At 36.5% G+C, this 70,728-nt stretch overlaps 1 protein-coding gene across 1 annotated transcript; it reads left to right on the top strand.

The window, feature by feature from the left end:
* The first annotated feature begins 16,619 nt into the window (after nucleotides 1-16,619).
* LOC110680253 (sodium/potassium/calcium exchanger Nckx30C-like) lies at nucleotides 16,620-59,201 on the top strand. Its single transcript, XM_021856066.1, has 2 exons — nucleotides 16,620-17,416; nucleotides 58,561-59,201. The coding sequence occupies exons 1-2, from the start codon at nucleotides 17,101-17,103 to the stop codon at nucleotides 59,184-59,186; spliced, it is 942 nt and encodes a 313-aa protein (XP_021711758.1). The 5' UTR covers nucleotides 16,620-17,100; the 3' UTR covers nucleotides 59,187-59,201.
* Nucleotides 59,202-70,728: the final 11,527 nt, after the last annotated feature.

Below are 70,728 nucleotides of genomic sequence, written 5' to 3'. Positions count from 1 at the left end.
GAGGATTTGGTTAAATGTATTGTTGGATATTTGTTATTCTTTAAATTCGTCTCGTGAGCAATGTCAATGTGTTACTTGTGTAAGCGTAAGTCTCGTTGCTCCACTTTAGATTGATGACTCTATCAAGTTGAAAGCTTCTCCTAGGTTCTCCCTGTGCTAAGATTGCTCTCTTTTGGTGGGCAAAAACGGCACAAGAGCTTTATGTGAGCTCTTTTGGGAATTTTCGAAATGCGCAAGCTTTCCTGCATTCTCGGGTATGGGTTTTCCTCGGGTCGACTGTTGTTGTTATCAGTGGTCGTGAAAGCGACAATCGCGGGCATGCGCTACCGAAACCCCACCGCAAGAGCTTTACGATACTCCATCTTTTTTTTTATTCGTCTCGGTAATCGTTTTTTGCGCTTTCGCTGCACTGGAATTAGAGCTATGGGATCACTATTGGCAACACCACAAGACAGAATTGGTTTGTACGGGGAACGTAGCAGCTGGTAAATTTGATATCGCATTACAGACTTCTGCTTCAATGTGGTACTTGGCAAGGACAAACAAAAGCTTTACGTTGCAGAGCAGTCACATGAGCTGATTTTTAATGGTTCAATTGTCGGATTTTTTTTCACGAAGTCTATCTGTGCTTGAAAGTAGTCCACCTTTTTCAACTCAAGAAAGCTACATCTATCTATCTAGCAAGAGACTAGTATGAATCAACTTGTTTAGCTAAGCTAAGTTTAGTTCAAATATTAGGGTATCTAATACGAGAACAAAAACATGTGATTATAAGGTGCTATCTTCCTATACAATCCATTCAGTTGTACTTATGCACCGTATATATAGAGCAATATCAATCTGGAGCCCTTGAGTACACTGTACATTACATTGAAAACGCTATGAATGATACGAATCTCGATTTCAGTATGGTCCGTGAGTCGGCATCTAGTCAAGGGACAACCGATGCATTTTTCACAGTTTTACTGTCATTCATGCCGTATCTTTCACCTACAGCGCCCACCCTCTATGCATTGGTTATCAGTTCAAAACTACATTTGTGCCAAACATCTAGTCACAAACAACAATACAAATCTTTTAAAGTTTTAGGACGCTTGTTTTTGTATGGTTAGGTCGGTTTCAGCGGTCGTGGTCTATCCTGAATATTGGCAGCTAAATAGACCAAACCAAAATTTTGCATCTCCCCCCGGGGCGTTCTAAATTTGATTTTCGAATAGTTTCTGGTTTAAATAAATAAAACTGGTTAAGGTCATCTTGGTCAAGGAAATACTGTAATCCGTGGTAACATTGATGAAGTTTTGAAATAATACAAAAAAATTTATTTGAAATAGCAAATGTTGCAATTTTTATTTTTTAAGACAAATACTGGCTCTCATCGCTTGTGATTGTACACTGTGTTTCGTTTCTACATGTTCAAACATGTTTCAAACATGTTTAAAAATTGTTTTAGGCGATTTTTTGATTTAGCTGATATGGGATAACATTGATCACCCAAGGAAGCAATGTTCGGTAATATTGAAAATATCGTTACTTACTAAAATCTTGGCCCCTGAAGTAGAATATGAAAGCCAAAATCTTACAAGTTAATTTAGTTTATATTTTATTTTTGTTTTACGGCTATTAGCGGTCATGCGACTCAAAGCTAAAGGGAGTCTATAGAAGCAAATGATGGAAACGAATTAGGTGCAATAGGCGTCGCAAAGGGAGCAACAAGATTGAAAATTTTTAATTTAGGTGGTGAAAATTGAGCAAGCCATTTTAAAGTCAGTAAGCATCGAAGCGTCCTGTATTTTGCCTAGCTTCTCTACTGGAAAAGGGGTTGGCTCAAAGCTTTGAGCTTTGCTACCAACACAGGCAAAATACAGGAGGCCACAATCACGGTCGATACCTTCTCCTATGTAATTTAGTTTTTCAGTTATTTTCGAATTTAAAACACCATGAATTGTGTAAATTGCTTTGAGTATCTTGAATATTTCATGCAATTGATTTAAATTGCGAATGAAACATTTCAGATTGTTGGAAGTTGTTCATTTGTTCATCCACGAGCCCTTTGGTGGTCTTGACAACCGTCAAGATTACAAATAAACAAATGGATCGGAACATGTTGATAAACGAAAAAAAAACTGGATCACAACATTAGCCTATGGCAGCATATAACTGTACATAATGTCTGATTAGAAACGTTCTCAATCCAGCTGGTTCCATTTTTAATGAGCGAAACGCGCAGATTAAGAAAACGATATAAGCTACGGTGAGAATGTGAGAAAAAGTCATGCATGATATCACAAGCCATTGGTTTCAATGGACCTGTGCACGAGTTCACCATTTGACGTTTGAGCGGTGCCGTGTTATTTACGTGACCATGGCAACGAGTGAATTCGGCACCGCTCGAACGTCAAATTAGTAAACTCGTGCATCGGTCCATTAATGAGATCAAGGTTTTTTTTCAATGACAGGTTTACCAGCTAAGTAGTCAGTGGTGCGCGGTGTGGTTGGCTGCGGGGAAGATGGAAAGTGACAGCTGGCGAGTTGGCTAGCTGGCGGGTTTGTGTACACTGTGTTTCATTCTTCCGTTTCTATGGGGTTGTTAGGGAATGTTTACTCCAATAAACATAACAGTGAAGTAAAAATTTTCTCCAGCATTGATGGGCTTTTCTGTCGCGAATTGAATTTTTATCGTTAATGTAGTTTTCCTTCCGGTTTTTTTAAATAGCAGAAGAACGTGATTCCGTGGAGAACAATATCTTCCAAAATACGGAAAGGTTAAGGATGGACTGTTTAGTGTTATCACGAGCTTGAAAGGTGGTGAAGAATCGCCGGTTATGTGTACCTTATGAGTCTAAAGGAACATTCAATACGTATTTTGTGCCTGATAATCCGTGAATTATGAAGCGATTTAGTGAAATGTAACCGAAAACTGGTCAAGTTATGATCCTGACAAGCGAACCATGCTGAATAATAAAGTTTTATGGGATGATGTGTCTATGTATGTAGTGATAGTTAATGAACAAAACAAACTTGCTAGCTGTCACTTGGCATTTCAAAATGGCGGAATGGTAAATATGACTCATTGGATTACCTCCCTTTTAAATACCTTGAATGAGATCACCAGAAGCATTCGAATTATTGTTTTGATATTTACGTTTTAAGGGATGGAATAAAGTATTGAATTTCAAACAGAATAAAACCCAGACATCTTCAAATCACATCGGTTTCAATACCAAGATGTGTCCGATTTTATTTCAAATCTTATGAGCTACGACCTTCAGACGTCTAAGAGTGTAAGACACATTTTTTTAGATTAATTTGAAAATTGTTTTCCATCAATCAAAAATCCATTGTATCTCTGTCTAAAATCAAATTCTATTATTATTTTCGACACATAGTGAGCATTTCAGTTCTAATTGAATGAATCACAATGAAAAATATGTCATTTTATGAATAAATACAAATATATTGGACATGGTACACTTACCCCTACTTTTTAGTGGGGTGGGGTAAGTGGATCAAGAATAATTATCATTTATTGGCAGACTGATTAGAAGAATTTTAATAAGCTTCAATACCCGCAAATGTTGTTTTCCTTCATTTTGTTACATTCCCAGCTTGAATTTGTTAAATTGACCATAGAAAATTTGAATTAATCCACCTAAAAGTTTTTTTTAACCTTTCTGGTATAAAAAAAAATATAAAAAGAATAATAATTTCAAAATTCACACGAAACTTTTCGTGGTTTATCTAAGCTGAGTTGTAAAAGAGCAAAATATACTAATTTTCCAATCGAAAGCATAGTCTCGTACATTATTTGACCATATAAATTGTTCTAGACAGATGATACACATATATTCATAAATAAAACAGAAGGATTTCAATTTGTTATTCAAAAGTAAATGTAACTAATATTTTTAAACCAAGAGTGCTTTTTCGAAAATATCGTTAGGAATAATCCTACAATACTTCTGTATAACTTATGCGTATAAATGGATGACTTTTCTCCAAATTTTTCTTGTTACAATGTTTTTTTTTTGTTCTAATTAGTATGAACTAATATATACATGCTTTTTATTATATTTTGATTAAATAAAGATACTTTTTAATTTTAAAGTAATAAAATGTAACATTATTAGCACTAATAACAAGTGCGAGGGTAATATCATTCTTATTAAACATAATCATACTATATTTGTTTCGAGAACAGATTTTTTTTAATGGTGATCCACTTACCCCACCATGGTGCGGCAAGTGGATCATTTGGCGCAAATTTTTAAGTCTCTCATTCTCAACACATAACAATCAGAAAAATCGAAATAAATGACGATTTGAAGTATAATAGTCCCTTGTTTGTTATCAACAGAAAAAAGTTTGAGTTAAACTATTCATGTTAGCTGTACATAACAATGAAGTTAACTATTGATTTTTCTGTATCCACTTACCCCACGGTACCTTATTTTATTGACGTATACTGTGGACAACTAGATTATAATTTTCTCATTTGACATGGCAAAAGAATCCGAGGAGAAACATTTCATTTGAAATATTTCTTTATCAATGTTACGCATGATTTAATTTTACGCAGCTTTAAGTTACCCTGCTGATTGAACTGAAACTGAATGATTGAATTATTGCAAAAATCCCAATTCTCATAAGCTCATAAACATAAGAATGAGAAACACCATTCATACATTGAAAATGTTCCATCGAAAAATGTTGATTCTCACTTTTTACGATGAGGTTCATTCCGACTAATGTTATCCCGCTGATCAACGTCACCCCGTTTTACGGTACCCATAGATTTCCCTAGAACTTTCATATACAATTTCTCCGGAATTTCAATTAGCATTTTTTCGTGCTACTTTTAACTCCGGTAGGGTGTAATAGAGATACACTTTTGTTTTCAAAAGATATTTCAATTACCTAATTATTTAATATGTATTCTTTAATAAAATTCTTGATTTACCTTTCCTTCTTTTTGGCCAATAGACACAGATACTGGTAACAACTCCTTTAGTGATTCGTTCATTATTTTCACTGAAAATATTATTCCGGATTGCACAAATAACTTTTTCAACGATGACTACATAAATTCTTGTTGTCTGAGGAATATTTGTTTGAAGAGGTCCTCTAGGGACTAACCTAGGAGAGTTCTCTAGGGACTTTTTCATGTATTCCTTGTAGAAATGTTTGTTTACCGTTTTTCATATTTTTTCAAGCGATTACTTTCTTTCCTTTCCTAACGATCTTCAGGGTTTCCCTTCGTCGATTCATCCTAAATTTCCTGTATAAAAATCTGCAACAAAACATCCATAATTTCTCCCACGGTTATGTATCTATATTTACCTCTAGCATGAATTTTAGGATTATTTTTTTTTCAGGGATCCCAAGAGAAATCGAAGAAGAAACTAAAAAATCATAGAAGTAACAGTATGAAGCATTCGTCTTAAGTGTAATGACTTCATGTAGTTTGTTCAGTACTGTTCATTTTTTTTTTCCAATGATTTCTCAGTGAGTTTTGCCAAGATTTTTCCAGGCCTTCTCTCTTCCAAAGGATCTTCAAAGACTTCCGTTATCGATTTAGCATAGGATTCTTGTAGGAGTGATACATGAAAACATCCATGCATTCTTGCATTGATCGCTTCTTATGCAGTATTTACTAGAGATGGTCGGGTCTCGGGTTTTCAAACCCGAAACCCGACCCGAACCCGAAACCGACGGGTTTGGGTCGGGTTCGGGTTTGAAAATTTTTATTTTTTCTGGTTCGGGTTCGGGTCGGGTTTGAAGGTTAAAAAATATCGGGTACGGGTCGGGTTCGGGCTTAAAAAAGGCGGGTTTAGCCGGGTTTGGGTCGAGTTTGGGGATAATTGTTCACAAAGTAACAACCGAAAAGCTTCCCTATGCATCAGAAACGATGAATTTATCATCTTTTCGAGCTCGGGTTCTATTCGGGTTTTTCTTAGAAAAATTTCTCGGGTTTCGGGTCGGGTTCGGGTTTGAACAGCGAAAATTTTTCGGGTTCGGGTCGTGTCCGGGTTTGCTTTTAAATTTTTGTCTCGGGTTCGGGTTGGGCCCGGGTTTGAAGGAATAAAATAAGTCGGGTACGGGTCGGGTTCGGGTTTGAAAAATGTGAAACCCGACCATCTCTAGTATTTACCTACAGAATCACTGCAGGAAATCATATAAGAGTTTCTCTTATAATTCCTCTAGAATTTCTCCCAGAAGAAGCTATTTCAGGGTTCGGGTTTTGAAAATTTTTATTTTTTCTGGTTCGGGTTCGGGTCGGGTTTGAAGGTTAAAAAATATCGGGAACGGGTCGGGTTCGGGCTTAAAAAAGGCGGGTTTAGCCGGGTTTGGGTCGAGTTTGGGGATAATTGTTCACAAAGTAACAACCGAAAAGCTTCCCTATGCATCAGAAACGATGAATTTATCATCTTTTCGAGCTCGGGTTCTATTCGGGTTTTTCTTAGAAAAAATTCTCGGGTTTCGGGTCGGGTTCGGGTTTGAACAGCGAAAATTTTTCGGGTTCGGGTCGGGTCCGGGTTTGCTTTTAAATTTTTGTCTCGGGTTCGGGTTGGGCCCGGGTTTGAAGGAATAAAATAAGTCGGGTACGGGTCGGGTTCGGGTTTGAAAAATGTGAAACCCGACCATCTCTAGTATTTACCTACAGAATCACTGCAGGAAATCATATAAGAGTTTCTCTTATAATTCCTCTAGAATTTCTCCCAGAAGAAGCTATTTCAAAGGTATCTTTGAAGCATCCCTATTTGTGACAGATTTCCAAGAGAAATTTCTATAAACATATATTAACAAATTTCTGGAAGAGTTTCCTGAGTAGTCTCTCAGAATACGTTGTCATTGTAACTAGAAAAATTCCTGGAAATAAAAAATATTTTAAAACACTATCAAAATACCGTTTTGATTCATATTACGGACAGCTAATTCCGGACTTTGTATGGGAAACATTTCACACGAAATGTTTCAATTTGTGTAGCTCAAAAGTTTCTTTCGATGCTCGTTTTGATAAGCTTTTTCCTTAAATATCTATGCAAATTTATAATGCCCAACTGCCTTAGAGGTCTCTTTAGTGAGTTAACGATTTCAATTGATTATTTGACTTTTCTACTACTGATTTTCATGAGCTGTCAGGAATTCGAATCAAAGTCCGGTATGTGAGGCAAAAGTGAAGAAGAGTCTGGAATAAGAATCATGAAAAGGCCATGCATTTCGATTTATTTAAAATTATTCAAGTTGCGGATGCATATTCTTTATCCACCATTTGAAAGATAAGGGTTTCCAAAGCTCGATAACGCTGAAGAATCATACATAATGATTTATTTTGTGTGCTCTATGCTGTGTTATACTTCCCTGAGGCCTTAAATGTCCGTAATATGGATCAAAACGGTACCTTGGAAAATTCTTGGATGAAATACTGGAAGAATCCAAGGAGTAGTTCTTGGAGAAATACCAGAAGAATATTCTGGATAATTCTATATTTTTAATGGAAGAAATTGTACTATGAAAAAGAAAACCTGGAAGAAATCATACAGTTATGCCCAGAGGAATCACTGGGAAAGAAATTTTTCAAATAATTCCTGACGGCTTTTCTAAAGAAATTTCAAAAGAATAAACTGTATGAAACCCAGGAGGAATTCCTGGAGAAATTTTTGAACAAAGAAGACTTCCTGAATAAATATAATAACTTGGGGAATTCCCGAAGAATTGCCTACAGGAAATAATGTGGGAATTTCAAAAGTAGTTCTAGGAGAAAACTTTCAAGGTACTTTTCAAGAAAGCTAAGAGTAACAACTTGAAGATTTCCTGGCAGACTCTTATAAGTGTAACATCATGTTCTAAACGGTAATTTAAGATTAATAGCCAAGACTGTGATGTGATAAAAAGATACAACATAAAACATGAGTGTGCTCGGGTTTGTTGTATGTACTTTAAGCATCTTTAAAAGAAATCCTGATTGATACATACCTGTAGAAAACTAGACGGATTTCTGGAAAAAAATCAAGAGGAATATCTAGAGGAAAAACTTGAGAAGTCCTTAGAAGAACACATGGAACATTTTCTGAAGGAATCTACAATTTCTGGAGGAATATTGGAGTAAATCTCTTAAATTCTCTGAAGGTATTCTTGGAGAAGTTCTTTTGAAAAATTCAAAGATAAATATCTGAAAAACACCATAGAAGATATCCAGGAGCGGTATCTGGAGAGGGTGAATAACTGTAAAAATGTAAACAGAAAAAAATTGTAGAACTCCTTTGTAGCATTTTGGTAGAATTTCTGGTGCTATTCCTGGAGCAATGCCCGGTGGAATTCTCAAAAGGATCAATGAAAAAAATCCTTTAGAAATTGAGGAAGAAATTAAAAAATCACTGATGGAATTCTTGAAGCAATCCCTGGTAAAATTACTGTAACAAGCCTTGGCAGAATTAATGAAGGAAACACTTGGTAGAATTTCTTCAGGAATATGTGGTGGCACTTCTGGAGGAATCTCTGATACAATTGATAGTGAAATCATTATGTAAATTGTTGTAAGAATCCTTGAGTGGCTTCCTGGATTCCTAGAGAAATCACTGGCAGTTTTCCTGGAAGAATTCCTGAAAAGATAATTGACGGATTTTCTCGAGGAATTTTTGGCGGAATACCCCGAGAAATTACTGGCAAAACTCCCTAAAGAACTAATGGCAGAAATAATGGAGCTATTGCTGGTGGAGTTTCTGAAAGAACCCCAGGTGTAATTTCTGGAAGAATCCATGATGAAATTGCTAGAAAAGTTTCTGTTGGGGTTCCTGAGGTTATTGGTGGGATTATATATCGAGATTTAAGTCGAATTCCTTAAAGATTATCTGGCAAAACTCCTGAAGAAATGTTTGGAGGAAGCTTTAGACGAATTCCTGAAAAAAATACATAGAGAAACTCTGAGGAAGGCCGTTATTTGGAGGAATCATAGAAGTAATTTTCTGGAGAAATTGTAGAGTGTTTACTGAGGGGATCCCTGACAAAATTACTGTGGAAACTCTGGGAGAAATCCCAGGAGTAATTCTCGGAGAAGTCTCCTGAGGAATTTCTGGAAAATATCTGAATTTCTTTCTTGGTGAAATCTTTGAAGAAATACTCGGAAATATCTCTTATTCCTTGTCGAAATTCCACGAGAAATACATTAAGAAACTTATGGAGAATTTCTGGGAGAATCTTTGGGGAAAATCCAAAGAATTCTCGGAGGAATCCCTGGAAGAGTTTCTGAAGAAATTTTTCGAAGAAAATACTCTTTTTTATTTAGCGGTGAAATTTCCCTTAAGCAATTCTTTGACAAATTCCTGGAGGAGTTATAACAATTCGGTGTAGGAATCCCTGAAAAAAAAAATGCTGGGACCATGGGGAGTCCCTTTGGGATTTCTCGGAAGAATTCCTGAAAAAGTGTAACCTTTTCGAAAATATCTCAAATATTTCATGGAAAATTGTATGAAGAAATTGTATGAAGGATATAAAGCATTCTCTAGATTCGGAAACGTGATTTAATCATTTCCTTTTGAATTATTTCTTAAGAAATCGTTGAGAACTCCTTGTAGATGCTTCTGGAGTAATTCTCGAGAAAATCCTAGGACAAATTTCTAAAAAAAAATCGTTGAGGGATCCCTTGAGGAACTCTGAAGGAATGCAATGGAGAACTCTTGGAGGAATCTCTGGACGAATTCTTGAAGAAATTTCTAGAAATCGAATTCAGATATATGTGCATGTGAAATCTGAAATGCCTGAATTATTTCTTTAGGGGTGTCTGGAGGAAATCAATTGAGGAATCTCTTTGAGAAATCTTTGAAAACATCTTTGGAATAATAACAATAGGTTTAGTAGTGTAAACCCTGAAGTTTCCGAAAATATCTCTGAAATATTACCTGGAGAAATGTTACTGGAAAAATTCGTTTAAACATCTCTGAAGGAGCTCTTGGAGGAATTCTGAGGGAACCCTAAAACAAATACCTAGAGGAATCCTTTTGAGAGTTCTTCTTTAGTGCAATTGAAAAAAAGAGAGAAATTGTAGATGGAGGAATCTTTGGCGGAATTCTGGAGGAATTCTTGAGAAATTTTTGGAGAAGTCTTTGGAAGAATACGTCGAGAAATTTCTGGAAAATGTCTAAATTATGTCTAGGTCTAGGTGAAATCTTTGAAAGAATTACTGAAATCCTTAGATATTTATTTCTTGGCGAAATTTCCCTAGAGAAATTCTTTTTCTTGAAGGATTTTATTGAGGAATACTGTGGAGGTATCTCTGGAGACATTTGCATGAGGAATTCCTGGAGGAAGGCTTGGTGAATGCTTAAAGGAATTTTCGGAAGATTCTCTTTTAACGAATCTTTGGTAGAATTTCTGCAGTATTCTCTGGAGGAATTTGGGGGGGGGGGGGGGGGTTGTATTTAAATTATTTCTTGATGAGTTCTTTGAAGAAATCCTTGGAGGAATTACTGGTATACTCGGAGAAGTTCTCCAAAATATTCCTTATTTCCTGGCAAAATGATCTTAGAAAAATTATGTTTGTAATCTTTTGGTCGGGTCTAGATGAGAGTAATGTGTAATTAATTCAAAACTTAATTGAGAAGTTTGTTATCGTCAATTTTTAAATTCACCATGTCCCATATGCTTTCGATCAAATGTTTTTCGATCATTTGTCGTAAGACATACTATTTTTAAGTTCCAGGGTAAGTGGACTTCGTACATATGGCGCCATCAATCTTACAACAGAGGAATCTTTTCGTTTTATTTTCTAGGTAAGTTATGAGAATGCGATATACTGTGACGATGTGATCAATGCCGATTTGTTTCAGACGGTTCAAACGGTTCATAATCTACTGTAGTAATAATTGGTACTACGAGCAAAACCGGCGCATCTACTCTAGGATGCCATGCGCGTTGTGATGAATTGAATTGGCAATGCGCATTGATCTCCACCTTCAGTTTCGCGTTCTGTATCGGTGATAGCGGTCCGGTGTCGTAGTCGCGTTGTTTTCACGCGGTATGCATCGTTGTTTGCGCATTGTATTACTCGGTCCGAGCTGATTGAATTATTAATGATGACCAAAGTGGACTGCGTAATTGATAATCGACATATGTAGACAATAGGGAATTAGGAGTTTTTTGCATTGCATATAGTAGCTCATTTCTATAAATAATAAAATAAAAAATATATAATAAAACAGAAATATTCTGTGTAAAGTTAACGAGCTTTTATACTCCTATTTGAAACGCAACTGCGACCAGTTTTTAGATCTATTGTGGTAGGATCTTAGTGTAGTACATGAGGTATTACTCAATTGCCATTGATGGACAATAAAGTATCGTTACTTAAAGGCCTTACAAAATTTCGAATCTTAGTCGATTGGCGAAAAGTCTTTAGCTTCGATTGGTAAATGTTCAATTGACCAGCATCATAGCCAGTTATAAGATTTTATACAGTTCATCCAGGTATTACCTAAAATAGATTCCACCTGCATCACGTCCAGGAATAATTCCCGAGTTTCTGCAGGCATCTCGCAAGTATTCCTCTCTCAATAATATGTCTGAATATTACTGAGGGTATTCCATTGCATGTATTGCTTGAAAGATACAATACATACGTTTTATACTAAAATTTGTAGCAATGATTCCTCCGTAAAGTAGTTCAATGATTTCTATTTTTGCCTGGATTCCACTTAGTATTTTTCTATGAGTTTAACTAACGATGCATCCCATCTGAAGCCTTCAAATAATACCTCTCGAGTTTGTTCAGCAAACAAACTCGAAATTCCTCTGAAGCTCGATTGGGAGATATTACCTAGCATTTCTTGGAATCAATTCATGATTTTTGGAAGGAACTTTTTCAAATTTCATCTAAAATTTTTCTTAAGATATCTTCACGATATTTCTTTTAACATTACTCCTGGTTCCAAGGTTTCCTGGATTTTTATGAATTCCATCAAGAATTCATTTATCGATCTCTTTTCTGAGGAATTTCTCTTAAGATACTTAATTAAATTCCCACAGAGACATCTTTGATAATAACTCTAAATATTCTTTCAGTATATCCTACAGAAATTCTTCATGACTCCTAGGTTTCTTCTAGAATTGGCACCAACAACAGCACCGAGTCTAAGAATTTCTTTCTGATCACCTATATTCGTACAGAGATTTTCATAGGAATTTGTTCACGGATTTCTTTGAAAACTGCTCAGGCTTTGGAAAATTTAACGATCATTGACAAACGAGCCATAATTTTATCCCATTTATCCGCCTGCATTCATACAACACGCATAACATTTATCGTTCGTGGAAGTTAACGAACCATGAACGAAAACAAGACAGACACACATTACCCACAGTATGGGGTCGATCAGAGGCGAATATTTTCCATTTTCTGTGCTATGTTTGCAACCAAAGGGGTGTTCAATGATCCAAATCTGAAAGACTTCCTGTAAGAGCTGTGTTCCCCAAGGCAGCATTTTGGGGCCAATATCATACAATATTTTCACATCTGACTTACCGGAGTTACCTCAGGGATGACAAAAATCATTGTTTGCGGATGACACAGGCCTCTCCGCCAAAGGACGAAGTCTGCGTGTCATCTGTAGTCGATTGCAAAAAAGTTTGGATATTTTTTGAGGGGGGTTTCAATAAATTGGTCAGATGAAGTTAAGTATCTAGGGCTCATGCTAGATAAGAATTTAACTTTCAAAAATCACATTGAGCGCATTCAAGCCAAATGTAACAAATATGAAAAATATCTCTATCCTCTTATCAACAGAAAATCAAAACTTTGTCTTAAGAACAAGCTGTTGATATTCAAACAAATTTTCAGGCTAGCCATGTTGTATGCTGTACCAATATGGACTAGCTGTTGTAATACCAGGAAGAAGCTCTGAAGAATTCAAAATAAAAATTTTTTAAATGATTCTGAGGCTTCCTCTCTGGTACAGTACTAATGAGTTACATAGAATATCTAATGTTGAAACATTGGAACAAATATCAAATAAAATAATTAATAATTTCAGGCAAAAATTGTTACAATCTTCGATTGCTACGATTAATGCGTTATATATTTAGGTTGAGTTAGGTTAAGTAAATTGAAAACGTTTTTTTTCTCTTATAAGCAGGTGAAATCAACTCACCTGTAAACTATCTGAACTGCTTCGGCAAATGAAATGTAATATGTTGTTAACATAATGTTAATAAAATCTTAAATTTGTTTTACCAAATAAGGATGATAGTGTTGTCTAATAACACAGAACACCTAGATATAAGAAATGAATGTGTTTCGTCCAGGGTTGACCATGCCCTACGTTGTGATTATTAAATGGTCCCGAAGGGGCAGACGAATGAACGAACGACTTCTACTTGTACGATAATTTATTACCCACCACCGAGAGGCAGTGCTCCTGCTCGGTGGGGGATACTGTACGGAACGATTACAATCACAGCTTACAGCTAAATATCACAGGCAAGGGCGTCGCTTATATATGCAAGAGGTAGCAAATATTCGCTTTACATGTAGCATTGTTACAAAGATACAGTGCGCCGACAGCTAGCATCACGCAGCCCAAAGCAACAGAATGAAAGGAATTGTGCTGCTTGCTGCTAGCTGGGGCGAAAGGAGAAAAATTGAATACGCACTGCTTCGCTGCTGCTGTACCTTACTGCGCCTTGCTTGCAATGAATGGGAGAGTCGTTGCGGTGAGACCGAACAGAATGTAATGTTTTGAATGATACTAATAAAGAAATTATTAAAATAATAATAATTAGGTTGTTAAAGGCTGCATTACCAGAAAATATGAAAGTTATTACCAATTTCATGCAATACTTAAATCAACCGAATGGTTCGATACTGTTGCAGTCTGTGTGAGTTGCTGCTCTTGAACGCTCTCGTGCCACGTTCCAAACAAGAGAGTGAATATTTACATTCATAGAGCTCTCCGATTGCGATGTGCCACGAACTGTTATGGTTCGCGAATTGTTACACTCTCCGAATATGGTTCATTCGGCTTATTCTGATCAAAATCCAAACACTGAAACTGCTCTAAAATTGAAAAAATATCCCATGAGTTCTCCTTAGAACTTTTTTAAGTATAATTTGAAGAATTGTTGCAGTAATAAGTTTTCCCAATAGTGCTTTCAAAATTCATTCAGGAGTTATAAATTTCCATGTAGAACTTTTCAGGAACTCCTCCAAGCATTTGACTAGATTATTTTCTTAGAATATCTCTTAATACTAAAACCTGAAGAAAGCATTGAACGAAGTCTCGAAAAAAATATGAAAAAATTTCCTAATACACCTTTGGATGAATTCCTGTTTGCATATTTCAAGGAATTCTACGAAAAACTATAAGACTTTTTTTTTAAGGGAAATAACTGGAACTATTTTTTTTATTTTTTTTTGCGATAAATTTTAGATATGATTTCTGTTGGAAATCTAATTATATCACTTGAAGCAAGTAATTTTTCCGAAGGTACTTTTGAAAGTTTCCAAAATCATTTATGCAATTCCAAATAGCCTGGAAATACTGGAAATTACTTCACGTATACAAAAAAGTTTGCAGAAATTTCTATCTGCAATTTTTTTTTGTAATTCCTGATGTAATTTAAACAATAATCTGGGAAGAATAGCTCGAAAAAAATTATACAGGGGAAATTCCTTCACATATTCTAGTTATGGGAGATATATCTAACACTTCTTTGGAAGTAGCTCAATTTCACATGTTCAAATCACAAATGAAGATTTTTTTTAGAAATTACTTGGGGAATCCCTGTCTTAGGCAATGAAATGCTCACAGGTTTTTCTAGTGAAACTTTTGATCGAGCCCTTGAAAAATTCCTTGAATTATTTCTGTTGGATTCCTTTGTTGATCTTAGCAGTTTATTTTTCTATATAAAATTTACAAAAATTGTATGGGAGTGCGCTTTGCAAAGCCCAAGCAAGTGGGTTAGTTTTTTTTGTTTGCATTATTATCGAGACAGGCAAGAGGATACTTCGTTTATGTATTTGTTAAACAAACGGTGAATAGTCGGAACAAACCTTATTTCATGTTTTGCACAATGTTTATATGCAACATGCGTTATTTTTTCAAAACAATACAAGATCTTTAGATAGTTCGTCACTAGAAGTGTTGACTTTTGCTTTAAAAACTGATAGATGTTTTTTGGTACTAATGCGAAATCTTTGAATGGTCCGTCATCGAAGAACGACACATTGTGCGTTCAGTCAAGTATTGCACAGATGGATAGATTACTTTTTCAATTGAGGCATCGATGTTTACGTTACTATGACTGGAGTCCGTGTAACCATTGAAAATGATGCGTTATTTCTGTATGGCCCTTAGGGGCCTTATAATTTAGCGTGACGTTTGTGTAAGCGAACCCTCAATCCTCTCCCATTTTCCAAACTTCCAGTATTTTCTCGTGGCGGTTCAGAGGTTTGCTTCCTTAACGCGAGTAACACGTTAACATTTCCTCCCTATCCCAAATTGCCCTGCATTACGACGCAGCCGGCGCCGATATTGATTAGTACCTAGAATTGGAACTCCAATATTTGAACATTTGGTTCCTTGCGCAAATATACCTTTTGACTCAAATTACGAAAATGACTCATATTCCGAACAGTGGCGACTTTGAATTGATATTTTCACAACTTTTAAATGTAGAGGACTAGAATAATAGAAGGATTGATCAAACTGTGAAGAAATTTTGATTGTTGTGTTAAAAAATCGCTATAAAAAGTCGAGTGTTTTAAATATGAGCCATTAGGGTGGTTTAAAATATCGTTTTTGCTCCACACAACACATTCGATTTATGATCAAACTATAAGTGTTCTCCCAAAATTTGAGCTCATTTGAATGAAAACTGGGACTGCACAAGTCCTTTAAAGTTTGTATGGGAATAAATATGGGAAAAGCAAGAACACAATTTTTATAGTAAGGATGGTTTGATTGGGAGATTGGATTTTCAAACATTTTTTTGTAGACAAGACCATATTGATTATACCAACAACAATTTAATTGTCTAAAATGAATGCATCTTAATCACATGAACCGCTTCGTTTATCAATGCTCACTATGAAGAATAAAAATGAATAACCATGCGTCTCCATGGGTTATGCATATGTACATGTGAGGAAGCGACCGTTGTGACCATGCATCTAGCACCGGCTTTCGATTAGAGATGTTGTGAGAACTAAAAAAAACGTTCCAACTCAAACGGAATAATACCATTGAAATAGAGACGATTTGTGTTCATATACCTTACTCTGTAAGGGGTCATTTCTCTCCCCCTCCCGTTCCTAACGTACCATGCTTGCAATGGATGATGGCACCGAAAGCTGCCGGCAGATGATCGAGTAACAATGAAATAGAACGAACAGTTGTTGTAAAAGCTCAGGATTAGACGTTTTGCGCAAGCTGAGAGAATGGCTGATTCGCGTGATTGAGAGAGCCGTGAGCTTTATCGTGCTGGAAAAAGGATACGTCTGGTCGCGCTTTTGAGGAGCGGAATTTTCGTGCAAGCTCTAATTATGCTGAGAAGAGAGCCTGACTCTTATGTGTGTATTCAGAGTGCTCCTGGTGGTAGTTGGTAGCTTGTGGAAGGAGCTTTCATCGCTGCTCTGCTGCACGGCACGGCAGTTCGTGCGCGTCCATTGCGATAACAATACCTCGGTTATCCCTGTACATAACTACTCTAGTACGGTTTTTAACAATAACACAGTTTTTGGCTGAGAAAGTGGAGGAAGAAGATTGTAGCTGCAGAGTTTTCTACTAGTTGGAAAATTGGTGCATTTGGAATCGATGACAAAAGTGAAAAAAGGGCTGTTGAGGTGCAATTAATTGTGGAATAAAGTGAAATGTGAAAAGCCGTACCTTGATATTGGGAGTGCTAGTGCCAGGAAAAGGAAAATTTGGATCCTAGTTGAACCCTTGATAGGACATACGCAGAAGAGAAGTGAAAAAGCAGGCCAGCTAGCTCACATTTGAGCAGCGCCCCGATAGACGCAAGAGAGCGAATAAAATGTCATCCAGACGTTATCCTTGATAGAAAAAACCGCTCCTTTTTTAAAAAGGTGACTTTTTAAAAAAAGGACGCGTGATGAAGCCATTGCAGCCAGCCATCATGAGGGAGTCCTCCTGCCGTAGCACTATTACTACTATTACTATCACATCCAGGAGAAGAGCCATGGGCAGCTCCATCACTAGGGCGGCAGTCGTCAACTATGGCAGTAGCAGTACCTTCAGCCGAGCTGCAAAACTCGGCTACCGCCGCTATGGCCGGATGCTCCCATTCGCGTTGATGGGGCTTTTGATCGCCTCCTTTTGGCTGCCATCGAACCTAGTTAACGCTGATTCAACGGATGTTTCATACTATGACCAATACCCTACCGACTCATCTTTACTAATGATAAACGGTAATTACTTTATAATTATTCAAAACTAACATTTGATACATGTACTATCGTTACTATTGAGTTACTACAAAAAATGAAAAGGTGAAACAATTATATAAAGTACGAACAGCCACCTGATTTTCATTATTATACCCAGTTTGGGATTGTTCCTCACGATTCCTACGATACTACGGCAGTACCATAAATGCTTCCAAACGCATTTTAGCTTCTTTACATGACACTAACATGATTGAGTAGGATTTGGTAGTTCTTTCACCTGCCATTTTTTGCTTCAGATGTTATAAGCTAAGGTTCTCAGGAAAAAATCTGAAAAAAAAAAGCGTTATGGTGCGCTGCTGCAAGATTTTGTTTAAAGTTTGTCAAATTGAGATCATTTCGGGGCTTTATTTAGTAGTGCTATTGATGTAAGCTCCTAGGTTCCACCTGCCTGGGCTTAAACCAAGGATTTCCGTTGACTTGCATGTAGTGTACTCATACCCTTCGATGTTTTGCATGTGAAAGTGTTCACTCTCATCATTCATAAAAACCCCAGTTTCCGCCTTACGGATACTTAAATGGAGGAAAATCGCAGTGGGTGCGCTGTAATGGGCTACAGCTGGCACTCAAGCGCCTTCGGTTGGACCCCACATCAAATACGAGATAGGCCATGGAGTTTTTCTCATGCCGCAACGGAAAATGCTTAGTATGTTTGAATTTTCCCATTGGGTGCTGCCTCGATTGATACTCAAAACAATTTGATTACATAACCGAAGAAGTGAAGCAAGAGATTGTACGGAAAGCTATTGAGCGAGAGCGAGAGTGTTGGAAGATCACGAGCCGAGGAGGGAAAATCAAGGCCACGCAAAGCAGCTCCTGATCAGTGCTGCCAATCTGTTTGGCTTTTGATTTGTAGGTGGAACAGTAAATGTTCTGTTTCGTTGTTATTTAACTACATGTTATCAAAACAGATAAGTAATTATTTTAATATGATTTTTTCTACTATAATCGTATTAAAAATTACAATAACTCGTTTCATATAACCAACACTATGATCCTTATTTGGTAAAAATATATACCGTTTTATCTCATATTCCGAATACTCAAAGCCAATAGCGCGTCAGATTTAACTGGTAACCCTATAAGATGTGTTTCATAAGAAACAAGGAGAATCGAAAGAAGAAGGATTGAAAGCTATTGCAATGCGTGATCGAATTGCAGGAGTGCTTGAAGCCGAATTATTAGTTCATATTAAGCTAATTTTAGGGGTTTAAATCCTGTTTAAAGTGCAGTCGAATCACTGAAGATTGTAAGTGTTAATATTAAGTAATATGTATATTTTCATGAAATATATTGTTTTCAGTTTAAGCTGATCATTACGAACAAAAGACTTGATCTGCTCTAAAACCCAGTGTCGTCGCTGCAACACCAACCGTGACTTCAAATACATTTGATAGGCATGCATTAGCTGATAATTGTACAATTTTAATTTCTTCCTTCTTAACTGTTAGCTGTTTTGTGTACCGACAATAAGTTCGATTTAATTAATTTTAGTATTGTTTTCACGAAAAAGTATGCAACAACATTTTGATTTAAATTCCGAACACTGTGTTCATTCTGTTTCATATTCCGAAAAACCTTCTTTCAAATTTCGAACAGCACGAATAAATTGTATTAAAATGAATAAATTTCTAATCTATTTATCTGAGCTAGTTTTACTGACCTCGAACTAGAGAATCATCACTACTGTCGAAGTATAAGATAGATTTGAAGACGTGAAAACTGAATTGCAATTGACTGCCGTTTCCTGGTAATTTGATGACATATTTCAGCGAAACTAAATCTTCATACAGAAATCGAGTGTTCGGAATACGAGTCTGTTCGCTTATTAGTTACCCAAGAGTACTCTTTTAGCTTATGTTGTATATATACATTCTTCAACAGCGATCAATTCATTTATTTAGTTAACATCTAGACAGATAACACTGAATCAACAATTTCACGCCACAATACTCGGTTCGTGGCCAAATCTCTTTATCGTCGGTTTTGCCCCACCTAGCTCGCTGCGCTCCACGCCTTCTTGTACCAACCGGATCCGAAGCGTACACCATCTTTGCAGGCATCTGGCATTCTTGCAACATGCCCTGCTCATCGTATCCTTCCAGATTTGGCCACCTTCTAGATACTGGGTTCGCCGTAAAGCTGGGCGATCTTGTGGTTCATTATCCACCGCCACACACCGTGTTCTTGCACGCCACCAAAGATCGTCCTAAGCACCCGACGTTCGAAGACTCCAAGTACTAGCAGGTCCTCCTCGAGCATCGTCCACGTTTCATGCTCGTAGAGGACTACCGGTCTTATGAGCGTTTTGTACATGGTACTTTTGGTACGGGCGTGAATCTGTTTTGACCGCAGAAGAAGCTGCGTCAAAACAGATTCACGCCCGTACCAAATGTACCATGTACAAAACGCTCATAAGACTGGAGGCGATAGTAAGCCCGACTTCCACTGATAACGCGGCTCCATATTTTTGTTGTTGTCAGTCGTTATCAAGGATCCAAGGTAGACTCGAACGTATCCCCGTCTGTCGTAACATTCCATCGTCGCTCTTATCAGTCTCGTGAGTTTCCCGGGAAAGCTGTTCTCCTCCATGATTTTCCATAGCTCTACTCGGTCGATACTGTCGTATGCCGCCTTGAAATCGATGAAAAGGTGATGCATTGGGACCTGGTATTCACGACATTTTTGGAGAATTTGCCGTACAGTAAAGATCTGGTCCATTTCGATCGGCCGTCAACGAAGCCGGCTTGATAACTTCCCACGAACTCGTTTACTACAGGTGACAGACGACAAAAGATGATCTGGGATAATACTTTGTAGGCCACATTTAGAATGGTGAACGCTCGAAAGTTCCCACAATCTAACTTATCGCCTTTCTTGTAGATGGGACATATAACCCCTTCCTTCCACTCCTCCGGTAGCTGTTTTGTTTCCCAGATTATGCCTATTAGCCGGTGCAGACAAATGGCCAGCGTCTCCGATACCATCCTTACCAGCAGCTTTATTGTTCTTGAGCTGGTGAATGGCATCCTTAACCTCCCTCAAAGTGGGGGCTGGTTGGTTTCCATCTCCCGCAGTACTGACGAAGGCATTTCCTCCGTTGTCCCGTCCTTCATAGCCTATGCCCTCAGCACCATTCAGGTGTTCGTCGAAGTGCTCATTCCACCTTTGGATCTCCTTTCGCTCGTCCGTCAAAATGCTCCCATCCTTATCCCTGCACATCTCGGCTCGTGGCACGAAGCCGTTGAGGGATGCGTTGAGCTTCTCATAGAACTTACGCGTTTCTTGAGACCGGCACAGCTGTTCCATCTCCTCGCTCTCCGTCTTCTCCGTTTTCATTCGTCAGCCGGTGGGTGCTGAACTTTCCAATAGTCGGTCTGAATTCCTCCTCCTGGTAAACCTGAGCGTTTAGATCTTCTATGATGATCTTGACGTCGACTATAAAAGCTGTCCCCAGCTCACGTGTGTTGCCGCAGCTCTGGTATGGTTACCTCTAAACATTCCAACCATTGTTCCCGTCCAACACACTTCCTGCAACGCTATGATGCTGAATCCGTGGTCCTTTAGCACGTCGGCGAGTATGCGTGTGCTCCCGATGAAGTTGAGAGACTTGCAGTTCCACGTACCGAGCTTCCAATCGCTAGTCCCTTCTTAGAGTCTTTCTCTGGCACTCGGACGATGATCAGCCGCCCCTGACATGAGGAACAGACGCTGTTGTGAGCCGCTCCTAACATGGAGTACAGACGCTCCAGGTTTGCTGAAGCAATAGCAAAAGTAATCCCTTCCTTCCTTGTCAGCATACGACCAGAGTTCTCCCCGGGGTTGGTTACCCGATCTTCCCTAAGGTTGCTCGTACCCCGGCCAGTACCCCGAGGAGGTAGGGATAGGAGTTGCTGGGCAAAAAGCTAAGGACCGCACTATTTTATTCCTTCAGGTACGCGAGGTACCTATGGTACCTCGTGCACAGCCATTTATCAACCAACAGCGTTCTTTTCATAAAATCAAGAAGTCTGTGCAAACATAAATAAGAAATCAGTATTTCTAATATGTGTCAAGCTATAATTTTTATAACATTGGAGTTCTAAATTTTGACTCCCATATTTTTTACTTGAATGAACCACTTTTCGATAATATTTATAAGGCTCCATATTAACTCCTCTACCGGCAGCTTCATTTTTTACCGTTAAAAATATATTAAAATCGCGATAACTTTTTTGTTTCTCGATATTTTTGCACCATTCTTTCACAAGTTCTCAAAAAACTCTTCTAGTTTTCGAATATGTGTCGATATTGATAATTGGTCATCTGGATCCGGAGATATTTCAAAATTCCTTGGGGAACCGACGCGTAGTCATAACCCACGTAAATATCTCAGGCTACAGAATTTTTATCGTATTCGGATATTCACTCCTCAAAATGATACATTAATGCGAGTATGTTGTGAAAAAATGAAGCAATATGGTGCAGCCGTCTTTGAGTAATGATCATTTATGTTTCTGGTACCATGCTGGACAAATAAAGATCTTGAAAACTCTAAAAAAACTCATATCGTAATTGTCAGATTTCTCCACGAATACTGAACTGATTTGTATGATTTTTTCACAGTAGCTTTTTATTACCTGGTGTTGTATAGTACACATTTTTTTTTTGATAAATTGACCAAAAACAAAATGGCCGCCAGAGACATTTTATATGGAAAATGTCGGTCCCCCAAGGAACATCGAAATATCTTCAAAACCAGATCACCAATGATTAATATTGACATGGATTCTTAAATTAGAAGAGTTTTTTTAGGTCTTGTGAAAAAACCGTGGAATAATATCGAGAAACAAAAATTTTATCGCGATTTGAATATTATTTTGGTGGTAAAAAATGAAGCTGCTGGTAGAGGGGTTAATAAAGCAGTTTTTATTTGTAAATGCTACAATTAGGGTGCAGAGCTACTTGGGCACTTCCATGATTCACTTTGGCATGGGGGGTTTTTCTCAAGCGAATTGTCTGAAACTTTGCAATTAGAAGCACTTCAATACGGCGCATATTGCGGCCAGTGGTGGAAAAGTTAGCATCACGAATCAGTTCCCGAGTGTATACCAACGTATAACAAACATCACACACTCGGAAAATGGCTAGGTGTGAGTAAGTCCGCTCCTGTCGCTTGGGAGAACATGTCAAAAGAAGTAGCAACAAGCTCGGGAACATTTACTCGCGAGTAACCGTGCAAGGTGTGATTTATTATGATTTTGACAGACAAATTAATTTTATAACCATCAAATCGGCAGTAAACTACTAGTTTGTAATCAAAAACCCTTGGAAACCATAAATATCGGAGGGGAACCAGCTTTTTTCCAAAAGCACAAAAAGATTCTTAACAGCTCCGAACAAGTTCGCGAATAACTTTTAGCTTCGGTTACTCGGGAGCACGACAGATGCGAGTAAACCAGCGCTCTGACGCTCGGGAGCGTTTGGTTTAATTTTTGTTTCAGTTCAGAATAAATGTTCGCCACTTTCCATCACTGATTGCGGCCAAATATGAGCTCTGTAGCTTTCAAAAAACCCCACTGCCGAAGTGAATCAAAAGTGCCAAGAATAGGATCCGGCTCCCTACCATTTCATAGTTCTGAGATTTGACACCGTAACAATTAAATGTGATAAAAATGCATACTTTAAGGTGGAGATGAATCGAAGCCAAACTTCAAATTTTCAAAAGCACAAATATTGAGAACCGAACACCCGTTTAAGCTAGAAACTTACCCAAGTAACCGTAAAACCCTATATGAATACACTATTTCTGCTTTACATTGCACTAGAAAATTATGAGTTAGGGTAATATTATCCTATAGAGCTCAATAAAGTACAAATAAAGTTGAAAAAGGCCCCACAATAGTTGTTTTAATGCAATACATGCAGGCATGATTGCTGCCATTGCTAATGCAATATAAAAGCACAAGCTTCAATAAAACTTTTGAGTATGCATACTTAGTGCATGACGTATATGTGCTTTAGAAAGTGCTCACTTAAAGTTAACCAAAACAAAATAAACAAAAAATGCTCTCACTGCCGTTATTCGATCTGCAAGTATTTATTGTTCTTCAAGTAAGGCTCGGAACGGGATTCGAACTCAGGTTGCTGATGTGATGCTGATCGATGTAGTGAATTTCTGGTGCGCTGTTCCTCGATGCCATAAGAGCTGCTGGAATCTGATGTTCTAAACACACTATTTAAGTTACGTTCTTTAAACAAGGGTTGTTAGAATTATTATTCTGAGAAAAAATAGAGAAAGAAGAAAGTTCAAACAAATTGAAATTGTGATGTCGGGTCCATTGATTTTCATAGGTTTCTCCATTATTAGGCCTCCGTTTAAGCCTGTTACGATCTGCTATGTTTCGGAAAAATCACGATACAAAACCGCCAAACCATTTGGCTATCCCGTTTACGCCAGCAAAATCAAATGGGCCATGGATTCGAACGAATAGGGAATAGGATTCGATCGAAAATTGGATCCGCCGTAAACATGAATGAGGGTGCACAACAAGCACCCTATAGAACTTTTCTGCAAGCAGGGGTCAATTAATTTTCAGATTAGTTCGGCTTTGGCTTCAAGTTCGTTCGTTAGAAGTGGTTGTACAAATAATGTCAAATGTCATGTTAGTATGAGAAACTTTTCTTCAGCGTTTTTGTTTTGAACATGATCATAATTTTTATTTTTTCTTTTATTTTTTTATTATGCTAAATATAAACATTGAAAGCATTAGCTATGGGTTTTATAGTGCAATAAATGCATGCAAATTTTAGAGCGATGAAGCATTAATGCCATCATGCAATGTTAATGCAACTAAAATCAAATTGGGGCAATGATATAATGCATGTGGTTACTTGGGTTAATCGATTGGTCATCACCAGCTAGTGATCAACCGATTAAGTGCTCAGCTTAAACGCATGTTTGGTTTTCCTGATTTGTGCACTTGAAATTTTGATGTTTGGCTTCGATATATCTTCACCTTAAACTGCATAAAGATGCTGAATATAAACTTCATTGATTGTCATGCCTTTTGAAATCAATGAAAAATGTTGTATTGAGATAATGTCTTAAAACAAAGATTATACTAGTAGAAATGCTAGTATTTGAGAAAAAAAAGCTCAAAACCTCATTTTTCACTCACTTCGGTACAAAATTTGAATGAAACCTAACGGCCTACATTTTGTTGATATGTATGATTATGTACTATTAGTTTAAATTTAGTTTTATTACAGAAATTTGTTTAAATTTTGAACTTTTTGGTTAAAGACAAAATTTTTATGACAAATATCATATTTGCACAATTTTAACCTATTTTTTATTTTTGACGCAGTGTTATTCATTTATACTAACAACACACCCATTATTTCATAAATCTATGCTGAAATGTTATTAGTCTTCACTAATCAATCCATTTTCTCTAGTATATGTAAACCTAAATGTACGTTTAATTTCCAGTGGATTTTTTTTGTCATTAGTTTTCCCGTAGCAGTGGAAGAACAGAGTGGTGCTATTCTAATTTCGTTGATTGTATGACAAAAAAAAATACACAAGCATGTAGAAAAAAGTTTCAAGCTTTATCCTTTGTACGAATTATCATTACATCCCTAAGGCGACTCAGGTAAGGCAAAAGTGAATATATTGTGTTCAGTATGCTGTCTGGAGAAATGCCAGCTCTAAATGGTAGTCTTGAGGTTTTTCTTAACATATGTAAATATGTGTATCAATATAGAACTTTTTTTATAATATAATAGTTTCTTCGAGCTTATTTTACGGTTTTATAAATATCTGTTGTAGTATACATACTATAGTGAGATATACAAATTTTATTAATGAGAACTTGAATTGAAAACTAATTTTGATGCTTTGATATCATCTTATATTTTATACTATATATGATGACATTCTGATTGAGTTAACAACAATCATAACAGAAATTCAGACCAAAATTTTGTACGAAAATTGACAGAATAATATTAAACGCTAATATCGTAGCTGAAAAATCAAAATGTTTTTCATTTTGACTAATGGGTAAAATTAAAACACAACTTTCAGGGTAAATTCTAACAACTATTGAAAATATATTGTGTTTCAAAACATACAGTAGTGGAAGAATAAAGTACACATTGGCTGTCCAAAAAATGATAAAAGTTTGTAATCAAACACTTGTATCTCCTTGTTGAGGGCTCTGTATTTTAGGTTCTGTTTTTCCGAATTGGCTAAAATTTTAATGACGAAATACAAATAACCTGAACCTGCAGACAAAAGTGTAATATTTAAATTTCAGTCATTTAAAACCAACCGTTTTTAAATTGAATTAAAAAAATTCTCGATTATTTTCTTTTGTCTTTGAACAATCTGAATCTCTTCGAAAAATGATTGATGAATAAGTGTAATGAATAAACTACAGGACAGACGCTGAGATACAGATCCCCAAAAAAAAAAAAGAAAAAAAAAATGGATTACTAACACTGACTATGACATAACGTTGCCCCATAACGTAATATCAAATTGCCATATCTATCATGCTATTGCAAAAGCATACATTAAACAACATCGCCTGAATATACGCAAATACTGGAATACTGGCATCGTTGCTCCTCGGAAAACCGACCAGCCAAATATCTAACCAGGCAACGGAGGCTCAAGTGTTTGTGCTTAGGTTCCCGAGGAGGAACAAATAACTCCCCAATAACTTATGCATACCATTTTTTGGTATCATACCAAAATTAGGTATTGTTCAGTTGTCAATACCTCAATTTGGTATTATAATGGTATTGAAAAAAATCTTTAAAACAATTAAAAATACTTCAATGAGGTATGAAACAGCTATTGAGGTCTGCTGGAGGTATTGAAATACAATTGAAAAATTTCATTTTTATATGAAAATCCATCAAGTATTATTGAGGTTTTACAATACCTAATCTAGTTATCAGTTTGGTGTTCGTAGAATATGCTTGAGATATTATTTGAGGTATTTTACCTCTTATGCAGGGCTAATTCATACCTCATTCAGGTATGTAGTATTGGAAATTATCTGGTATGGAATACCTCAATTTGGTATTTAGTAGTTATTTTCTTCTGCTCGGGTTGTGTTCTTACGGAGCATGTGGTAGGAATACCCGTAGCGGTCATTGGACTTTTCTGACGTGTTTTCCTCCATCCAACCAACGAAATTACCTACAATCCACAGGATTACCGCTCTCAAGCGTTGTGCAATGCGTGCGTGTGGGAAAAGCCAGTGACGATGGAAGGAAAATATCATAAACTTTACCAAGTGGTCCTCCTACTCTCGCGAGGAAAAACTCTTTTTCTTTTCGCTAAGGAATATTGATTATCACCCGGAATTAATTCCACACAGCCCCTCGAACGAGGGGAGCAACAAAAGGAAGATTTTCTCCGCAGAGAGAGAGGAGGGTTCTGTGGCGGTAGGAGGATTCAAGTGTCTATCACCTGAACAGCTTTGACATTGAGAAAATATTGCCTGGACAACTGCGACTCGTGGCTGCATGTGACTTGACAAAACAGTTGGTAGATAGAGTGGGTGGCATTGATTTTCTTTTTATTCATACCGGTCTGTGCAGCTCACTGTGGCTGGTTATTAATAAAAACCATTTTCACCCGTGTCTGCCGTGGTAGCTAGGTGACGTTCAGAAGAAGACAAATAAAGCGAATAGTGTTATTCATGATTGTATAACTTGATAAATTCAAAATGTACTTTTTATTAGTTTCATTGCTGTCTTTATTAATGAGACTTTTAGCAATAACTTCACTAATTTTTCGAATGAAGATATTGCCATAAATCAGGTAAACATTTTATAATAATATTTGTAGAACCCCAATACAAAAATGTCATAAACTAGGGAAATCTATGGTAAAGCTAAATTCCACAGCAGCAAGAACAAAGATAATTTGGTTATTTGAGGGGCTGGAGCAAAAATCTGTATTTGGTCCTACGCGAATGGGCACCTAATAGTTTTATTCCATTCAAACCTTGATTCAAACCTAAGGAATAGTTGGAATTTTTCCTATTTTGCTCCCAAAAAGGTTTGACAACACTAGCAGTTTATTTTTGCTCAATAACCAGTAAAAAGCAAAACCGATCCCTCCAGGGTCATCGAATTGTATAAAATAACGATACGCGTAAAAAAAAAAATCTCCGGCGACAAAAACACGTGCGAAACCGTGAGCAAAATCTATCTGACGACGCAAAACCGAACTGTCCTGCTTGGGCTTTACGAAGCACTACCCAGCAAGACGCTCCAAAACAGGAAAAAAAAGAAAACAAAAAAAATCTCCAGCGACGAAAACACCCGCGAAACCGTGAGCTAAATCTATCGGACGTTCCAAAACCGAACTGTCCTGCTTGGGCTTCACGAAGCACTACCCAGCAAGACGCTCCAAAACAGGAAAAAAAAAACAAAAAAATCTCCAGCGACGAAAACATGCGCGAAACCGTGAGCCAAATCTATCGGACGATGTAAAATTGAACTGTCCTGCTTGGGCTTCACGAAGCACTACCCAGCAAGACACTCCAAAACAGGAAAAAAAAAAAAAACAAACAAAATCTCCAGCGACGAAAACACGCGCGAGACCGTGAGCTAAATCTATCGGACGACGCAAAACCGAACTGTCCTGCTTGGGCTTCACGATGCACGCTATGTCTGAACCAGACGATTATAAAAATCGAATGTACATCGGATTTTTTCTCGCTAGAGATCAGTATTTGATCCATATTTTCATAATCGGAAAGTTTTAAAATATTCTATCGGTGAAATTTTTTCCATACATTTTGTATGGGCTGAAATGCGCCGAAAAACGAGGTTTTCGTGGGTTTTAGTATGAAAAATAGCTGAAAAGTGTAAAAAATCGAAATTTCACCAATAGAATATTTTAAAACCTTCCGATTATGAACATATGAATCAAATACTGATATCTAGCGAGAAAAAGTCCTATGTACATTCGATTTTTATAATCGTCTGGTTCAGACATAGCGTGCGATGCACTACCCAGCAAGACGCTCCAAAACAGGAAAAAAAAATCTCCAGCGACGAAAACATGCGCGAAACCGTGAGCCAAATCTATCGGACGACGCAAAACCGAACTGTCCTGCTTGGGCTTCACGAAGCACTACCCAGCAAGACGCTCCAAAACAGGAAAAAAAAACCTCCAGCGACGGAAACACGCGCGAAACCGTGAGCTAAATCTATCGGACGACGCAAAACCGAACTGTCCTACTTGGGCTTCACGAAGCACTACCCAGCAAGACGCTCCAAAACAGGAAAAAAAAAAAATAAACAAAAAAAATCTCCAGCGACGAAAACACGCGCGAAACCGTGAGCCAAATCTATCGGACGACGCAAAACCGAACTGTCCTGCTTGGGCTTCTCGAAGCACTACCCAGCAAAACGCTCCAAAACAGGAAAAAAAAATCTCCAGCGACGAAAACACGCGCGAAACCGTGAGCTAAATCTATCGGACGACGCAAAACCGAACTGTCCTGCTTGGGCTTCACGAAGCACTCGTAGCAAGCAAAATCAACTAATATACACAATCTGTGCACCATTTTTGAATTAAACGTTTAACTGGGCATCCCCAGTCATTTTTTTCACAGTTAGTAAAGTGGAAACCAAAACGCGTCTTGATTCAATTTGTTGACTAATAACGGGTCAATTGAAATTGGGCTTGGAAAATTTTAGATTATGAAATAGAGTGACAGTTTTATATGAAAATTTGATATTGTTCGTTTTGTTAACGAATAGATAGTCGCGCAAATTTTTCAACGTGGGGAAATAAATATGCACACTTCGGTTTATATGGAAATTCATCAGAATCACGCACCTTGCATTCAATGCACAATCCAACGGAGTGTGTTACATGTGCGTTACATCATGGTTTTGTTAGCTCCGACGCCATCCCATATATGGCAAACACGGTGTGAGAATATTTTGGTGGGACAATATTTTCTAGTTCTAGAGTTTATTGGAGGGCAGAATTGTTTTCCGAAATATTCTTCTAACAGAAATTCCATCTGGATCTACCTCGAGATACCTGTAGAGATTAAAACTACACTTGGAATTCCTATAGAAATTACACAACAGTTTCAATGATACTGTTCATGTCTTTTCCATGAAAAATTTCAATACATTTCCAAAAGTTTCTTCAAATTTAATTTAGACTGTTTTGAGGAATATTTGCAAGCAATTGCTTTAGACATTACCCCTGTTATTTTTCTGAGACTTTGTCATAAGTTTTCTATAAATTTTACCAAGAATTGTTTTATTAAACTCTATCCGGAAGAATCTTTCTGGAGATTCTTAATGAGATACATTCAAAGGATCCTAGTAGTTTTTAAAGAATTGCTTAAAAAGACCTGAAATATTTCAGTTTGTGTAAATTTTATAAAAATTTCAGAATGAAAATTAGTTGAAATTCTGGAAAAAATATCTTAAAGAGTTCGTGGAGGAGTTCTCATGGGGTATATTTGAACATTTCTTTAGTGCTATATACACCTTATCAAAAACTATCAGAGAAATGGATTTGCAATACTGTTTTTTTTATATTTTTGGTAAGATCTCTTTAGCAGAAGATTGATAACATTGCGTCATGCCAAAGACAATGTATGAAAAGTTTAAACAAAATGGCTACGAAGCAAACCATTTAATTTTATTACTTTTTTTTCATTCGCCAGGGTGTTGGGGGTCTGCGGTTAGGAAGGAAGGCATCCTCCGGCCCCTCCCCGTACATGAGGCCTATAATAATTGCTAATTGATTTTAATAAAACCGAAATTGCGTTAGGGATCGATTGGGAAATTGAGTATTTGCTATCATAATTAGACCTGTTCACTTTTTTAAGGCACCCTGTCACATCAAATTCTAAGCTTTTTTTCAATACAAGTATTCGCTTCAAAAATGAGCCAATTTGGTTAAGTTTCAGAGGTGTATCAAATCGATTTTATGATTTTGATGCAATTAACATGATACAATCGCATAAATGGTCAAAGTACAAAACGTGACACAAAGCAGATGAGAATTATTTCTGTATATTCGAAAGGAATGTCAAGATAGCACCCTTTATTTTGATTAAAAAATAGCACTGAAAAACGTATCTTTTTCTTATTCGACTATTTGGCGTTACATCTCTACTTGAAGCTGTTATTAACTGAAAGCATTCTCTGCCAATCGACCATTTGGGCTTTTTTTGCCAATTAAATTCGTATATAATGGAAAGCACGAAAACACTTTATGCCCTAGGATGTAGCAAGAATTACCAAACCGAAAAGATCCTCGAAATCAAAAACATCAGCTTGGTCTTATTAAACAGCCACTATGACTATTTGGCCTCACATCTTTTTACTCTTCTCCAATAAAAATAAACATTATGACTATTTTTTAAATGCGACGTGAGCATCACTTCCAACACACTTTTCAATGTCAAATACAATTGATTGATTGAACAGTTTTGGGATTTTATTGTTCATAATTTTAATCATTATTCCATTTTACAGAATCAACGCTTTTTTGTTATTAGTACAGATATATGACAGACCAAAGCTATCAGGCTATCAGATCCAGATAGCCGTATTGGTAAACGCGCAACTAATCAGCAAGACCAAGCTTAGGGTCGTGAGTTAGAATTCCGTCAATCGAGGATCTTTTCGAAAAGAAAATTTTCTTGACTACCCAGAACATACTTGGTGCATGCCATACGATAAACCAATGCAAAAAAGGTCAATTTGTAAAGAAAGCTCTCAGTTAATAACTGTGCTAAGCTGAGAAGCAGGCTCTGTTCCAGTAGGGACGTAATGCCAGAAAGAAGAAATAGAAAACTATCAGTACTCGCTTTGCCAAACGTGCAAATATTTGGCTAGGCATAGATCATCAGCCAAACATCGGTTTCAACACTGACAAAATCTTTGCGATGTCATACATTTGTCCATTTGGCTCTGTCCAAATCCAAGCCAAATATTTGTCATAGTGTACTAATGGCTCAAGGCAGAAATCAAAATGGAGCTTACACGATGAAATCAGACTACCCAAAAAATAAGTTATTTTAGTGGTCTGTTTTGTGAATCGAGCCGATTTATGTGACTCGTCTGCAGTCAGTGTCTATTGTGATTTGGTCATGCATATTTGGTGGATGTTCAGACAGACCGGACTAGATGATATTTTGGCGATCTAAAAATTGGCTAAGCATTCCATCAATACTGATGTTTCCGATGCTGTTTTCGTCATCAAATAGATTATTACATAATTTTACAGTAACTAATGCAAAGATTTTGATATTTCAAATGCCTAGGGTATGTTTTCCTTAGTCCATAAAAAACCCTTGGTCCAGTTTGTCTGTACACCGACCATTTCAGAAGTCACCCGTTGACTACCATAGTAATAATGTCACACTCTAGTAACAACTGTAAAAAAAATCGAGTGAGAGAGTCATGTCAAGCGAAATGTTTGGTCGACAGTAACTCTAGTCGAGTCGATTTTGATCGACACAAATTATAAAAGACCTTATAAAATAGAACTTAAATTTGAGTAAACTACATTTTGTTTTTACTCGCAATTGGGTTGTTTAGCCTTGCTCGCAACAGCAATGTTGTCAGAGTAAACCGCATTTAGTTTTTATGTTGTCTAAAATTGAGAGAGATGTGTCAACTTAGTAATAAATGTCCGTGAAATAAGTTGAATTTGGGATTTTATCGAATTTACATAAATTTAAGTTGTTTAACCCACTAGGAACACTTTTAAAGTTAATGCTGGGTGGATTTTTGGCTGTTGTCAAACGAAAACTACCTACTGAGAGTTTAAGCCAAATTTGGATTATCCCGCGGAAGAGCCGGATTGAGTGAAAAGAAGTTAAGTTCAGGTCGATTTAATGCCGTGTAACCTACACTGAGAAACACGAATAGTCACAGAATTACTAAAGTTTATGCACTACCGGGTACCCCCGTTAGTTTGACCACATTTAATCTGAACACTTTTTAATTTGTACCCCGCTAATTTGCACATCGTTCAGATTAAAATGGTTCAAACGTCATTTAGCTTCTGGAATGGAGTAAAATGAAATGGAACGCTGTAAAACGGAACGCAGAATCAAAACAAAACAGTGAAAGAGGTAACCAGAAACACGATTCTAGGGTGACTACATGTTCAAATTAAAAATGAACCCCGATGGTTTGTATGAGGCATCGTTCAAATTAACGGGGGTGTACGGTAATAACTATTTTCTATCTGCCTTTTTTTCTACACTAAATGTCATTTCATCTGGGTTGAAGCTTAGCGATGCTTCAACCCAGGCGAACAGACACATATGAATAATATTCCCTGCAGAATGAAAGAGTGGCAGATAGAAAATAGTCATGTTCTTCTTCTTCTTCTTTTTGGCGCTACGTCCCAACTGGGACAAAGCTTGCTTCTCAGATTAGTGTTCTTGCACCTCTCTTGACTACCCGTGTTTCTGAGTGTATCGAGTCTGCCTTGATCAGTGATGTCAGGTTATTTTTCAGATGTCTTCCAATTACACGGAAAAATGTGTTCTTTTTCAAAGTTTTCAATTTCAGGGTAACGTTATTCAGTGATCTACATATATGATGTCCAAATTTTCGTATTATGTCAAAAAGTTAAGCTCTTCTGTATCATATTATGTGACACTTTATCGCGTTTTTTTCGGCTGTTGAAAATTAGTTTCGGCGGATGGTGCTATGCCACGTGCAAATGTTCTGTGGAAACATGTCTTTCAATGTGATTTCCTTTTTTCGATGATTATATCTGAAGATGATTTGTGGAGTCTTGTTTGAAGTGCTCTGTGATGGCTCCAGCAATAAATTGAATTTGTTTCGCGCGACTCGTTTTTTTTCATCTCCTGTGTGTGTTAAGCGTGTTGATTCAAAAATTGAACGTGGTTCGCGGATGCTCGGTTCGGGATGGATTATGAACTGCAGTTTTTTGTCGATTTTTCGTGCGGTGCTTGTATTTTGATGGGCAGTTCTATGTTACGGCGCACGCTATTGTTCATCATTAGAGGAGCAATGGATTGCAGAGGAATTTCAAAAAACGAATTTGGTGCGTTTGTTCTGATCAGCAGCGCATGATCACAATGCGTAAATATTAATCATTTGTCGGCCAGAACGTCTACCGAATGTGCCATAGGATGCACTACCCTTTCCATCAACATTCCAAAACTTCCCGTAACACCTATGAGAGGTCGTAGAGTTCTCTGCATCTTTCTTAAGTAGGTGTTCAATCAATCATCCTTTTCCATTCCCCAGCTTTCGCAAGGACGTGGCCAGGACAGTTCTCGATTATTGGAGGATGCGTCAATCTTGTCTAAGAGTTAGAGATTAGTCCCAAATTTCTGACTTTGGTAACGGACGGGAAGGAGGAAACCCTCATGCAATGGTCTAGGACTGTACCACCTACGAATTTGTGCGAAATGCTTAATGCTAATGCTAATGCTAACAATATCGAAGGATTTTTCCAAGACAACATTTACATATTTTTCAACACGAGATAAATTTAATAAATAAAATTTCTACCACAAAATCTCTTTACGAGTTTACTAAAGGAATTTTTCAGTAATTCTACAATTATTTTTTTTTGGAGATTATTCCATGATCCAATTCCATACATAGAGATTTTTTTTAGTTCTTACTCCAAGAATTTCTTCAAAAGTTTTATAAGGAATTTCTGCAACAATTTATCCCGGAATTTCTCAAGGAGTTTCTCCAGAAGTTCATCTGTCAATTTTGCTAGGGATTTTTCAAACATTTTTCCTACTCATCCCTCCAGCAATCTTCGTTATTCTGGAAAAAAATATCATAGAGTTTTTCATGATTTTCTTAACATTCTTAAAGAAATATCTCAAACGTTTTTCATAGAAGAATTCCATGTACTCCTCTGTGAATTCTCCTCGTTACTTCCAATTTTTTCCCAAAAATTTCACCTAGCCATTTTTATCTTTACAGAAATAAGTTATCGATCACTTTATTTTTATTTATGATTTTTTTCTTAAAATCTTTCAAAAGAGCTTCTAAAGGAGTTTGCTGTGAAATAAAACCAGGAATTCCATTGAAATTTCAGATTATTTTTTCCTCTCCAGTGTTTTTTTTTTCAGGAACAACATGATCTAAGAAATATAATTAAAAACGTTACAGGTTCATTCTTAAAAAAATTCACCAGATATTTTTCTATGGACATGGACTATGGGTTTCTAGTGAAATTAAAAAAAATCTTGGGAATTCCGATGAATTTAAAATATGTCCTTACAGCAAGTCTTGAAAAAATATGGTAAATTGGTGACTTTCTGTCCTATTTCCATTCATCTCTTAAAGCTTTTGGAAAATTGCTTCAGAGATCCTTGTCAAAAGTATGAGTGGAATTTCTCAGAAAATTCTACGAAGATTCTTCCATAAATCGCTGGAAGAACTTGTGGGAAACTGGATGAATTCCTGAAGAAATTCCAAGAAGAACTTCTAGAAGAATCCATGGAGGTACAGTGTTAGGATACAGTATTTTTACAAATTGTTAAAAAAATATCTAAAAGTTTTTCCAGAGATTATTTTAAGAATTCAGAACGCTTTCTACGGGATTTTCACTAGGATTGCTTCAATTAGATTCATTCAAATGTAGCAAGAACTATTCAGAGCTTTTCTGAAACAATCTATAGATTGTTCTTAAATGAATCTGATAGAATATCATGGAAATTAATTGACTTCAGTTTCACTTTAGTGTTTTCAATGATTGCAGCAATCTTAGAAAAAAGAACATATAAAAATTTGTGTAAACATTCTTTGGTGAAATCGAAAAAAAAACTACAAGAATTACTGAAGCAGATTTCAGAAAAAAAAAAAACAGAATTCTCAAGGAATCTATGGAGTATTTTTTAAGGAATACGGAGAGGGATTGCCATAGATTTATAGCAAAAATCTTCTAGAAGAGTTTCTGTAATTTCCAACGCTTTTTTTTGCAAAAAATTACAATAATTAAAAATATCGTCCAAATGTCTTCACAAAATATGAAATGTCCTTCAAACATCTTCCGTCTTTCAAAATGTGTCTTCCACACTACTCAAATGTCTTCCAATGGAAGACATGTCTTTTAACCTGGCATCTCTGCCTTTGACGTTGATAATTTGAAGTTACCTTTTTGTTTCAAATTCTGAACAGACTCATATCCGAAACACTCGGTTTCGTATGGAGGTTTTATTGAAAAATACAGCTTACATTTGCAATAAAATTTCCCGGTGTGGCGAGGAATTGCATTCCAAACTTCAATACCTAGTTATGCGTGAAAATCACAGTGAATAATCATTTTCCATTCTTTTTATCAGCATACTCACTAATTTGCAGTGAAGATGAAGATGAATCGAAGCCAAACCTCAAATTTTCAAGAGCACGGATCTGGAGAACAAGTTCAGCTTAAACGGGTGTTCGGTTCTCCAGATCCGTGCTCTTGAACATTTAAGGTTTGGCTTCGATTCATCTTCACCTTTTAAATCTAGCAAATACATAAAGTTTTTCACAAATATCTGCTAATTCATGTTTTATATTTCGTTAACAGTATCAGTGCCTCCCTCCCTGATTTAGAGGTATTGAATGTCAGAATAATTCAAGTTGAGAAATCAAATTATCGACATTATTTGAATTTTAAGTTTCAGGGTGGGGTTAAAAGGGATTAGGTTCAGTTAACTAGCTAGATGCATTAAATCAGGATCCTCCTTATGCCGTTTAAATGTCTCCTAAGCATTCTTACGAGCTTGAACATTTGCAAATCGGTTCAAATGAATAGTTCATTCACCACACCATCATCAGCAAGTTAACGAGGTTGAACCGAGAAGCATAGTAATTGCGCAAGGATGGATAGGAGCGAAAACTCTCGTCTCAGCCATTCGTCCTTAGATACCGATACTGGAGAGCGGCAAATCGGCGTGAGAATTCTCCGCAGTTTGGATAACCTCGTTTACTACCAAATATTGGAGCGACATATACCTTTATACATGAAAAAAAGAGCTGGCATTTATGCTTTTCTTAATAGCGGTGCAGTCAAATAAAAATAGTATTGGTTGTTGTGGGCTTCTCCTGACAAACTGCTTGCTCTATCTTAGACAATTACATAATGACGACTGTATGTGAACACTAAGTTTGCTATGATAAACAGGGGAACGTGTAGAAAATTGTTTTCTTAAAAAAAATATATAATAGTAATTTCGACAAACGAAATGTATGTTGCATGATTCCATCATAAAAGTAAAGATGTTTATTTTGGGGTGTTTGATAGCTGATGCAGTTTGAACCATTTTCTCCTACTGATATATCTAGGGATCCGAAAAAGACTATTGAGTGGTATTGGCCGAGACCAGTATAAATATACTTTTATTTGGCTTGCTTGTTAGCTATTGTCATTGATAGTACCCGTTAAAATCAGAAGGTGGAACTCACACCATTGAGGGTCACGAATAAGAAAAGAAGAATTGCATGATTTCGATTATTTCGGAAAGCAAGAGACGACTTTTGTTTCGGGGACAGCTCTTTTGCTGGGAATTAAAATATATATAGATATTTATGAACCATGATATTGCTAAGGTGATTATAAAACGAAGCCACACCTCAAATTTTCAAGAGCACAAAACTTGAGAACCAAACAGCGCTCTGCGTTGAAAATTTATCCCCTTGGTCACCACCAGCAAGCAAGTAATTCGATTGATTTTCAACGCGAACTGTTGTCAGATTCTCCAGTCTTGTGCACTTGAAAATTCAAAGTTTAGCTTCGTTTAATAATCACCTCAATTAAACTATTTTTCGATAGAAAGGTATGTTAATTTATTTATCAGAAATTATCAAATATTCGTATCATTCACTAACTGAATATATGGTCATTCATTGGGTTAACATTTCGAATAATGGTCGCAGTAGACTTAATAGATCTTTTTTTTTATTCTCTTTATTCCTGCTCAGAGGGTTCGAGTACGAAAAAGGATCCATGTGTAAGCTTGTAACTTTGTGTGGTGCCATAATTTCCGGAAAAGTCTTTAAACCCATTAAATGTTAATGCATCGATGACTGTTTTTTTTCGAAGGAGCTAGAGTGTGGTTCGTAGGTTCGGTAGCCTGCTAGACATGACGAGAAAATTCAAATAAAGGGAAATGAATTCCGAATATTTTAGCGACGCTTGCAACACTCTGTGGTGAAATATTCTTTTGATATTCTTCTCCCCTTCTACTGCTTTTTTGTGCTAACTTAGCTTATGTAAATATCATCATAAAGCCACATCCGGTGGTTGGATGGAAAGATAGGAATGTTTGAAGTCACTACCAATAGCGCCACAGTCAACTCAATATGACGCGTCGTTTTCCCTGCCTCTCGTTTGTGTGCTTAACGGCTTGTATGGAGTGGAAGGTTACATTTGGCTACCGTACCGATACATCTCCTGCAAGATGACGAAATCTATTGTGACAGCCTTTGACTTCACCGGTCGTTCGTACTTATTTGTTTTTCCTATGTCAAATCAAAGCTTGTCTAGCAATATTTACATTCTCTCCACTGTCTGGTAAATGTTTTGTTATTTGGCAGCATTATCTTATCAATTTTCTTTTGTGGATGTGAATATATTTTTAGAGGGTATATTTTATTTACATGGAAATCATTTTACCAAATCTTTTATCCATTACTATAGTTTGCTGTGTGTGGGCATGACTAAGAAGTTTTTTGAATTTCGCTTTCTCAATGATACTTTACGGAATCCGTGACTCAAGGGATTTGGTCATTTGTTTTATGAGCAATAAATTGCAATTTAATTTTAACGTCTTCCAATCTATTTTATACCCCAGAAGTAGTGATAATTCTCTAGTTCGAGACCAGTAGAACCAGCTCAGATAAATTTGTTCGCGTTATTATTCATTTGAATATGATTTATTTGTGCTGTTCGGAATTTGAATCAAGGTGTTCGGAATATGAGACAGAATGAATACAGTGTTCGGCATTTGAATCAAAATGTTGTTGCATTCTTTTACGTAAAAGCAATACTAAACAAGTTTAAACAAACGATTTTATTGGCACACCCAACAGCTAACAGTTAGACTTTGTGGAGAAATTAAAAATTTCAAAAATAAGTATCAGCATATTTATGCCTATCAGATGCATTTGAAGTCACTGTTGGCCTTAAGTGTTCGAAATATGAGTCAAAACGGTATGAGAGTTAATCAAGGAATGTAATTTACCGTTTTGACTCATATTCCGAACACTTAAGGCCAACAGTGACTTCGAATGCATCTGATTGGCATGAATTGGCAGATATTTAGGTAAATTTTAATTTACTCGCAAAGCCTAACTGTTAGCTGTTGGGTGTACCGATTTGATTTAATTGATTTAATTAGTTTTAGTATTGTTTTTATGTTAAAGTATGGAACAACATTTTGATTCAAATGCCGAACACTATGTTTATTCTGTCTCATATTCCGAACACCTTGATTCAAATTCCGAGCAGCACGAATAAATCGTATTCAAATGAATAATTTCGCAAATGAATATACTTAAGCTTGTTCTTCTGGTCTGAAACTAGAGAATCATTACTACTCCTACGGTATAATTTATATTTGAGGCGTTAAAATTGAATTGCAATTGACTGCCATATTCTTGTTATATGGTGACATATTTCAGCGAAATATTTCAACCAAATCGCCATACAGAAACAGAGTGTTCGGAATATGAGTCTGTTCGGAATTTGAGACAAAATTGTATATTTCACATCAGGTTAACCTCAAGCATTCAAAGTTTTCAAGTCGTTTGCTAAACGTATTATAATATAATACGTTTATATATTATAATACATATTATGTACAATAAAAAAACAATATTCTTAACAGTCAGTTGTGCTAAAATTGGTTAAAAGTAAGTTTGCTAGCAAATGCTGAAGAAATAATGAAGCCAATGACGGATCTGTTTTTCAATATATCTACTACTTTCGTTTGCTCTCTATTGGGAAATTTAATAGATCCCAGTATACGATGCTCGCTATTAAGCTTCAAAGAGAAGATACACTTTTTCATTTGATTTCTTGTTGCGCTGTATTTATATTCTGCTTTTTTCCTAGCCTTTCATTTATATTCTTTTCGGACTCATCGTTCATAATACAGCAAGACTGAAACCACCTCGATTTTTTAAGATATACAGCATCTCTCATTTTTGATTCCCTCATGCATAAAAATGAATTTGCGAATTTAGCAAGACAACGACATAAAAACACTCGAGAGAAGACAGAGCCTCCCTGAGGTATGGGGTTTTTTGCTCCGATTTTAGCAAGCATCAGTCTGAGAAGCTGGAGGGTGGCTCGGGTGTTGCTTGGCATTTTAATATTGTGATTATACTTTGGATTCATTCGGATATTTCTCTTATGTTTCATCACATCGGATTCAGCATCAGCTAGTCAACAACGATTTGTGTGTGATAATCATCCTGCATTCAAAGACACCGTGATTACTTAAAATTCCAATTCGGAAATTAAATGCATATGACAAACGAAGGCAGAGCAAAATTATGGGCCAGCATGGAAAGACCTTGTGCCTGTTTTGTGTTGGTTATCTGCTGGAGGGTTTCCTGCTAAATTACCCCAGTGCGCATATTTCTCTTTGAGTAGCGACACGGCCTGGGTTTTTTAGATATTTGCCTTCGTCTTTGTCACAGGCTCATGACGATTTATGTTCAGTTCTTTTTCTTCGATAGCGGTCCCGCTTTGGGACCCAAAATGGATTATTGCTGAGAGAGAGCATACATATTTATGTTTCTTTGTTTCCTTTGATTAGGCTGCTGGGCAAGGAAGTGACGCAGCATCGTAGTGATTTCATTTGACTAAAGGTATGGAACTGAATGAAATAAAGTGGTTGGTGCTCACGTTTACTTTAATTCATCAAGGGCACTTTTATCTGTGAAGGATTAATTAGAATTATACTGAAACTCGTTTGCCACATCCGAAGAATAAAGCTTACAATCATCTACTTGTTATCTCATTTAGTGAACATGAGAATTGGTTATGCCAGGGCTAGGCAAGTATATTCGATATGTACTAAATTGGCCACATTTCATTACATTGAATCTGCACCGATTTTTTGGCGAGTCCTGTCGCGCTTAGTTCCGCCTACCAGCATGTACATTGTTTTTGACGGTGGTAGGTCATTTGGCATAAAGTCGTTTGGCATAATGGTCATTTGGCATAAAGTCGTTTGGCATTATGGTCGTTTGACATAATGGTCGTTTGGCATAATGGTCTTTTGGCATAATGGTCGTTTGGTATAATAGTCGTTTGGCATAATGAGTCTGAAATCAAGAATTTCTCAAGATGACATTCGTTTTTACGTTTTTACTATTGAATCTTTCTGATGATATCACCCTTGTTTTTGGAGTCATGATACAAAATGATACGTTATTCAACAATTATATGCTCTTGATTAAACTGAAGCATATAAGGAAAGTTATTGTCAATAACATTTTATTATATACCGTAAAACGGAATAACTTTGATAGTTTTTTCGAAGAAAACTTGAATATTTTTGCATGCTGTTTCAAAGAATTATAATTTATATTTTTAAAACAAGTACTGACATCCTAGCTATCGATTGCAGTCGATAGATTGCCAAAAGATTTATTTTGAATGTGTTTATAATTTTTCATATAATCGAAAGTTGGTTTTCTGTTTTGGGGTAACTTTGATAATGGAGTATGAATCGATCAAAATTGAACGAATAACTTTTTTTTGTTATTCTACATCTTTGACAAAAGAATGTCACACAGACTGCTTAAAGATCCTTAATCCTATTTTTAAAAACTAGTTTACTAATGTTAAAATCAAAGGCGTCATACACATCATTGAATAATCTGCAACATCTGTCAACCGGGTTGTGAAATCCGTATGCAGTACGATGTCCGGGGGTCCACAGCAAGTTGAAGTTGCGAAGTTGTCGAGTGGGCGCATGAAAATTAACGCATTGAAGAACACTGCTACAGTCAATGTGATTGCTGACAATGTCAAAAATAAATAGCCTTTGCAGAAAAGTGCGACGACTTGACAAGGAGTGTAGTCCTATTAGCGCGCATCTATGCTCATATGCAGGTAGATCATCGGGATCAGTCCACGGAAGTCGTCGGAGAGCAAATCTAACAAACTTTTTTTGGATCCTTTCGATTCGCGTTACTTGTACTGCATGATACGGAGCCCAGACTTGTACTCCATATTCAAGAACGCTTCGAATCAAGGAGCAATAGAGAGACTTCAAAGCGTGCACGTCAGTGAATTCCATAGTGTTGCAACGCAAAAAGCCGATCATTGAGTTTGCCTTCGCGATGACCATAGATATGTGCTTGTTGAATCGCAATTTGTCGTCCAAGATGAGCCCGAGATCCTTGATGGCATCAACTCTTTCAAGCGGGGCATGGTCGATCGTATAATCGAATTTGATTGGGCGTGTTAATACGTGCGAAAGTGATAACCTTACACTTGGCAGCATTGGCTAACATCCCATTGATTCGACACCATGAAGTTAATCGATTAATATCCTCCTGGAGTGCACAACAATCAAGAATCGATTTGATCACACGGTAAATTTTCAGATCGTCGGCATACAGTAATTTACAGCAGTGTAGCTGATCACAAATATCGTTGACGAAAAGTACAAAAATTAGAGGTCCCAGGATACTACCTTGCGGGACACCCGAAGGAATGGCAAACACGTCGGACTTAGCGCCGCGAATCTTGATGAATGCTTTCCTTGACGATAAATATGATTTTATCCAGCTAACAACCCATGCCGGAAGCCCGAGGCGGCTCAGTTTTGCTATAGCGATAGCGTGTGGTACTTTGTCAAAAGCTTTGGAAAAGTCTATGTAAACGGCGTCTGTTTGTTGGCGTTTCTCATTGCTGCGGATAACGGTATTGGTGAAGCTCATCAAGTTCGTAATTGTCGAGCGCTTTTTCACAAATCCATGCTGGATTTCCGAGATGATACCATGAACTGCGGGATACAACTTGTCGTGTAGAAGGCTTTCCAAAACTTTAGCCAGGCAGTTGAGAATCGAGATAGGACGATAGTTTTCAACTCTGTGAATGTTTCCGGACTTGAAGATCGGCGTGATTGAGGCAAGCTTCCAGGCATCTGGAAAAACTCCATCCCGAAGCGAGCGGTTGAAAATGGATGCGACAGGTAATGCCAACGAAGATGCACAGTTCCTGATGAAGGACGGCGGGATGCGATCTGGGCCAGGTCCTTTCGAGGCGTCAACTGAGCCGAGGATTTGCTTGATTAATTCGAGGCTGAAGTCAGGCCGCGGCAGAAAGATGTTGTAGGATGGTAATTGGTCTATGTACTGCTGTGAAGTAGGCGGTTGATTATTATCGAAGACGCTCCGGAAGAAATCAGCAAATAAATTTGCCGAGGAGGCATCACAGGAAGAGCTATAGTTGCAGTAGGTAAGGTCTGTAGGAATGCCAGATGATTTCTTGCGAGAGTTTACGAAGGACCAAAAGGACGTCGAATTGTCTCTTAAACTAGTCTGAATGTTATCCATGTACTCGCGGAAACAAGCTTCAAGCAGACTATTATATTCTGCTTCAGCCAGCTCTACAGCACGCATCTTCTCAGAAGTTCTGGAACGAAAACAACGTTTTCGGGCTTTACGTAGACGGTTTCGCAAATTGCGCAATTGCGGGTTCCACCATGGCTGTTGGAGGCTCATAACAGGTCTACGGGTCTTAACGGGGACAGTATCGTGTATTATTTGATAAATGTTGTCATAAAACACGGATACAGCAGCATCTACGTTGGAAAGGGAAAGCAATTGATAACGAACATTTGTAGGGCATTGCATACCTCTAGGCGTTTAACGTTATATGGAAATTTCTGACTTAGATTACAAAAATGGTCCCAGTTTGTATAAATGCTTTTCGCTAAGAGATTTGAGACCGTATTCAAGTTCAATGATAACTAGGCTGTCAAAGATAAGTGGCCAACTATTCAAAACTACATCAAATAGTGATCGTAGAACAGATTGTTTGTTTCGAAAATGCTAAAATTCTGTCAATTTTTAATATTCGTATAAAAGCCTCAAATGTTCTTGATTCAAATGAAAACCGCTCTTACATGAAGTGTCATACTAATATTCTTTAGTTTTGCATTCGTTTTGCTTAACTGGTTAACAGAAATTATGATATTTCGTATAGTATGTGGTGGGTTACGCACTATCAAAGTTACCCGCATTATCAATGATACCCCGTTTTACGGTACCCAGAAATAACCCTTCTTTTAAATATTAATTCTTCTTTTGAGTTTCGCTATTGGAATAAATTTTTGCACTAAAGATTTTGATAGCACATATTCACCCTTCTTTCAAACTTTCTAGGTTGTTATTATAAATATGATGAAAATATAATTATAGGTATAAAAACCGTTGATTTAAAATTTAAATAAATTTCACCTTTTTTATAAATAGGCTATTCTTTGAAGCTATATTTTTTGAATATTTTATTGTTTCCAAGTGACAAAAAGGTGGAATTCGATAACATTGATGTGCTCAAGTTATCAGCGAATGGAGACATCGTTTACTGCAGTTACTTCGATGGGTTGTGCTACTTTTCCCCGAATGTCGTTTCCTCGAACGCCAGTTCCCCGAACATCCCGCCTCCCGAAAATTTTTTAGCACTCATAATTGTCGTAACTTCATACATTTCAGGGTGGTGAACGAACTGGCCATCTATTATGCACCCTTCTTTATTTAATTGGCGGTTCTTTCGAGTTTTACCGTCCTCACCATTTATGCCAACATGTGTATAACCGAGAATGACAGAATACCTCCTTCTTTTGATTGCTTCTTTCTCGTTCACTATCCAGCCACTGAAGACTATTATAGCACCTATTTAAACTGCACCACTTTTCAGGGAAACCGCTCATTCGGGGAAATGGCATTCAAGGAAAAGGGTCATTTGATGAACAGGCATTCCGGGAACCGACATTTGGGGAAAAGTAGCACAAACACTTCGATGATTCTGAACGCAATTGTTGATGTCTTTTCGTTTTATTATGCCTCAATAATTTTTGTCGTCCAATCTTCTATTGATTTAATCATAAATTATGCCTTCTTTAAAAAAATAGATTGTTCTTTATATTTATACTGTTTGAAATTTAATTATTTAGTAAAGCTAAATGTTAACCATTTCTATATTTTGCTGGTCTATCAATTTTTGCAAGACGTGTTGTTCTTCTTCTTCTTTCTGGCGTTACGTCCCCACAAGACGTGTTGTTGTAATGATAATTACTTTAGAACCTGCCAATATTCAACTTCAATGCTGCAGTAATAGATGTTTGGAGCTTTTTATATTTTGCAATTATATTTTCCCTTCTTTTTATCGAGTAATTTTCATTAAGTGTTACGTCCAAACTGGGACAGAGCTTGATCTACAGCGAAATATTCTTTGAGCGCTCCCATTATAAATTACTGCGAACTTTCTTGGCCAATTTACTATATTCAAATATGTATATCGCAACAAGCTCAAAGATACTCTATGCTCTGGGATGTAGAATTAATATTCCGAATAGATCTTCCACCAGACCCATCTCGAGTTTTATTTAGTAATGCTATCCAATGTCACAACAATTCTTGACATTCATAGTTTGGAAAACCTCTGAACGAACATCACGCTTGTTGGGAACCTACCAAAAATGTTTGCTATGGGCTCGGTAGTGTTGATCTCGATAAAAGCTTCAAAAATGCCGATATTCATTCTAAGTCAATTATTATGCCAAACGGCCATTATGCCAAATGACCATTATGCCAAACGACTTTATGCCAAACGGCTTTATGCCAAACGACCTTATGCCAAACGACTTTATGCCAAACGGGGTACAATCGTTTTTGACGTATTCATCACTTTTGTTGCTTCGTGTTTAATTTTTTCGCAATCCAAGGATTTCATGAAAAGCGTGCCTCGACTGTTTAGATTTGAGAATATTTGTTATTAGTTGGGATATTTCCAATATTTTCTATATTTGTAACAATATTTGTTATACTTACAGTATTTTTTACCTCAAACACACAAAATTGCAACTGAAGAAACTGAAATTATAACTGAGTAATGCCAAAAAATAGGTATTTATTGGCTTCTGTTTGCCGTTTACAGTTTTATTTCTCTTTTGGCATTTAATATCTTTTATGACTTCATCTTGAATGTAAGGTTCCATAGCTTGTTCATTGTTGCCGATATCAATTCTGCCTTCAGATCTGCTTTAATTACATTAGTTCAACAATATCTCGAAGTTCTACTAGACGGCCACTACTGTTTTATATTTTTATCGATATTATCCCGATGTGATAAAGAAAATTTCTATCATAATAATTGCTTCTGGCACATACTACGTTCAAATATGTGAACCAATATCATATAATAATCTAATGATATCTTATAATCTAATGTTTGATTAAATTTTGTGTCTTAAAAAATGGTTAAAAAAGGTGTAGAAAATAGTGTACCCATTTCACGAACGAAAATTCTCCAAGGTTAAGAAGTTAGGTCTGTATTTTGGTCACATATTACTAGAGTGAATGATAAACTATAGTTAAAACAAATTACCATAACCATCTATGCTTATTTTTGTTATTTATCATATGATTCCCAATTGAGGAAACCTTTCTATGATAACATAATCATAATGAAGCTTCGGGTTTCAAGTGGTGTTCCGCACTTTCCACATGTTGGTCTAGAGATGTCGATGGAAGTTGCATATCGGTGTGGGTGGTAATGTTCAACTAGAGCGTAAAAAGAAAGATTGCGGAAAATTTAAACTGGGGCACCCCTCAATGAAGCTGAACACGCCCTCGCCAGGACTGTCAGCTGGAGGACAACGCTACTACTGCATTAAATTTTCTTCAGTTATTTCCTCTCCTAGCCTTATTCTACAACATATGCCGAAGTGCGCAGGCAGCAAACTTTTTCCTTCCGGACATTGCTTGCTGTAGGCAGTTGTTTAGCTTCATTGGGTCAGAGGAAAGGGTTCGACCGGGTTCGAGTAAGAACAGCTTTTGGCAAACTTTCACGAGTTGAATAACAATAAGCTCCTTTTCGGCAATACAATTTTTCTTTATTTAACTTGCGCACCGGGCTACTTCACACCTTGTTATACCAGCAAATTGGTCCTTTCCATTACTGTGTTTCAGCGAACACCGTTCGATATCAGGCATAGTTTTGCGTCCAACCAATTATGTAACTAAGCATAAACAGAAATACCGTATTTTTTCACACACATGTATGGAACCGAAAATTTCGAATTCATCAACACATGGGCCAGAACCATTGTTTTGCTTTCCCATCTGAAGAAAAACGTGATCAGAGATTTTTGCCTTTTATTTTGAGAGGCGACCTCGATAGCTATTTTTTTACCGACGATAGCCGTTACATTTTACCATGCGATTATTATAATCTCATATAAAGAAGTTTGTGCTGTCTCAATTTGTTTATACAAATGAAGTCAGATTTTGGCCACGGCCGTTTTTTTTTAATTCTCCATTAGTTTCATTCCAAACATTACATTCATTTCTTATATCTAGGTGTTCTGTGTTAGACAACACTATCATCCTAATTTGGTAAAACAAAATTAAGGTTTCATTACAATTTGGCTAACAACATTACATTTCATTTGCCGTAGCAGTTCAGATGAGTTGATGCCACCTGCTTATAAGAAAAAAAAGTTCTCAATTGATTTAACCTAACTTAACTTCAACATATATCGCATTAATCGTGGCAATAGAAGATAGCCTGAAATTATTAATTATTTTATTTGACTTTTGCTCCAATGTTTCAACATAGGATATTCTATGTAAATCATTAGTACTATACCAGAGAGGAAGCTTCAGAATCATTTTCAAAGTTTTATTTTGAATCCTCTACAGAAAGCTTCCTGGTATTACAACAGCTAGTCCGTATTGGTACAGCATACAGCATGGCCAACCTGAAAATTTGTTTGAAGATCAAAAGTTTGTTCTTATACAAAGTTTTGATTTTCTATTAATAAGGGGATAAAGGCATTTTGCATATTGTTACATTTGGTTTGAATGCTTTCAATGCGATTATTGAAAGTAAAATTTTTATCTAGCATGAGCCCTACTTAACTTCATCTGACCAATTTATTGGAACCCCTCTCATCGTAATAACCAACATGTCCACTTGAAGGCTTCAAATAATGAGATTTTGGTTTATGTGGGAATATTATAAATTGAGTTTTGGAAGCAATAGGAGAAATTATCCATTTCTGCAAGTATGAAGAAAAAATATCCAATTTTTTTTTGCAATCACCTACAGATGACACGCAGGCTTCGACCTTTGGCGAAGAGGCCTGTGTCGTCCACAAACAAAGATTTTTGACATCCCTGAGGTAACTCAGGTAAGTAAGATGTGAAAATATTGTATAATATTGGTTCAAAAATGCTGCCTCGAGGAACACAGTGTTGAATGCTTTTTCTATGTCTAGAAGAGCAAGACCAGTAGAATAGCCTTCAGATTTGTTGGAATGAATCAAATTTGCTACATGTAAAAGTTGATAAGTGTTCGAATGTCCATGGCGGCATCCGAACTGTTCATTGGCAAAAATTGAATTTTCATTGATGTGGACCATCATTCTGTTCAAAATGACCTTTTCAAAAAGTATACTGATGGAGGAAAGCTTCATCCATAATAGTTTTTCATAAGTAATTGGAATAAGAGTATTAAAGTAAATAACATGACAATTTTCAGTATGCAATTTTTTACCATGCCATATTATATTGGAAATTTTTCACAATGCCATATTATGAGAGGAGACAAGAACTGTCTTGTACAACTCTCCAGAAGAGGATACCATTCTAACTGGTCGATGTCTTGATATATCCGGCCGCAAATCCAGTTCCGGAATAAGCAACCTGCATGCAATAAGCGGGAGATGGCCAAATCTTGTTGACGGTATTGATCCGGCCGGTTCTCATTCATGATTCAATACAATTAGTTTAAAAAGGCTACTCCGTTAACAGATTTTTTTAAGTCCGTTCCGTAAACAACAAGGCCACGAAACGTCGAACACTTAGAAATTTTACGTTAGCAACCGCGGCGTGCAATTTTCTATGGGGCTCTACACAAAAATCAATCCCTCTCTTTCGCTCTACCATGAAATTAGTAAACAACATGTCCAGTAAACGTCAAAATCTTATACAAAATCAAAACAGTGCATTTCCCCATGGGATATGTGACATGATGTGACATGATGGACATGATCAAAATCTAAGTAAGCGTAAGTACCTACTGGATAAACAAGTAGGGCTATAGATCAGAATTGAGAAATATCCTGAAAAGCACTCATCGCATGAAATTTTGTCGTTGGAACTGCTTTGCGAATTATTCTACGAGCAATCTGTGTCATTAAAGTCACCAATGATCAAAACAAATATATATTGCGAGTCAGTTTGAAGCAAATTAACTTGGGGTGTACAGGGTGTCCGCAAATTATCCGTACAAACTTTGAAGACCTGGTTCTATATAATCAAGCACAATAAACTCAATATCCTTGCATGGTTTTAAACATTGGCTTATTATATTCTTAAGAAGTAAGTTCGACACATTTCCGATTTCAAATAATTGCAAAACAAAACCAAATCTATTAAGGTGTCTTAAAGAGAGCTGTTTTCCGAGCTTTATGGCGGAAGAGAAATGTCCATAGAACTCACTGGATTTGAACCGTACAATTTTCTATTTCCAGTCTAACTTGAAGCCACTAACCTGTAGATTACGTCAAATAATAATAGGACATTTGGATTCATCTCTTCTAGGTTTTAGGGATAACACATCTCCAGTATGACTAGCGGCCCTCGGGAAAAACGTCTTCGAAAAAAATAAATTTACCTATCTCAGTAACAAGCAATCAATTCGAAATTTTTTAAAGTTGTATTTTGTGTTAGCATATAGATGTATCATAAAAGGTACATGGACATTGATTTTTCATTGCTTTCAATGCGAGATCATCTTTCCAATATTTTGCTGTTCGGATAATTTGCGGACACCCTGTAGTGCATTGAAAAAGAAAATAGGCAGCTATGCAAGTATATTTACCTAGCTGTGATTCAACAGAAACACTCAAAGTTCCAAAAACTTTGGTTTGAAATGACGAAAAAAGGTGGATGTTTCATACCTCTATTAATGATGATTGCAACTCCACCACATGCTCCATCTAGGCGATCATTTCGATAAACAAAAAAGTTGCGATTTTTGAGGTTTGGATCCAGGTTCCTAATAAGTTTCAGTAATAACTGCTATAGGGTAGAAGCACCAATTATGGCTATAGTACCAATTATGGCAATAGTGGGAACAAAAAGAGATTTTTCTTATTGTTTCACTAGAATATAACAGCTAATATTCACAGGAATGATAAACCTATTTGTTTTTTATGGTAACTGAACCTTGATAAGAACATTCGTGCAATAAGCTTGATAAGCTTCGAAAAATGATCATTTGAAAATTTTGCTTCACACATATGTTACTTTCTTAGCAGTTTGCTAAAGGACACCCGTTACTAAATCGTCCCCTTGATGCTACAACAAGATAACTCGAAAATCAAAATTTTGAGATGTGCAACGTTGCAAATATGACCGTTTTACAATGTGATGGTTAATTGCAGAGAATATGATTGGGAAATAAACTTCAACTTATGTATTTTGAATCACACGCTTATGAGCTGTGCATATTTTGCAGATCTGTTTGAGAATAATGTTTTGACATAATGAAGTCAAAAATTGCAAATTTCAAGTTATCTAGTTGTAGCATCAAGGGGACGAAATTTATGTTTTCATTCGGGACTACGAAGCTGCTGATGTTTTCTTCGGTTTTCTGTGAGAAAAACAAGGAGAGATATATTTTTTGCTTTTTTTCACGCACACGGTGACAGTTCTTTACGAGGTTTTCCATAAGTGCGAGTGCTTTGTAAATCTCTTTTTGTTTCGTAGTCGCGAATCCGGTAAAAGTACTTCAACCGATAAATGTGTGTTGCCTAGTGAGAACAAATGAACAAATTTAGCTGGTGAGCAAATCAATCTACTGTTTAAAGTTGAAAATTGTATCATTTCCCCTATGTCGATAACCGGTACAAACAGTGTATGAGAGCCCAATTATGGCGATACTCTGGAGGTGGTTTGTTTACATTTTTTGGTCAGTGAAATAAAAGAAGTAAAGCTATTTTACGGGTGATTTCCAAGACAGGACGGTTTTGTGAGGCATTATCTTCATGTTTTGTATTCAATTACAAAGATTTTTCAATCACACGATCGGAAACGTTCACAAGCGGAAGATGCTAATTTCATGGTACCGGATACCCCCGTTGGTTTGACCACATTTAATCTGAACACTTTTTAATATGTACCCCGCTAACTTGCACATCGTTCAGATTAAAAATGGTTCAAAGCTCATGGTGCAGAGTAAAGTGAAATGGAATGCAGTGGAACGGATCGCAGAATCCAAACAAAACAGTGAAAGAGGTAACCAGAAACACGTTTCTAGGGTGATTAGATGTTCAAATTAAAAATGAACCCCGATGGTTTGCATGAGGTACCGTTCAAATTAGCGGGGGTGCACGGTAGAGAGGAATTTTCAGCGGTACTTGAATTTTGTATTTTCGCTCTTCCTTCGTTAAAATTGGGCGCTGGAAAGGTAATGTGAATTCATTAATGCTGTTTTGTAACATAATTTGCATTTTCCCTACATTTTGACTCCTTTTCGAAAATACATTTGCTCCCATGAACCCATTGCAATAAATTGATTTAACATCTAAAAATTGTATGAGCAATCACTTTATTACGAATTAGCGTTGCATTATCATTTGATCTGCATGGCGTTTGAGTTTATTTCGTGCAAATATTCAATATTCCATAATTGGTACGAGTGTAAGGAACGCTATTGGCATAATTGGTACGTAGACAACGCCTTTTAAAACCAATTTTTGGAAGCATAAAGTCAATTTAGTACTAAAACTGAAAATTCAACTGTTTTGCAAGGCTTCAAACTAGTACCGTTTTGTCTCACATTCCGAACACTTGGTTTTTGTATGACGATTTGGTTGAAATGTTCGTTGAAATATGCCATCAAATCACATTGAACGATAGTCAATTGCTATTCAATTTTAACATCATCAAATCTATTTTATACCTCGGGAGTAGTGATGATTCTTTAGTTTGAGGTCAGTAAAACATGCTCAGATAAATTTATTTGAGAAACGATTCATTTGAATACGATTTATTCGTGCTGTTGGGAATTTGAATCAAGGTGTTCGGAATATGAGACAGAATTAACGCAATGTTCGGCATTTGAATTAAAATGTTGTTCCATATTTTTACGTAAAAACAATACGAAACTAATTTAAATAAACAATTTTATCGGCACACCCAATAGTTAACAGATGGACTTCACAAAGAAGTGATATTTTTCATAAATATCTACTAATTTATGCTTATTATATGCATTTGAAGTCACAATTGGCCTTAAGTGTTCGGAATATGAGTCAAAACGGTAATTAACACCAATAGATCATGCTTACGTTTTAGAAACGCGGTTAAAATTTGATTTTTATCCATACTGTTGACGTATTGCATCCATTATTGGTACACCTACCCTATGTATGTTATTTGCTATTATAAAATTAAACAGCTCGTATGGGGTCATGCACAAATTACGTCACTTTCCAAGAGGGGGGAGGGGGTCAAGCCAAGCGTGACAAGCCTTACAAAATTTTCGAAGGACTCATACAAAAACGTGACAAAGGGGGGGGGAGGTAGATGGTCAAAAAAGTCGAAATTTAGCATGACATAATTTGTGTACCATCCCTATTCTTTACCATTCAAGGAATAAGCATTACAATTGTAAATATCCAAACATTTCTCGGAATCCATTAGAAGAACGTACGTAATCCAATAACAATTTCATTAATAAATTTACACCATCTCGAACTGTTTCAGCCATAGTGGTGGCTATTGTATCGTTTTTATTTTAGTTAGCATACTGTGCCTATCAACGAGCACTGACATGGACAGGCTAATGTGATGATTTGACAACGATGTCTAGTATTTGTAATGATAAATATATGGTGAGTTTAAACGGGGTCCGAGGAAATAAGGGACAACTAAAAAGTTTGTCATGTTTCAAAGGCAATGCAATAAATTATTCGCAAAACTGCAACGGGATGGTGGGAGATATTTTTTGTATTTATTGCTCATTTTATGGCTCTGTGGCACTCAGGGCTGCATTCAGTTTTAGGAAAAGCTCTGGGCTGACTAAAACATGGGGGTTTCTTATTGGCTAATTGGTTTATCTTAAATCAATAAGTACAACTATTCGAACGTTGTTGTCTGCATTGCTAATGCCAGTTCCAATCTCCGTTTCTGTATTTAACATATTGTTTTAGGTTATGCTTGTCTCATTTTGCGGCGCCCCCTAATATGTGGGGACCACTCGACTTCAGGATCTGATGCTAACAGAGAGGAGTTGTTCAGTGACCCAGAAAGTGTTGAGGGAACATTTTTCGGTCGTTAATTATTGTTTTATTCGTAAAGGGGTGTGGGACGACGACATAACTGATGTGAAAAGCTACGAGCTGGCTTTCACTCGTACCAAACATCTCAACAGGAAAACTTTCACATATCTATGTAGTTGCATCACAAGCGGATGTAGGCTGTAGGAGAGTGGGTTGCAAGTGTAGTTTTCCGGACGTATTGTTTGAGGCGTTGGCTGGGCCAATGAATTTAATTTAATCAGCATTAGTTAGAAATGGACGAATGATTTTGCGGAAACATTGTGTACGTGTTTTTAATGGCAGTGTGACCTTCAGCCAGCTGCATAACGATAGAATTTACAACTTTGATTCCATCGGACCGGCATCAAATGGGTTTCCTTATATGTGGAATACAGTCGAAGTGCACGCCTACCTACCAGTTGGTATCAGTGCTGAAATGCAATTTTATGTGTCACACAGAATTGCACTTTGCTATTCGAGACGATACAGTAGGAACTGGTACGATTTACAGCAGGTTACTATAAAATTGGATTTGAATGTGCAGCAACTGCATGAGATGCCACAGAACGATAACAATTGTGCATGCTTCACTACAGTTCAACTAGTAACTAATGGTTTTCGTTCGCAAAAAAGTTGTATTTCTCAAGGTTTGCTGCTGATCTCTTGTTAATTGGATACGAACTGTTCAAGTTTCAGATTTCGGTATATTTTCCAGAGGGTACTAAGCTCCCCAAGTTTGTAACTACTTCTAAACTACTTGTTTGGTAGGCCCAAAAATACTTGGTCGGAAGCATCGACATACAATATTTGTAAAAATACACAATTCTACACAATAAATAATTTTACTAATGATCTAGAGAGATAGAGATTCTTTATAAGTAATTTATGAATATTTTTATCTTTATTAACCATGATTTTTTGTCTGTCTTCTCAAAGAAGTCATCACTATAACAACTATTCTCGATTCGAACCAAGCGTCACTGCGTAAGATGCGTCTATACTAACTGCTACTACAGGTCCTTCTAGTAAAGAGTATTGAGAACGTTGATACAGTATTGAGGAACTCAAATGGCCAAACGCGCAGTAATCCAACAATACAATGCTAAAGGTGTGCTTGGTGCAAAATTTGACAACGAATGTTCTCAATTAGGTCTTAGAATAATACAGTCAACTTTCCATAGCTCGATATTAAAGGGATGCAAATGTGATCAAATTTTCATTATATTATTTATAATTTTATTTTCCAGCTTCTATATTTTTATAAACCTATATGTAGAGCATGAGCATGGGCATAGATGACGGTACAATTCGTAATTGCTCCGTGATTGACCAGAACAATCGAAGTTGCGCAGAGATATAATGAATGGGGCTTGGGATTAGTTTACCATGCTTTATGTGTACAAATTGAGAGCTCCAATTTACAAAAGTCAATAACGGCGCCGGCCACGTCCTAACGGTTATCAGGGAGAGGAAGGGAAGTTAGTTAGACAACCGCTGTTACTAGAGACCGAGTATACCTCTGCATCTCCACAGTTGTCATGGAAAGGATATTGGATTGGTGGGGTAAGGTAGAGATCTAGGAGTCACCAATGTTTGGTGATGCGATCCATGGTATAGAGACACCTAATCGGATTCGTGATATAATTCGATAATCGCATTGTACGCCGAACAAGTATTCATCACTCGCCCACGCAAAAGCAAGCGACGCGATCAATAGATCAAACACTACCCCTTCCATATTTATATGAACCTGTAGAACAAAAAAAAACTGAGACTGCATTATATCCAATGATCAGAACTGAAACTTTGTGAACCTAATGTTTGAGTTAATATAAAATAGTTCACCTAGGGGACCTGCAACAAAAAAAGATAAAATGGTAGAGGTTTGGAATCTTCAACAAGTATTTGGGAATAAGTTGCACTATATGTTGGTCCCTTTAGGTTTGATCTAGATGTGTTGTAACTGGTAAGCTTTATTTTTAGATAGAAGCATTCTGCTCAAAACTTCCTGCTGCAATGAAACATTTTTGACACTTTTTTTTTTGTTAAAATAAAATTTAAGCTACTTTTTTGCCTATGAACCACCAATCTGTTTGCCTATAAACTAACAATCATATCAATCACATTTAGCTTTTCGACAGTAATTTGTTTGCAGTAGTCCGTAGAAATATAAATGTTTGTTTTTTTTTTTTAATTAAAAGAACTACAGAGATCTTGGTGTTTACCTGCTTGCCTATAAATTGCCCTTTTATTTTTGATTCAAGAAAATCTATGCGAAACTCTACATTTTCATCATGTTTGCCTGTAAATAAATAATCCGAGCAATTGTAATTTTCACGTCATGAGTTCACTTTTAGAAAGTTAGTGAATATATTTTGTAAGAAAAAGTTATTTTTCAATACACACAAAATTACCCTTTAAAAAAACTACGGAAATACTTATTTTATTATAACTGTTTGCCTAAAAATAGGGTAATTTTAGATAACATTCATAATTTAGTATAATTAAAAAGTAATTTATACCTCATAAACTGCATTTCATTGGAATTTCTATTTATAGGCAAACAGGTTAATAATCCATGATTTCTTGTATTTTTCAAAATAAAATAAATTTCGTGAGTAATAAAAAACTTATATTTTTCTATTTCTACTCAAAAATATTCTCCGAATTACTGTACTGTTAACAGTTAAAGAAAAAAAAGTATTTATAGATTATTTTTAGTAACATAAATTTTGGGTGTAATCAATAATTTCTATATATGCTCATAAATGTTGGACTACTGCAATAAAATTACAGTCGAAAAAACTACTTGTCATCGCTATAAATTTTTGATTCATAGGGCAATAGTTGAGAAAAAAAGTGTTTCTTAGTTTTTAGTACCATCAAACAAGGTAACTTGCAACAATTTTCAACTTCAAAGCAATATGTATGAAAAATTGGAGGATTCATCTGAGACTTAAAACCATCTGGTACCCTAATCGTCACGTAAAGAATACCTCGCGGTATTAATGGATCATTGAAGGCAGTTTTTGTCAGTGCTCACTGCATCAAAACAAAGGCGCCACTGTATAAGGGATTTAACATTGTGACAGCATTGCTGCTCTGTCAAACACACAAGGCTACGGTGGCGCTATCTATGCTTTCCATAGCGGCCGTTTTAGTTATTTTTATGATCCATTGAATCAGTATTTGGTTTTCTGGGATCAGGAGAGATGAAAAATATACATTTTTAATGCTACCCCTGATGTTGGGTAACATGCAACACACAGTGCTACCTAAAGTACACTATTAAAAACTTAATCTATATGAAACAGGCTACTCTACTCCTCAAAAACTATTTATTATTGATTGAATTATGGTTATTAAACCGATTCGATTGAAAACTCCTTTGACATTGCATGGGGTGTTTAAATGGGAAGATATCAATATCGCATGCTTATCTAGAACACTGCAGGTTTTAGCAGTTGAAATCAGCGATCTACACACATTTGTCTCGTAAGGGATATCAGAAATTAGTTTTACTTTTTTTTTTCAATTAGGCTGATACAAATATTAATTTTCTTTTATGTCACCCCCCTTCAAAAATCCGAAAATTTTAAAGGGGAGAAAAAGAAAGATTCATCATTTTTTTGACATCAGTTAGGTTTTTTTTTCAATTTTCTAAGTAAAATACAAGTAAAATAATGATCCAGAGGACGTTTGAAAAAAGTTTAACAATTATCGTTGAAAATAAAAATTCGAAAAAATAACTTTTTTCATTTTTATTTTTTTGTTTCTTATTTGTTTTTACCCCCCCCCCCCTTGTACCTTCCAAGTGGTCTCGGACATAAAAGAAATTTAATATTTGTATCAGCCTTATTCTTGATTATTCAAATCTGAAAAACCTCAAATAACCACATATTTTAGTAAGATTTTAATGCAGCTTCAGTTAACAAAAAACTTGAGGATATGGACATGAGAAACGTGAAAAAAATTCGAAAATCAGCTGAGATATAGCCGATAACACTGCAAAACACGTTTCTGTCTCAAGTACCAAAATACCCCTACTTACTGAATTATGATGCTGAATCCATTGCTGTTTTCAAAAATATCATAGCACGTCTAGTTTTTGAGATATAGACTGTTGAAAGTGCAAAATTTTAGTATTTCAGACAACTTGCATGCAAGTTTGCGAGCTTGTATGCCAATTTATTAGATTAATTTGCCACAGAATTCAAACTTCATGTGTATAACAGTTATTATCAACAAAGTTTATAATACTTTCGATGCTCAAAAGTTGTTTTTTGATGATTTACAAAAGTATTGTATAAGAGAAACGAAGAATTTTGTATGGAGATTGCAAGCATGCTGGGAAAATCGATATGAATTAAATTTAACGTGCAATTTCAACCAAATTATATCTAAAATGAAAGAATCATATTTGGCATGTTTACTGAATTAGATCGCAAAAAAGTTTGATAAATCAAACTTTAAATTTCACGTAAACCTCAATGAAAACAATGTTTTACACACCTTTGGCGACCTGTAGCTAAAAATTGTGACGTGCAGGTGCATTTCTGAGAACGGCATTAGATACAGCAACACAAAATCTACTAGAGACACATTATTCGATCCTTGAGACACGCAAAAATGTTAATTTTGTTACGCTGTGTAATCCATTTAGATGTTTTTGATCCCGGGACTCCACGTAACTTTTTTGATGCCTGGACTCCTAGTGTTAACAATCAACGTAATTACAAACATTATTGTCAGCTAAACAAAGAAAATTAAGCATAAATAGGGAGACTTGACCCCTACGATTCTTTTAGTGATGTAGATATTTAGCTTTAGTTTTATTTTAATTGAAGGTACTCACCTAGCCCTTTCCATTAGTTACGTCAATCATTGTAATGATTGCAAATCGTTTTCACTACACATCACTCGTGTCGAGATTATTGTGAAAAGTTACACCAATTATTGTCATTAAGTAGCTGAAAAAACGTTAATCGACCCATTACGTTGTTATAGAAATTTTGATATATTTTTATACTTTTAGCTGATTGATAGTTGGGGAAAAGCAAGTAGGAGAGAGACAATTAACACAAAACCCAACTGTCTGTATTACGTTGCGTATATTTATAAAATTTCTCATTAGCAAACCATTCTATCGATCTAGCGGTTGTGGTATCGAATTCCTCCTCATGGTATTGGGAAGAAAATAATATGGGGTGGGATGCGAGCCGCCGACCGAGAATTGTTCTTATTTGGCTGAACATTTAATGAGCACATGGTTCAGAAGATAGTAGATGAAGTATACAGTACTAAGGATAAGAGCTACTCATTAGCGTAGGGTATAAATAGACTGTTGTGAATAATGAACGATTTCGATCAATACAGCTCACATTTTAGATCTCATTATAGGCTATTACAAGTGGTCTGAAAAGCGTTATTATTAAATCGTGTCTTATAAATTGTGGGTTTTAAAATGCATCTAATATCAGTTTCTGAAACATTCATTTATTACCATTTCTGATGCGATTTTCCCTGTTTCTATTTTTGCAGGCACCAACTCATCAATATCCACGCACAAGGACCCCCTGTTTCCCGAAGACTTATTCACGCTAGAACAACGTCGTAATGGTGCTGTTGTGTTACACATTCTTGGCGTAATCTATATGTTTGTCGCACTGGCAATTGTTTGCGACGAGTTCTTTGTGCCTTCTTTAGACGTGATCATTGAGAAACTGGGCATTACGGACGATGTGGCCGGTGCGACCTTCATGGCGGCCGGAGGAAGTGCCCCAGAACTATTCACCAGCGTGATCGGCGTGTTCGTTTCGTTCGACGATGTCGGTATCGGTACAATTGTCGGTTCGGCCGTGTTCAACATCCTGTTCGTTATCGGTATGTGTGCGTTGTTCTCCAAAACCCTTCTAACACTGACCTGGTGGCCGTTGTTTCGCGATTGTACGTTCTACAGTGTTAGTTTACTTACGTTAATCTATTTTTTTCGTGATAACTCGATCGAGTGGTGGGAGGCGCTAGTGCTGTTTATAATCTATATCGCGTACGCAGTGTTTATGAAGTTTAACCAAACAGTGGAGAGATGTGTGAAAAAGATTATCTATAAAAATAAGGTGACCAGAGTACGAAGCACTGATCAACTTATGCCTGCAGTAAGTAGTTGAGGATGCATGTAATTAGAGGACACGTTATTGTTTTCCGTTGTTTTCCTTGTGTTAGTTTGAATCATTTTCAGCATTAACACCATCACGATTCCTCAAGTTCATCACTCATCTCATTTCATATCAGTAGCGAATCGCTTCACAGATTTCATTAGATTAATTAAACCATTACCGGTTTAAATATCGCTGACACATGAATGGACAGGTGTTTCTGGCTTCTAGCTACTACATTCGTTGATGTGGCCAGGTGAAACTACGAAAGCGGCGAAATGATTGAATCAATATTTGGCATGCTGTTGCAATGCAGAAAAGGATAGACTGACAGAGAATCCGCTAGCGCACTACAACGCTGCAGCTGCAGCTTCTGTTGAACTGCAGTAGCATGTGCCTGTCGTACGTGTCGTTGCACTATAGCACATGATGCAAGTTTTGTGCCTTCAGCTTAAAGTTTAGATAAAATGTATTTTTCAAAGTTTTTGCTTATAATTTGACTCTTATTATGAGAAACATTTATTGGAGAAATTCAGTTTTGATGAAAATTACATTGAGTGTTTTCCACGTAAATCGGTATCCTGGCACATAGTGCACTGTCGTTGGAAGCGGAGATCTAATTTTCATTATTTAATAATTCGAGCGACGAACAGAGGCAGAAACTGCAAAAGTGTCATTATCTTTTGTATACTGACGGGTTGATGGGTCTGACCGCAATTGAAATGAAATTTTCAGAATATTTGCAAAGTTTTCCAACTAGTGGCAAAGATCAAGGAGCTTTTGTCCTTTGGTCTCAACAACTGATTTGTTAGTAACGAGTAGATGTTTTATTTGAATTTAAGGTGTGGCCCACTTAGAATTGGAAAAACATGTTTGGTTTTTACAACGAATCTGGGTCGAATTTAGAAGCTGAACCGTCTATGTTTGCTCTTTAGCAGTAATAACACCACACGATTTTTTCGCAGCGTAGTTTGGACGCACTTCCACGAAAGCGTCGGGCAGTTACTGTGGATCGTCAGCTGTGGATTAAAGTCAGGACCATCGATCCAAATCCAAACATTTCAGACCGCGATTTGGCCAAAAAGTTCAGTGCTGCCGTGCAGTATCGTGCAATGGATTCGACTTCGGATTTTGAAGCCTACGATCATACCATGTCAGCAGACAACCAAATAGGGAACAAAATTAGAGCAATGTGGCCATATTCCGTACCATAAAGCTGTTTGATCAAATGTGGACGGAATTTAATGATTTTTCCATGATGCGTGATACCCCAATTAGCCCGAATTCAGCCCCGTTGTTGACCCCAATTCAGCCTAATTTAGAGATTTTAGGCTATTATGAAGCGGAAGTTAAGAGCGAATGGAAGTATCGCCAAAACATCGACGAACTGTAAACTAAATAGGATGAACTCGTCAAAAATATGGCTGAAAATAGTGTGCGCCAATTATTGAACATTTTTTCGTGTAAAGTCCAACAATTTCTTGCAAAAGGGAATAATTTACTTTTTTTCCTTTGAAGCTTACATGTAATGCTAGATTTGAGTTAAACAGAATTATTTTGTGTTGTTTCAATTCTAAATGGGCCACACCTTATTAAGAATATACAAAATTACCTCATGTGTTCTCGGACACTTTTGTTTTCAATTTATAATTCAAGCAGTACTATTCTGTTGGTCTTAATTTTATCACTAATTGGAAGCCTACAATTAAACAAGCGAAAAAAAAATAAACAAAAAGGACATGTTACATCTTCAAATCTTTATCTTCAATTTTAAAACCAATTCCTCGTTTTGTACAAATATGCATTAATTCCAAGCTACTAAACTACCCGAGCAGGCGAAAAAAGCTTAGCAATAGCAAATTCTTATACAGGGGAAATTACGTATTTACGTCAGTCTAAGCCGATGCGCTTCTTTTGTAGTTTTCTCCGGCAACAGCAGAAAATTTACGTGTGTGTTTGTTTATATTTACGCGCTGCTCAATTCTCTATCGATTGACACCGACAGACTTGTTGAAAGCTTTTTGGAAACGTTTTTACAACGCTTCGAACATATCTTGTCAGTGTGACTATTGTCGGCAGCCTCATTCTCCTCGCAGCTTTCCCATACGAACTGCAGGCGAATCTTTTCAGCAGCTCAAAATCAGTCGCATTTTGAGGCATATTCATTTGAATGGATGGCATCTCTGGCAAAATTGTTTAATCAGTCTCGGAAATCTCGTCAGCGGGAAGCTGACAGAACAAAGTATCATCTGAATATTTTCATAGGTGTTCATATTGTGTTTTTGGCGTTTAAAATTTGGTTGCAGATAATAGTCGAATGGTGCCAAAGCCGTAAATTACTCTAGATAGCTAAAAGTTATATAAATTTGATAGTTATAAGAGATAAAAGATCTGGAAATTATATTGATTTTATTTTTGTGAGATCTGACCAATAGCTGCGAGCTGTTCTTTAGTTCTGCAAAAATAAAATTTTGCTTTGGTCTTGCTTTGGTATTGAACGCCTGGGGTTCAAAATCATGCTAAAAATATCATACTACTGTTCAGCTATAGAGGATTTATCTCTTATTTGAATCTATGAAGATTGAAACTTTTTTTTTTGCAAACTTTAAATTACTCAATTAGTTCTGTGGTATGGAGGTGAAGTTTTGAAATTGATCTTGATTTCTGAAAATAAGTCTAGTGTTATGGTACGAGTTCTGCATACTATACAGTCTTTTTGTACGGCCATACAAGACTCCCTTTTAATTATTGTCGATAAGCTTGGATTCTAAAAAAAAAAACAGTGAAATTTATCGGGCAATATCTAAAGACGGAAAATGGTCAAAAGTTGTTGTCGCCGACCAAAGAAGGCTGGGATCATAAAAAAAACAATAAAAAAGGTAATAACTACAATGTATTTAAAAAGTTTGGTATAATTTGTTCCTTTATGTTACGGTGCGAACAACTTTTAGTAATTTTATACTTTTCATACAAAAGCGAGTATCTTTGACAAAATTTATTTGGTTAAATTTTTGTAAAAAGTGACAAATTTCAGAAACGATCTTGATTTCCGGACGGACCTTTTCGTGAAGGAAATAGTCAATAAGTTTACAACTGTGGAACCAGGCTCAGTATGGATGTAATGCCAAAACGAAGATAGCGAACGGTTTGGACGCGAAGACGGTCTTCTTTTTCTTCACTTTGTGCTTACAGCAATCATGCGCAAGCCGTTAATACCCCGACATGAACATTTCAGCAAAAATATTACGTTTGCATCACACCGAAGCATAAATAGCCTTTTGAGTGAAATTTCATGCCAAAAAATGTAGCATATTTGGTTTTCTAAAAAAAAACATGCACGTACTCCACCAGAAGTTTATATTTAATTAATAAATTCATCGAGGTGTCCCACCGCACAGTGGTTCGATCTAGAACAAATGTCGGCCAAAACCTCAAACTCGTTTTGAAATAGCTGAAATCATATATTTGACGTATTTTATGCCATATATTAGTATTATGGACTTTTATTTTCAAATGTGTCTTGTTTTGAACTGATAACACAGCGTAACAAACATAGCATTTTTGCGTGTTTCAAGTATCAAATAATGTGTCTCTGGGAGATTTTGGGTCGCTGAATTTGCTGCCGTTCTCAGAAATGTTCCAACATGTCATAATTTTTAGCTACATGTCGCCAAAGTTGTATAAAACACATGTTGTATCAATGTTTACATGAAATTTAAAGTATATTTTATCAACTTTTTTGTGATTTAATCCACCAATCATGCAAACAGGACTTGAACTTTCAATTTAGATATAATTTGATTGTAATTTTAACCATTAAACTCAGTTTAAATCAATTTTTTCAACATGCTTACAGTCTCCATATAAAATTCTTCGTTTCTCTTTTATGGTATAAGACAATACTTTTCAGAACCACCGAAAAATAACATTTTACCAAGAAGAATTATGAGCTTTGTTGAAAAGTATTGTTCAACGCATGAAGTTTGAGTATTGTGACAAATTAAGCAAATGAATTGCCATACAAATTGGAAAACTTGTATGCAAGTTGGCTGAAATCGTCAAATTTAGCATTTTTAATAGTAAATATCTCAAAAACTAGACGTGCTATGATTTTTTTTGAAAACGGCAATGGATTCAACAACCCATAATTGAGTAAATAGTGGTATTTTTATGCTTGACACAAAAAAGTGTTCCGCAGTGTAATTAGAATATACAGGTTTGGACCATACATTTGTATTTTTTTAAATTTTTCATACAAAATGGACAACTAGTAGGCTAGTTCTCAGTTATTTACTAACGGATTTAAATGAAATTTTCACAGCATGTCAGGCATAGCTTGAATTTTAACATATATTTTTGAATATTTTGTCCATTCCTAACTCAAATAGTAAAAAAAAAACTCGACTTAAGTGAAATTTTTAACGAAAACTTATAAACGATTTATTCAAAGATATGTAAGCTCCACACAAAAATAATCATATGCAAACTTGTTCATCTCGTCTAAATTTACAACTTTATTTGTTAAATATTCCAAGTATCCAAATTTGTAAAAAATATCACTACAAACTCGTGATTTGAAAGATTTGAAAGATCACTCAAAGATATATGTTGAAATTCCTGTGATGTCTGAAAAACTGTTAAAATTTCATGCAAATTTATCCATAAATATCTCAGATCTAACTCTGCCTCAATGCAAGTATCATCCATTTTGAGCCTGATTTTCATGTCTATAGCTTCAGTCTGATTTCATACTTACTTTGGCAGCATCTGGAGGCTGCTTTCGAAGGAAATAGTTCCGTTCGACCATGTTAATAAGACAAGGTAACTCGTGTTATTTCATTTGGTGTATTTATTCAATAACAGTTCAAATTTTAATTCAAAGCACTTCAATACCATAATAATACCAATTAGAGGTGTGGACAATATTTAATTAAGGTATAATGCCAAAATATAGTATAGGTCCACCGGTCGAGATTTTTTTTCGTAAAGTAAATTTTCCCAGGGCACAAAGTATCATCGTACCTGGCGCACGATAAACACATGCAAGAATGGTTAATCGACAAAGAAAGTTCTGAGTTAATTACTGCGGAAGTGCTCATAAGAAATATAAGCTGAGAAGCAGGCTTTGTCCTAGTTGGGACGTAACGCCAGAAAGAAGGTGATGGGAAATATAGGTGCGAGTTATTCTTTCCTCCTAGGGATGCCATTCATGGCTACTATGATTACATTGCACGTACTAGCGAATCACAGGATTGTTATTATTCAACTAGAATTGCATACCGTGAACATTCAAACGCGTTGAAAGTGGTCTATCGCAAGTTTTCGCAAAAAAGTTTGTACCCTACTTGAAAGCCCTTTTTTTAAGCTTTTGAATGAGCTTATTCTCATCGTGGGCATTCGCGGGCTACTAATGTCTTAGGGTCCATATCATAAAAAATAATATGTTTTTTAAAGAATTTTTTGCCTAAATTTACTTTGTATAAATTCAATGAAAAATTTTATTCAATTCAGGTTTACTTTATGTACCTACAAACAACTTCTTTGAAGATACCATGGCGGTTAGAGCTCTCTTTAAATTCATAAATAGCTTTTTTTCTATCTTTATTAACGAGATTTTTAGCCTTGGGCTAGTTCATCTCAGGACCAACGGCTTTACTTCCCTTCCGAAGGAAGTCGTCACTAAGACAATTTGCGTCATAAGTGACTATTTCGGGGATGGAATTCGATCCCAGGTCCTCGGCGTGAGAGGCGTTTGTTCTAACCACTACACCAGATCCGTCCCCCCTCATAAATAGCTGGTGAATTATGGATGGAATTTATTAATTTTCTTGAAAAATCATGTCCACGATCCACTCAAAGAGCCGTATAAAATTCAAAATTCAATGAATCTGCCTAAAACTTTAGATTTAAACCACCAATATGATAAGGAAGTCGGGAAAAATATTAGCGTTCGGAGAAAACAACTTTGATTTTTGAGGTTTTGACCGCCTTTGAACCATAGTGCGGTGGGGCAAAAGTTTGCTGGCTAAAACACAAAATATCGATATTTTTGTGACAGACATACTTTATACCAGCCATAAGCTTATGTTTGCATAAAATTACAAATTAAATTTTCACCTAAAAATAGATCAATAGACACGGACATCATCTCCAGCCCTTTAGCTGCACAGACTGTAACTTAACACTAGACAATGGACAAGCATGCTCCAGTGGCATAGCCGAGAAACATTCCTAATGAAAAGTTTCAGTGGCTGAAGCGGGAATCGAACCCACACCCCATGAAAAAATGCGATCAAATGCTTGACGACACTAACCGCATAGTCATGAGGCTCACAAACAGCTCCAAATAGAATTAATTGTAATATACGATTCTATACCATTACCCGGAATACCATTACCCGGAATGCAATTTACCGGAAGACCATTTACCGGAATGTACCATTACCCGGAAAAACCGTTTACCGGAATGTAACATTTACCGGAATGCACCATTACACGAAAAACCAAATCTTCCATTTTCAACGACCTTTCATTGATGCACAGCACAGTTTCCATAAACACTATTTCAAAAGACATCTCCAAACAGCTATGGACCAAACATGTTGTTCTTCTTGCCGGCGTTATGACTCAACTGGGACAAAACCTGCTTCTCAGCTGTTCTAGGAGCATTTCTACTGTTAATAGCTGAGAGCCTATGTCAACCGACCATTTATGCATTCGTTCATAGTTTGACAAGTATGTAAGTACTCTAGCTCTGATACGTTGTCAAATTTGTCATCCAGAAATAATTTTGAACCGGTGGTATTCCATTCTACCAACCTCAGCTTGATCTTGCTGAATAATTTCACTTTGCCGAAACGTAAGCCTTAAACTATGAACGAATATCACGATACAAAAATTTGACTGAACATGTAATATTATTGGCGACCTAATAAGAAAAGAATCGCCTGATATAGATCGGAAAACTATGTCTTCAAATTTAGGCTAAAAACTAAATATTACAGGCAAGGATAGAAATAATGAAAAGAATTATTAATTTTCTTTTATGTGCGAGACCACTTGGAAGGTACCATCATTATAAATCGAAATCGAAAAAAAGCATAACAAATAATAGAATCGTTCTGGTGGGCTTCGATCCCACGACTCCCAATACGCTAGACTGGGCGCGTTAACCAACTACGCCACAGAACGGGTAACGATTCTGCAGCGCAATCGGCCAACCTGAAACCAAAGTCCGTCACGACCCCATTTTCTCCTTCACAACCCTACACCTCCTTCGGCTCTCTGAGATGCCCAATTCGACTCTCCTAAGCGTGCCTACGAACAACAGTTAGAGATTTTATTTTTAGCGTCGCACTGTTGCCTTGTTTATGCCACACTACTCATAAGCCAACTTTGGCTCAATGAGATAGTTAGTATGGGTCCGGCAATCTTACAACTCAATTTGTCCAAATTGACTTTTGTGTCTACGACCTTCAGGTATTTTCAAAACACCGTCGGCTGGTTAAGCCGTAATAGACATGACAACCCTAGTTGAGTATAACAAATAAGGTAGGTTGCATTTGAGTAAATGGAACATCTCAGCATTTAAAAATGTTTAGAGTTATGATGGTTTTCTTTTTCCTTTACGTAAAAACAGATCAGAATCCAATTTTAATATTGTATAAAAATATAAAAAAAACACTTATCTTGCGAGGGAAGCAACATACAACAGTTCAATTCATGTCTGCTTTATGGTTTGAGGAAAGTTAAAAACAATCAAGACGAAAACTAAAACATCTTTGGAACCTCAATAGATCTACTTTTCCTTTGAATTTGATTGATTGCGCTACTTTTCTCCGAATGTCATAACCCAGTAAACACAAAATCGTATACGTTAGTGCATAACAGTACACAACTGGAGGCGATATACATTCATGTGCCATAAGGCTGCATGCAAAATGTACGTATATTGCCTCCAGTTGTGTACTGTTATGCACTAACGTATACGATTTTGTGTTTACTGGGAACTCTGAATGTCTGTACCCAGAATTCAATGCCAGTGTAATAAACAAGAAAGAACAAAAAGCAATCAAAATAATAAGATATTTGGTAATTTTCGACTAAGCAAATTTTGCCAACAATGACGAGATCGGTGGAACTCGAAAGAACCGCCAACCAAATAAAGAAGGGTTAATATCAGATGACCCGAAATGGGTCATTCTAGAAAAAGGAATATACCGGGTATTTACAATCGGTTGATTGACGTTTGCGGAAACGACATTTAAAAAATTTAAAAATTCTAATTTTTGCTCATTTATTAACATTTGGACGCTTGGAGAATCGACGGTGGAATATTAAACGTAAAGTTATATAGTTGTAGCCAAAATAAGCCAGTTCAGCTAAGACAAGCTGAAAAGATAAGTTGAAAGAACAGCTTATTTTTAAAAGAAGGGTGAATCATTTATGAAATGCAAATATATGAAGATGGTGCATATTGACATGCTCAAGTAGAAAGGTATCTTAGACTCCTCTCTGGTGCTTATGTATTTTGAACTAAGAACCTTATCCTTGGTGGTCATTTAAAATATTTTTAAGTCAATATAAAACGGTTTAAAGGACGTTAATGAAAAAAGTCGAGATATGGAGATATAATGTTTCCGGTAAATGGTTTTCCGGTAAATGATTCATTCCGGTAAATGGTTTTCCGGGTAATGGTCTTCCGGTAAATTGCATTCCGGGTAATGGTTTTCCGGGTAATGTCGGAGAACCGTAATATACCAAAAAAATTAAATTTTTCACAACAATAAGTAAAAAAAGTAATTTTGATGCTATTCTTCGCCCAATCAGGTAAATTCCAGTAAATTTAGAGATAATATGCGGATTTTAGACAAACATTTATGTATAACTGATACACCTCAAAGCATCCTTATGATAAGTCTATAAACGCCCTTACATAAAAAAAAGAATGTTATTATATTTTCATTTTATTCCATGCATAAAATATTGACCGAAATTTACAATTTTCTGATCCAAAAACAACAAATAGCCATAACTTTTCCAAATCTCAATAGATTTCTATCATTTTTGGAGAGAAAGTCCCTTACTTGAATAGCATTCTAACCTGAGCGAGAAGAGACAGCTCACTGACAGTTGGCATGTTTTCTTGCCTTCTTCGATTTCTTTTTCTAACTATTGGTCTCTGCACTGTTTTGATTTTGTATGGGATTTTGACTTTTACTGGCCTTGTTGTTTACAAATTTCATGAAAGAGTGAAAGGGAGGGGTACATTTTTATGCAGAGCCCCATTGGGTAGTGCACAACGGTCAGATGAACTTATTTTGGTCAAAATCATATTCATTTTTTGTTGTTCACCATTGAAAAGGATATTAATATAAAAAAATTAAATCGGTTTGCAAACACACAACTATATTTAGGTATTCATTTTTTTAAAATGTGAAATCATCGAAAATCACTATAAATTTCAATTGCGTTAACCTGAATTTAGACGGTTTTTCACGCTCAGCTTTTCGAATTTGTGGTTTTCCAGTGACAGTTGATTGGGGATATAATACAAGCGTTCAATATTTCTAGGTTAGCACTAAATGACAGATTCAGCTAAATAAACGACTCCGTGTGCTTATTTGTTATCTACTTGTCCTTAGTGGAATTACAGAAAAAAAAATGTTTGGAAAATCCCTGGATTTTTTTTTTTGTGTAGGAAATTTGAAGTGTATTTACTAGTGAAATTTTTCCAGTGTTCCTTATGTGATTTGTTGAAAAATATCTCTATAAATTCAGAAGTAGTTCCTATAGGAACGCTTGGAAAATTATAAAAAGATTTATTTAGATGGTTTTTTGCTTTAGATTTGTTAAACATCCTTCATGAGTTTTTTTTGCGCAAAAAGCCTGATGGAATTGTTGAAGTCATTTTTTAGAGATCTTTAATAGTAACGTTGCAAGATCCCTTAAAGTAGTCGCTTGCGTAGAATCTAAATGAATTTTCAGTATTTCTTAAATAAACCCTGTGAGAATTTCAAGTGTAGTTTTTCAAAATTGAACGCCTGAAGAAATTTCTGCATGAGACTTCGGAAGGATTCTTGGAAAGATTGTTGTAAAATTACATGGAACAATAACCTGGGATTACTCAACGAAAGTCACCGAATCATCAGACACTCCTTGAAACAATTTCTCATGAGAAACACCAAACAGAAATCATTGATGACATTCTTAGAATACTCTCAGAAGAAACATCTTAAGTTATCTTCTTCTTCTTCTTCTTCTTCTTCTTCTTCTTCTTCTTCTTCTTCTTGGCATTTACGTCCTCACAGGGACAGAGCCTGCTTCTCAGCGTAGTGTTCTTATGAGCACTTCCACAGTTATGAACTGAGTGCTTTCTTTGCCAAAGTTGCCATTTTTCGCATTCGTATATCGTGTGGCAGGTACGATGATACTTTATGCCCAGGGAAGTCAAGGAAATTTCCATTACGAAAAGATCCTGGACCGACCGGGATTCGAACCCAGACACCTTCAGCATGGCTTTGCTTTGTAGCCGCGGACTCTAACCACTCGGCTAAGGAAGGCCTTATATCTGGAGTTATCTCTTGGTGATTTAGTTTGGAATAAATAGTAGTTTTGCTGACAAGATCCTTGGCCGAAATTTGTGAAGATTCATGATCGATATTTTCGCAGATTATTTGCAAGTTACTTGGTGAATTTCCAACGTATAACCTCCGCTTTCTGCTCCTTTGGCTACACAGTGCACAACTTATACAGTGATCTATGAACTTCCGACTTTGGACACTCAACCAGATAATCGCAAGAGAAAAAAGGTTTCCCTGTTTTTTTAATTGGATCATTGCCACCATCACGCTGTTATTCGGAATATCTCATAACGCAAATCAATTGAAACAATTCAAATGCTATGGGGTCTCATCAGGGAAACTACCCGCACCGTTGCGACGCTAGTGGAAATTAATTTAATTATTCAAGCAATGTAAACCAAAATCCAATCATTGCATGTTACATAGTTGTCCAGCGAAATGGTTCCCATTTATGACACGGATCGTGGCGTGATGGTTGATGGGACGGATTGGGCTAGTCACGCTGCTGTTTGTGTGCTCGCGTCTGTGTGCAATGGTAATGATAATGGCCCCAACGGGAACTGTTGTAGTAAGTGCGGAGCCCTGGCCAGCCAGCCAGCCTGCCTGTTTTTCGCTTCACACAGACATGCGGATCGGCTATGGCATTCCGTAAGGTCGACTGCACATTGATATTAACACATTCTCTGGAACGATGCTGCTGCTGGTGTTTCCGCATTTGTTTAGTTATTTTTCTATCACTAGTTTCTGCGGAATGTGCCTCGCGAGGGCAACTTTGGCACAGAGTGTGTACCGAACAATGGGTCGCAGCTGAGTGAGTCTTCGAAATGTACCGAACTACAGTCAGTGTTGGGAAAATATTAACTTCTGACTTAACATAATCTAACTTCTTCTCACGTTATTTGTTTTTCGTCTTATGGCTTCTGATTAACGCTTTTTTTCTTAAATTCGTGAAAATTCAAGAGAATACTTCT

Source organism: Aedes aegypti, unplaced genomic scaffold (assembly GCF_002204515.2).
Source record: "Aedes aegypti strain LVP_AGWG unplaced genomic scaffold, AaegL5.0 Primary Assembly AGWG_AaegL5_hic_scaff_1116_PBJ_arrow, whole genome shotgun sequence".
Lineage (NCBI taxonomy): Eukaryota > Metazoa > Arthropoda > Insecta > Diptera > Culicidae > Aedes > Aedes aegypti.
Note: the sequence above shows the minus strand (reverse complement) of the source record. Positions and strands in the feature narration are given on the sequence as shown.

Bases quoted from the DNA above. Each gene is read 5' to 3' on its own strand.
- LOC110680253 (XM_021856066.1), top strand. From the start codon at position 17,101: ATGAAGCCATTGCAGCCAGCCATCATGAGGGAGTCCTCCTGCCGTAGC. The intron at 17,417-58,560 runs GTAATTACTTTA...CTATTTTTGCAG, and splicing joins ATCTTTACTAATGATAAACG to GCACCAACTCATCAATATCC.